This window comes from Triticum aestivum, chromosome 2D, assembly GCF_018294505.1.
Source record: "Triticum aestivum cultivar Chinese Spring chromosome 2D, IWGSC CS RefSeq v2.1, whole genome shotgun sequence".
Lineage (NCBI taxonomy): Eukaryota > Viridiplantae > Streptophyta > Magnoliopsida > Poales > Poaceae > Triticum > Triticum aestivum.
The window spans coordinates 586,189,497-586,261,585 of NC_057799.1; the positions used below are offsets into that span (position 1 = coordinate 586,189,497).

A 72,089-nucleotide genomic window follows, 5' to 3' on the forward strand; every position below is an offset into this window, starting at 1 on the left:
CGATCCGCCTATAAATAGAGGCCCCGAGCCTCAACTCGAACCCACACCATCCCCGAGGAGGTCTCCTTCCTCGACTCCGGCCGCCGCGGCCCGCCACGGGATCCAGCTTGATCCGCTCCCGTGCGTGCACCTCTGCCTCCCATCTCTTGCCAGTAGCTTCACTATGCATCCCTCCTTTTGACCCGCGCTTCAATTCGAAGTTTGCAGCCCTTCACCGGAGTTCTCCACCATCACCCGAGCCGCCGCCCGCCGGAGAAAGTGTCGCCGTCAACGTGGTGCTCTCCGACGGTCGAGTCCACCACCCACCGACGCGGAAGAACACGCTGAAGCTCTTGGTACCCTCCGATCTTCCTGACTCGCCGTGGTTCGACGCCGGCGTCCCCCGCAGTCTTCGGGCTCCGGCGAACTTTTTAAACCTGACATGTGGGACCCCCCTGTCAGCCTCTCTTCTGTTTCCCCACGCGAAATGTTTTCTGTTGGCGCCTTCGGGCAAATACGCTTTCCCTCTTGAGCTTGCGCATTTCCAATCGAACCATTTTCTGGTTTCTCAGTTTAAACCCTGGAACTTTTCTGTTTCATTACAGATGGGTCCCTGGACAGAAACCTTTATAACTTTTTAATAAAAAGGAATTTTTGAGTGATTCTTTTTCTGACAGTCTTAAATTTTGTCTAGTTTTTTATGGGATTTATTTGGAAATTTTTGGAGAAGTTTCTGTGCACGCGTTGGTTTTCACGTTAGTACCCGTTTTCGTATTGCCGTAGGTTCCGGAAGAGGTGACGGAGCCGCGAACTTCGCCGAGCTAGACTCCGACTTCTCCGAACCAGGCAAGCATGTTTGAACCTTTGATATGATAGGTGTTTTGCATGTTTGCGTGAAGGTTTGTGCGTGGCATATGAGTATCGGTGAGTTCCCCGTTGCTTGCGAGGCAACCACCCGTATGTTCCAAAGTTGCGATGATCTCTGGTGAGAGATGGCCTAATCATGTGGTGACATGAAGGGCAGCAAGGTGGTACTGTTGTAGCATACCAGCCTTGCGTCATCCGACTACTTCCGACGTTAACGTGGACGGAGTCACGTTATCGTTCTTTTCCCCTTCCGTGCTACCACGTGTTTCTTTGCCAAGATGCGGTTTAGTAAGTTGGTAACCTCTTTCCGTGTACACACCAAACAGAGGGGCCGGGATGATGGTACCTTGGCCCAGGATTAAAGCCAGTCATCCGGTCAGGGGGCATGGGTGTTTCCGGTTGGGACCGAGAGGGGGGGCACCCCCTTAGAGCGCGCGTATAGAAATTTGATCCCATGCTACGCGAGGTTGTAGCCTCCCCGTCTCAAGGTTTTTCTTGAACGTTGCCGAGGGTGATCCCTGGCTTCGGAATGTTGAATGGGTGTGTACTGGTTAGACGTGTTTCTTCCAAAACACCGTAAACGGAACTAGTCCCCGTGACTACTGAAATCCGTTGGCTGTGGTTAAGTACAAACTCTGCAGAGTCAAATTCTTCCAAGTCATTGTATCCATGATCAAGTAGTGAAATCAGTATATCCATATCTATCTGCGTGGAAAACTTGTCCCCGGTGAACAAACTCAAGTGGTAAACCCAGTTTAGATTATTATTACTGTGGATGGGCTAATCTTATATTTGTCTCGTACTTGTGTTAATTTATACTCTCGAGCTAATGAATTTTTGAGCTACAATATAAGCCCTTTATGTGATGTCGCTCAGACGTCCGACTGTGGCATGTTCGTCTTTTATTTTCTGTTATAAGCCCTTTATGTGATGTCGCTCAGACGTCCGACTGTGGCATGTTCGTCTTTTATTTTCTGTTATAAGCCCTTTATGTGACGTGGCTCAGACGTCCGACTGTGGCATTATTATTATTCTTGCAGTTTCCTCTCGAGGAGTCATTCAGACACTCGTTTGGCACCAGTATTATTATTCTGCAGTTTCCTCTCGAGGAGTCATTCAGACACTCGTTTGGCACCAGTATTATTATTCTGCAGTTTCCTCTCGAGGAGTCATTCAGACACTCGTTTGGCACCAGTATTATTATTCTGCAGTTTCCTCTCGAGGAGTCATTCAGACACTCGTTTGGCACCAGTATTATTATTCTGCAGTTTCCTCTCGAGGAGTCATTCAGACACTCGTTTGGCACCAGTATTACTATTCTTGCAGTTTCCTCTCGAGGAGTCTTTCAGACCCTCGTTTGGCACCCCGTATTTATTATCTCTAAGTCTGAACGCATTGGTTAACTTGTTTATATGCTTCATGTTTACATTTGTTATATCTTATGTCCGAACTGTCTTGCGAGTACTTTCATAGTACTCACCTGGCTTGTTGTTTTGGCCAGATGTTGACGAAGGCGATCTTTTGGATGAAGAGTTTGATAGCGCGTCCGACGCCTAGAGGAGTCCCAGTCAGTCCTGTGCGATCCCGGATATTGGTCACTTGTATTATATATGCTTCAGCCACCCGCAATAAGTCTCCTCGAGCCTCGCTTCGACGCTCGAAGAGCTGTAGTCTTCAGGAGTCATATCACTCGCTTCGCGGTGATATCTCCACCACCGTTATTATCGTGAGTTAGTAGTTATGCCACCCTATCCGCCGTCTTGTTTTATTGGCGTGCATGTAATAAATTGTTGGGCAGTCTCCGCTCAACCTTGTATTATATTCAGTACTCCTGGTATTTTTCTTCTGTGACCAAGATATTGTCTACCAGTGGGAAGGGATTCTTCCTTACTGGTCCGTAAAAGGGATTGGTCTCTCAATAATTATTTTATTGAAAAACCGGTCGTGACAAGCTTGGTACCAGAGCCAGGCTGACTGTAGGAAGCCACTAGGAGCGATCGCTAATCGGTTATTAGCGTCTTTTGTGCTTTTTCAGCTTTTTGCAAATTGTAGCTATTTTCTGTTGGTCATCATAAATTTATGACATGACTACTCAGAATTTTTGCCTACTTTTGTAGATGGCTGGCAGTAGCTGTGAGAATCGAGTGTTCACGAACGTGCCCGAGGGGTTTGTCAAGCTCCTCGTCTCCATCACCAAGCTCGCGATCGGGCCAGCAGCCCGCCCGGAGTTCACGCTCTATCAGCACAAGCTCAGTGACGTGTCTATGCACCAAGCTGTGGTGCAATTCAAGGGAGGACGTTCTGCAGCTCGCCACTTCCGTTTTGTGGGAAGGGTCATGCCTACGGAGAGGCATGCCATGCAGATGGCTGCCCGTGAGGCGATAGCCCGTCTTTGGGACATCCTTCCTACGATGAAGACTCGTCGCTACCGCTACCTCCCATGCCATGTGCCTTACACTAGTCACTATGCATTCGCCTGCCATCGGGGAGAGCGAGATGAAGCCATCGAGATGGTTGTGGAGTATCTCAAGGCTCTGGAGGAGTCTTTCGACAACCTCGTAGACGATCTCGTGGCTGCCCGCATGGACTTAGTCCGGGGCGGTCCTGCCAGCAGGAAGGAGCTTCTCCACACGGCACCGCCTCTGACTTTCGTCTCGTCTTCAGCCTCTTATGCACCGGCCGTTTTGGCCACCGCTCGCCGTCTGCCTACCACTGAGGAGTTCGACCGAGTCATCGCCCCTACTCCAGTCAGAGCTGCACCGCCTGCCGCACCCGCTCTACCACCCGTCGTTCCCGCACCATCACCGCAGCGCAGCGTTACGCGCCAGGAGCCAGCTAGAGAGGAGGTGGAGGTTGATTCTCCTGGACCGCTGAGTCTTGCCATCGGCAAAGGGAAGGAAATCTTCACCATCTCCGACTGAGAGCGCCGAGTAGCCGCGCGTTATGTCTGCTTGTATGGTGTGTTTCCTCTGTACGCTAGTTTGTATTGGTGTGTTTGCCGCTTTCCGGAGGAGTGCGCTAGTCTAAATAACATGTCAGGAATGTGTACGCGCATCCTGAGTGCTGTATCATGTGTTTGTAATTCGCGTGTAAGATTTGTGTTAAGCAGTCTTTTCTACATGCAAAACCGCTTATGTTTTCCTTGAAAACCTTGAGGTCTTTTAAGTTGTTGCCTTGCAAGTTTTTCCTGGTACTACACTGTTTTTCTCATGGGTTTTGCAAAATAATACCCCAGACTGGAAAAATGTCTCGTCCGTGGACTCGCTCCATGCCCAATCAACCAGAAGAGGTTTATGGGACACAGACTAGCAACAATTTCACTCAGGGTCAGTCCAGTCAACAAGACAGCGAAGCAGCCCTGTCTCAAGTATGCCGTCTCTTCGAGCAAAGCCAGCAACAGCACCAAGAGATGATGAATCATGTCATCAATATGGGAAACCACCGCGAACCCTATCAACCGCATTCCAAGTTATCTGAGTTACAGAAGACTCGCCCCTCAACTTTTGCTCACACTGATAGGCCGCTGGAAGCCGATGATTGGCTTCGTGACATTGAAAGGAAACTAATTATTGCTCAGTGTTCAGATCACGAGAAGGTACTTTATGCACCACACTACCTCACTGGAGCAGCTGCAGCATGGTGGGAAAACTTCCTACACATGCACCCCAGTGAACACAACATCACCTGGGAAGAGTTCAAGGAAGGCTTCCGTGGGGCACACATCCCCAGGAGCATCATAAAAATCAAGAAGAGAGAGTTTGATGACCTGAAGCAGAGAGGCATGTCAGTGACAGAATACAATGGTCAGTTTACTCAGCTATCTCGTTATGCCTACGACGAGCACATGACAGAAAACAAGAAGATGGAAAAATTCCTGGACGGCCTGGCACCAGCACTAAGATGCCAACTGATTGTACACACCTTTCCGGACTTTAAGACTCTGGTGGACAAGGCCATTACCTTGGAGAATGAGCGCCGTAGTCTGGAAGATATCCGTAAGCGAAAGAGGGACAAGACGACTCTTGCTCGCAACAACCGAAGCAAGACTGAGGTTCCAAGGACAGGAGCAAGGAAATCCACGACTACCGATCCAAGGCCCGTCGGACAGTTTCATGCCAGGGACAGAGAGTTCACGTACCGTCCAGGGGTCACATGCTATGCTTGTGGGCAAGAAGGGCACTATGCTAAACAATGCCCAAAGCCGAGGAACGCGGCCCCCAAACCAAACAATGGTGGAAACAATCCAGCCCCCAAGCGCAACAATTTCAATCCCAACAACAACCACAAGAAGGGTCACCTGAACCATGTGACCAGGGAAGAGGCGCAGAATGCCCCAGACATCGTGCTCGGTACGTTCCCTGTCAACACAGTACCTGCCACGGTTTTGTTTGATTCTGGAGCTTCCCATTCGTTCGTTTCGAAGAGTTTTGTTTTACAACATGGTTTTCCGATACTTCCCTTGGAAAAATCTATGATCATCAAGTCCCCCGGAAATAAGCAAATCGCTCAGGGTTACTGCCAAGGAGTGGTCATTGAGTTCGAAGGACTACAATTCCAAGCAAATCTCATCGTGTTGGAGAGTAAAGGACTGGATGTCATTTTAGGAATGGACTGGTTGACCACCAACAAAGGATTCATTGACTGTTTCAATCGGACCGTGATTCTCACCCACCATCATGGCAAGACCATTAAGGTCACAGCTCAAGAAAGGCCACGAACACAACAACCAAAACTGAACAAAGTGGGCATTTCTGAACTGAGAAAAGTTCCAGTGGTATGCGAGTTTCCTGATGTGTTCCCTGAAGAACTGCCAGGCATGCCACCAGACCGAGAGATAGAGTTCAGCATCGAACTAGCACCTGGCACCACTCCCATCTATAAGAAGCCTTATAGAATGGCACCCTCAGAATTAGTGGAGTTAAAGAAGCAGATAAAGGAATTGTTGGACAAAGGATTTATTCGAGCCAGCTCCTCACCTTGGGGTTCGCCAGTGTTGTTCGCCAAGAAAAAAGATGGGACACTGAGACTGTGTATAGACTATCGAGCCCTCAATATGGTCACCATCAAAAACAAATATCCGATGCCACGGATAAATGATTTGTTTGACCAGCTCGCACAAGCCAAGGTGTTCTCAAAGATTGATTTGAGATCGGGATATCACCAATTGAAAGTACGGACAGAAGATATCCCCAAGACAGCATTCACTTCCAGATATGGATTATATGAGTTCACAGTGATGCCTTTTGGTCTAACAAACGCCCCCGCATATTTCGTCCACCTCATGAACAAAGTGTTTATGAAATTCATGGACAAATTTGTCGTGGTATTCATTGACGATATTCTGGTTTACTCAAGGACACCCGAAGAGCATGCTGAGCACCTCAGAATTGTTTTGGGAGAATTAAGGAAACATCAGTTGTACGCCAAATTTAGCAAGTGCGAATTTTGGCTAAGACAAGTTGGTTTCTTAGGCCATATATTGAACCAAGAAGGCGTGGCCGTAGACCCAGAAAAAGTCAAAGCCATACTTGACTGGAAGCCACCCGCCAACGTTACAGATGTGCGGAGTTTCCTAGGAATGGCCGGATATTACAGAAGATTTATTGAAGGATTCTCCACTGTGGCAAAACCTATAACACAGTTGCTCAAGAAAGACAAGAAATTTGTATGGACGGAAGCATGCGAGAAAAGCTTCCAAGAACTCAAGAAGAAGCTGACAACCGCACCGGTCTTAACTGTGCCAGACATACACAAGAGTTTTGAAGTATATTGTGACGCGTCCCGAAAAGGTCTCGGATGTGTACTAATGCAGGATGGCAAAGTTGTCGCATATGCCTCCAGGCAGCTGCGAAAACATGAGGAAAATTACCCAACACATGACTTGGAGCTAGCAGCAGTTATTCATGCACTCAAGGAGTGGAGGCACTTTCTGTTGGGAAATCGCTGTGAAATATATACAGACCATAAGAGCCTCAAATATATTTTCACACAGCCGGAGCTAAATTTACGCCAACGACGCTGGTTAGAACTGGTCAAGGACTATGATGTCGGTATTCACTACCATCCAGGGAAAGCAAATGTAGTGGCCGATGCCCTTAGTCGAAACCCCAGCCCGGACAATGACGGTCCGCAAAACTTGAGGCCTGAGTTTCAGCAAGAGTTCGCTAGGCTCAATATGATGTTAGTCTCTGAGGGCACCGTATCAAATCTGGAGATACAACCCACCCTGGTGGAACAAATTAAGAAGGCTCAACAGGGACATCCCAGCATCGAAGGCATAAAGAAGAAAATGGACCTTGGTAAGGCTTCAGAGTTCATCACAGACAGTGAAGGAACATTATGGTACGGAGACAGACTTTGCGTACCTAACATTGAGGAACTCAAGCAACAAATCTTAACCGAAAGCCACACCGCTCCATACTCTATCCACCCTGGAGGAACCAAAATGTACAAGGACATTCAGGAAAGATTTTGGTGGCACGGTATGAAAAGAGATATAGCCACATTTATTGCTTGTTGCGATTCATGTCAGCGCATCAAGGCCGAGCATCAAAAGCCAGCAGGGCTACTCCAGCCAAACAGGATACCGGAGTGGAAATGGGATGAAATAGGAATGGACTTCATTGTCGGATTACCCCGATCACAACGCGGAAATGACGCCATATGGGTCATCACAGACCGACTAACCAAGGTTGCTCATTTCATTCCCGTGAAGACTACCTACTCCACACAAAGGCTGGCCAAACTTTATCTCTCCCGTATAGTTTGTTTGCATGGAGTCCCAAAGACTATAATATCCGACCGAGGCACACAATTTGTCTCCAAATTTTGGGATCACCTACAACAAGCTCTGGGCACGCAACTAGCTTTCAGTACAGCGTACCACCCTCAGACTGATGGACAAACGGAACGTGTAAACCAAATCCTAGAAGATATGCTAAGAGCCTGTGTGCTCACCTATGGATCCAGTTGGGAAGAGAGTCTACCGTATGCCGAATTTGCTTACAACAACAGTTACCAAGCCAGCTTGCAAATGGCACCCTTTGAAGCATTGTACGGACGGAGGTGTCGTACCCCACTGAATTGGTCAGAAACAGGTGACAGCCGTATCTTCGGCCCAGACATGCTTAAAGAGGCCGAGGAGAAAGTTAAGCAAATCAGGGACAGACTGAAGACAGCGCAGAGCCGACAAAAGAGCTACTATGATCAAAAGCATCGTGAGGTCAGCTTTGAACCCGGTGATTCCGTATACCTCCGAGTGTCTCCTATGAGGGGTCTACAACGGTTCAAAATTAAGGGGAAGCTAGCCCCAAGATTTATTGGACCATTTTGTGTAAAGGCACGAAGAGGCACGGTAGCCTACCAACTAGATCTACCCAAGGAGCTATCAGACGTCCATGACGTATTTCACGTCTCTCAACTAAGAAAATGTGTGAGTAACCCGGAGAAGCATGTACCCCATGAAAGCATTGATGTGCAACCAGACCTCACCTACAGAGAGAGGCCAGTAAAGATTTTAGAAGAGTCTGAACGGAGGACCCGTCAGAAAACAACAAAGTTTTTCAGAGTTCAGTGGAGCAACCACACTGAGGATGAAGCCACATGGGAAAGGGAAGATTTTCTTCAGGCAGAATATCCATATCTATTTGAGGATCAGCAGAAATCTCGAGGACGAGATTTTTCCTAAGGGGGTAGGTGTTGTGACACCCAAGTTTTATTTGGATTTTCAAAAGATTTTATTTGACTTGAGGGAGGTGAATTAAAAATTATTTTCTTCAAGGGACCCTCCCTTTCAAATATTTTTCTCATAACAAGAGTTTTATTTGGATTCACCCAAGACTTGCTTTTGGTCTTGGAGGTCCTTGCCTTTTTATTTGAACTCAAGACAAAATACTTTTCACTTGAGAAAAATACCTTTTGAAAATCTCTTTGAAAATGCACTATGGCTTTTGGAATAATCCTTTACCACTTTCAACTTTTCTCTCTTGCCATGGCCTTAGTGCAAATCCACTCTCCTAAACCTTCCCTCACCTTTGGATCATGATTTGCATCAAATCCAGCAAGTTGAACCTCCCCATATGATTATTTTTCCATTCAAATCATATTCAAACAAATTTCTGTCTTCTATTCTAGCCATTGGTGATTTACAAAGGAACTCCACTTTCTGTTTGGATTTTTGCCCCCAAACCTTTTTCCCTTCCTAGTCCTTTGAACCCTCAACCAAGATCCATGAAGATCCACTGGTCTTCAGTTCAAATTTTTCAAACTACACTTGCTGCAAGTTTGGACCAGATTTGTCAAATTTGGTGAAATTCATTCAAATCTTCCTCCAAAAATTCCAAGTAAAATCAGGCAGCCTCTGGGTGCATTGAGTGGTCACCTCACCAAGTACCAGCTCCAGAAAAAAATTCTCATTGCCAAATCATTCTGTCGAACACCTGCAGTGCATTGTCAATATCAAGTTCAGTTAAGTTCAGAGAACAGTTTCAGTGCACTGTCGTTTTCTTCAGAACCCGACGTCGATCTCGCCAGTGCCGCCGTGTCGCCGTGTGCCCTGTCCCCTCCCCCTTGTCCTCTGCACCGCACGAACGTCTGGCACCTTGCGGACGTCGGCGACGAGCAGCAGAAGGTGCGCCGCCCCGTGACCGACGCCAGCGGCGGCTTTGCGGCCGCCAGAGAGAGGCGCGGCGCCGACGGCGCCACCCAGCGCCGCCCAAGCCTCCGGAGCTCGCCGCGTGGCCTTCCACTCCCCCGAACGCGCTGCCACTCTCGTCGTGAACCGCAGGGCGCGGAGCGCGCTCTCTGCCGCCGTCGTGCCCGTGCGGCCACCCCACCGTGGACCGGCGCCATTACGCCAAGACCAACCGAGATTTGCGGGGGAACGGCACCAGTAACCTCCACTGATGCTGCCTGGCCACTCAAACCTCCTGCCAATCCACTGCATCGCCGTAATTGCTCGCCGGAGATTCTCCGTTCACGGCCACCCCGTCGATCCGCCTATAAATAGAGGCCCCGAGCCTCAACTCGAACCCACACCATCCCTGCACTCCACCTAGAGCACGCCTAGCCACTGGAAGAGCCCCGAGGAGGTCTCCTTCCTCGACTCCGGCCGCCGCGGCCCGCCACGGGATCCAGCTCGATTCGCTCCCGTGCGTGCGCCTCTGCCTCCCATCTCTTGCCAGTAGCTTCACTATGCATCCCTCCTTCTGACCCGCGCTTCAATTCGAAGTTTGCAGCCCTTCACCGGAGTTCTCCACCATCACCCGAGCCGCCGCCCGCCGGAGAAAGTGTCGCCGTCGACGTGGTGCTCTCCGACGGTCGAGTCCACCACCCACCGACGCGGAAGAACACGCTGAAGCTCTTGGTACCCTCCGATCTTCCTGACTCGCCGTGGTTCGACGCCGGCGTCCACCGCAGTCTTCGGGCGCCGGCGAGCTTTTTAAACCTGACATGTGGGACCCCCTGTCAGCCTCTCTTCTGTTTCCCCACGCAAAACGTTTTCTGTTGGCGCCTTCGGGCAAATACGCTTTCCCTCTTGAGCTTGCGCATTTCCAATCGAACCGTTTTCTGGTTTCTCAGTTTAAACCCTGGAACTTTTCTGTTTCATTACAGATGGGTCCCTGGACAGAAACCTTTATAACTTTTTAATAAAAAGGAATTTTTGAGTGATTCTTTTTCTGACAGTCTTAAAATTTTGTCTAGTTTTTTATGGGATTTATTTGGAATTTTTTTGGAGAAGTTTATGTGCACGCGTTGGTTTTCACGTTAGTACCCGTTTTCGTATTGCCGTAGGTTCCGGAAGAGGTGACGGAGCCGCGAACTTCGCCGAGCTAGACTCCGACTTCTCCGAACCAGGCAAGCATGTTTGAACCTTTGATATGATAGGTGTTTTGCATGTTTGCGTGAAGGTTTGTGCGTGGCATATGAGTATCGGTGAGTTCCCCGTTGCTTGCGAGGCAACCACCCGTATGTTCCAAAGTTGCGATGATCTCTGGTGAGAGATGGCCTAATCATGTGGTGACATGAAGGGCAGCAAGGTGGTACTGTTGTAGCATACCAGCCTTGCGTCGTCCGACTACTTCCGACGTTAACGTGGACGGAGTCACGTTATCGTTCTTTTCCCCTTCCGTGCTACCACGTGTTTCTTTGCCAAGATGCGGTTTAGTAAGTTGGTAACCTCTTTCCGTGTACACACCAAACAGAGGGGCCGGGATGATGGTACCTTGGCCCAGGATTAAAGCCAGTCATCCGGTCAGGGGGCATGGGTGTTTCCGGTTGGGACCGAGAGGGGGGCACCCCCTTAGAGCGCGCGTATAGAAATTTGATCCCATGCTACGCGAGGTTGTAGCCTCCCCGTCTCAAGGTTTTTCTTGAACGTTGCCGAGGGTGATCCCTGGCTTCGGAATGTTGAATGGGTGTGTACTGGTTAGACGTGTTTCTTCCAAAACACCGTAAACGGAACTAGTCCCCGTGACTACTGAAATCCGTTGGCTGTGGTTAAGTACAAACTCTGCAGAGTCAAATTCTTCCAAGTCATTGTATCCATGATCAAGTAGTGAAATCAGTATATCCATATCTATCTGCGTGGAAAACTTGTCCCCGGTGAACAAACTCAAGTGGTAAACCCAGTTTAATTATTATTTCTGTGGATGGACTAACCTTATATTTGTCTCGTACTTGTGATAATTTATACTCTCAAGCTAATGAATTTTTGAGCTATAATATAAGCCCTTTATGTGATGTCGCTCAGACGTCTGACTGTGGCATGTTCGTCTTTTATTTTCTGTTATAAGCCCTTTATGTGATGTCGCTCAGACGTCCGACTGTGGCATGTTCGTCTTTTATTTTCTGTTATAAGCCCTTTATGTGACGTGGCTCAGACGTCCGACTGTGGCATTATTATTATTCTTGCAGTTTCCTCTCGAGGAGTCATTCAGACACTTGTTTGGCACCAGTATTATTATTCTGCAGTTTCCTCTCGAGGAGTCATTCAGACACTCGTTTGGCACCAGTATTATTATTTTGCAGTTTCCTCTCGAGGAGTCATTCAGACACTCGTTTGGCACCAGTATTATTATTCTGCAGTTTCCTCTCGAGGAGTCATTCAGACACTCGTTTGGCACCAGTATTATTATTCTGCAGTTTCCTCTCGAGGAGTCATTCAGACACTCGTTTGGCACCAGTATTACTATTCTTGCAGTTTCCTCTCGAGGAGTCTTTCAGACCCTCGTTTGGCACCCCATATTTATTATCTCTATGTGTGAACGCATTGGTTAACTTGTTTATATGCTTCATGTTTACATTTGTTATATCTTATGTCCGAACTGTCTTGCGAGTACTTTCATAGTACTCACCTGGCTTGTTGTTTTGGCCAGATGTTGACGAAGGCGATCTTTTGGATGAAGAGTTTGATAGCGCGTCCGACGCCTAGAGGAGTCCCAGTCAGTCCTGTGCGATCCCGGATATTGGTCACTTGTATTATATACGCTTCCGCCACCCGCAATAAGTCTCCTCGAGCCTCGCTTCGACGCTCGAAGAGCTGTAGTCTTCAGGAGTCATATCACTCGCTTCGCGGTGATATCTCCCCCACCGTTATTATCGTGAGTTAGTAGTTAAGCCACCCTATCCGTCGTCTTGTTTTATTGGCGTGCATGTAATAAATTGTTGGGCAGTCTCCGCTCAACCTTGTATTATATTCAGTACTCCTGGTATTTTTCTTCTGTGACCAAGATATTGTCTACCAGTGGGAAGGGATTCTTCCTTACTGGTCCGTAAAAAGGATTGGTCTCTCAATAATTATTTTATTGAAAAACCGGTCGTGACACTAATGCCCAGATGAGAATAGTTGGCTATATCAAATTTGACCTTGCGCCTTTCAACCAATTCTTCCTTGGCAGAATGCTTGGCCAGAGCAACAGGATTCCCCGATTCTTGAAAATCAGAGCTTCTTCAGTATCTGGTCCTGAAGGCTTGGTTGGGATTGGCTGTTCAGTGCCCACGGGATCAACAACTATATTATCAGCAGAGGCATCACGATGTTCTGGTGGCGGATCATCAGCATTTTCCTCCGGCTGTTGCATGGAGGCCTCAGATATCGGTGCTTGCTTCGCCGGTTCTTGAATCTTGGGGTCTTCTGTTGGTTTTTTATCTTAGCCTTTTGCTAGGCTTTGCTTTCGCACTGTAAGGGGATGCTAAAAGTCAGTATGAAGTTAGAGAGTTGAAAAGTACAGATAAAGATGGTACCCAGGGGCGGTCTTGAAAGCCGGAAGCTGAGTCCGAGATGAACCGCCAGATGAAGAGTGAGAGGTACCCTGTTAATTTGAGTCAGAAGGGTTTAGTGCTTGATGAATAAAGCCTGCTGGGGAGGGAATACATTTGAATCTTTTACCTCCTTCCAGCGCTTCCGTGGGGCTGGTGTGTTCGGTAAGCCAGAGGATAAAATTTCACCTCCACTGTGCCGAGTTGTGCGGAGAGCCTCGTGTTGCTGCGTCTTCAAAAGAAAGTTGGGATCCAAGTAAGCTAAAGGGTGAGAAAATCTTACTTTTCGGCTTGCCTGTCGAGTTTTCTGTGTTGGCAGAGCTTCTGAGCCGGAGGAAAGGATCCTCGTCATCATCTGCACGGCTGGCTTCCGCATTATCCTGATAATGATCATTGTCAATAAGATGTATAAAAAATGAGCCAAGGGAATCAAGTTCTACCTCTGAATCATCATCATCATCATCATTCTCATCTAAGTTGAATAACTCGTTGGTATTGGTTTTCTTCTTAGCCTTGCTCTTTGCCCGAGGTTGGGCCCGTCCTTGAACTCATTTTGCTGGTTTAAGTAGTAGAACTCTCTAAATAGTTCTACGGTGGGCTCCTGTTGAAGGTACACCTCACAGAATACTTGGAAATTGCAGATGTTTGAAACAGAGTTGGGCCCGACATCTTGTGGGTGGAGCTTGAAAAAATGCAGCACATCGCGAAAGAACTTTGAGCCAGGAGGGTTGAAGCCCCGGGTTAGGTGATCAGAAAAAACAACTACTTCGCCGTCCTTGGGCTCGGGACGAATTTCGTTGCCTGGAACCTGCGAGTGGATGACGTCCTTTTTGGTTAAAACACCAGCCTGAACAAATTTGTTCAAATCTTCTTCGGTGACCCGGGAAACAACCTAGTTGCAGGCGGTGATAGTTTTGGCCATGCTTGAGAAAAAGAAAAATACCGGTTTAAGATTACGCTATTAAGCCGAACAATTGATGTAAAGGAAAAATGCTATAAGCCGAAGAATGAGCTTTGAAGTACATAGATATTCATATTGGTGGCTTAAAAGGGGACTAATGGTACCTACCGGGTTAAGGATTCTGCTAGAAAGCTGGGCAGAGTTTAAAGTCAAAGTATATTATGCAGAGCCAATTTATAGGGGTGAAAGCATGGTTAAACCGGAGAAGCATTAATGAATATTATAAAGTGTACAATGGCAATTTAAACGAGACCTAGTGCATGGTGGCGGGTCATGGTTTACAGTATAAGCCGCCATGGCAGTTATGGTACTTCAAATTTGGTTAAGTGTTGGATAAATAGATTTTGCAAAGTGGAGCAATATTTGTGGATCTACAGCAGTTTGGAAAATAAAATAAAATTCTAGACCTAAAATGAAGGCAGTGAAGGAACTCATGTGTTCAGATGGATCTTGTACAGGGAAAGTATCTACTGTATTAGGAAAAGGATGCTAAAACTATTATTGTGCGTTTTTCGGTGTGATGTTCAGAATCAACTACACGATCTAGAGAAGAACATAGAAGAACAAAGAGGAACTCCGACGAACAATGGAACCCTAATGCAGATCTGTAGCACGGGGTAAACAATACATGTTGGCGCTGATGGACAGCGGAGAAGTGTTGCAATCTCTGGATGCGTTCAGGTTGATGCAGCGGCCTGGCTTCGGGCCGTGGAAGAAGTTCGACGGCGGCGGCGGAGCTCTGGTTGCGCTAGCGTCGAGAGGAAGGAGAAGAAGAAGCAGCGGCGGGGGGAAAAGTGAAAACAAGGGCCCCCTGTCCCTATTTCAAGGCAATGGATACAAGGCATGCGCGGGAATCGAGGAGGCCAAAATCGCCATATGGCTATATGGACGCCTCGGTTTTTGGGATGCTCATTAAGATAAGGATCAATTAAGATGCTCTGGGCTACGAGCGATATTAATGCGAAATGATGTCATGGAGGTTTAAGAAAATTCTGTGAGCTGACGTCATGGCGGGTTATAGCAAGGTTTATCAGACAAGTGATATAAGATTGTGACGAGTCAGGTATTGAAGATTGATGTGAACAAGTTCAAATCAACCTGGGGCCTAATGTTTGGGATATAACTACTGGGTATGAACCGCCCAGGAAGGGCCGGGTCATACCACTGGCGTTTACCAATGAAGATGGCGGATCATGCAAGCCCGTTGACGGCCCAAGACCCAAAGGTGACTTAAGGCCCAGGAGGATGAACCGCCATGTATGTATGACTTGTATTGTAAGACAAGCGTAATTAGTCACCGAGCCGGACACGTTGTGTATGAGCCGGCCGGGACTCTATGAACCGACGGGCGTCAACCTGTGTATATAAGGGGACGACCCGGCAGCGGTTTAGGGCAAGAAAACAAGAGATCGAGAACTAGGTCAAGCATATTCGCTCCCTGGTGATCGAAACCCTAGCAATACCACCTCAAACTGGATTAGGCTTTTACCTTCACCGCAAGAGGCTGAACCAGTATAAAATCTCTCTGTCCTTTGTCCCGATTAACCCCTTTAAGCGAACCTAGTTGCGATGGCTCCATGACTAAGTCCTTCCGCTAGGACATCTGCCGTGACAATTCCACGACAGGTTATCCTCAGGTATAACAAGCAATTCATATCTAGGAGAGCTAGGTCTAATGGGCGTTTCAAAGTTTTCAGTTTCAATAATTTCACTAGTTTCAGAAATATCATCAGTTTCAGCATTCTTGATATCCTTAGCTCTAGCAAGTTGTTCATCAAGAAATTCACCCGGTGGCACAATATTATCAAGCAAAGTAGTAGTATCATCATAAGCATCATGCATAGCAGAAGTAGCATTATCAATTACTTGCGACATATCAGAATCAATAGAAGGTGTAGGTGTCACAAGCTTACTTAAAACAAAAGGTGAATCAAGTGCAGAGTTAGATGGCAGTTCCTTACCTCCCCTCATCCTAGAGGGAAAAATCTTGGTTTTGGTATCTTTCAGATTCTTCATAGTGATCAACAAATATAAATCCGAAGTAACTCGGCAAATAGAGCTATGCTCCCTGGCAACGGCGCTAGAAAAAGGTCTTGATAACCAACAAGTATAGGGGATCGCAACAGTTTTCAAGGGTAGAGTGTTCAACCCAAATTTATTGATTCGACACAAGGGGAGCCAAAGAATATTCACGAGTATTAGCAGTTGAGTTGTCAATTCAACCACACCTGAAAGACTTAATATCTGCAGCAAAGTATTTAGTAGCAAAGTAGTATGGAAGTAACAGTAACGGTGGCAAAAGTAACAGTGGCAGTTTTGTAGTGATTATAATAGCAGTTGCAGCGAAAGTAACTTAGCAAAGATCAATATGTGAAAAGCTCGTAGGCATTGGATCGGCAATGATAATTGTGTTGGATAATATTCATCATGTAGCAGTCATAACCTAGGGTGACACAAAACTAGCTCCAATTCATCAATCTAATGTAGGCATGTATTCTGTATATAGTCATACATGCTTATGGAAAGGAACTTGCATGACATCTTTTGTCCTACCCTCCCGTGGCAGCGGGGTCCTAATGGAAACTAAGGGATATTAAGGCCTCCTTTTAATAGAGAACCGGACCAAAGCATTAGCACTTAGTGAATACATGAACTCCTCAAACTACGAGAATCACCAGAAAGAATCCCAATTATTGTCACCTTTGGTATGCGGATCATAACTCGTAATAGGTGTCTACAACTTGCAAGATAGGATCAAGAACACACATATATTCATGAAAACATAATAGGTTCAGATCTGAAATCATGACACTCGGGCCCTAGTGACAAGCATTAAGCATAGCAAAGTCATAGCAACATCAATCCCAGAACATAGTGGATACGTGATAAATCTCATCCAACCCATCATCGTCCAGCAAGCCTACGATGGACTTACTCACGCACGGCGGTGAGCACCATGAAATTGGTGATGGAGGAAGGTTGGTGATGATGATGATGATGATGATGGAGACGAATCCCCTCTCCGGAGCCCCGAACGGACTCCAGATCAACCCTCCCGATGAAGAACAGGAGGCGGCGGCTCCGTATCATAGAACGCGATCAATCCTTCTCTCTGATTTTTTTTCTCCCTGAATAGGTACTTATAGAGTTGGAGTTAGGGTGGGAGGAGGTCCAGGGGGGCCACAAGCCTGCAGGTCGCGCCCCCAGGGCTTGTGGCCTCTGGGTGGCCCCCCTTTGGTTACTTCTTGCGCTAGTATTTTTATATATTCCACAAAAATTCTTTGTAATTTTTTAGGTCAATCTGAGAACTTTTGATTTCTGCACAAAAATAACACCATGGCAACTCTGCTGAAAACAGCGTCGGTCCGGGTTAGCTCCATTCAAATCATGCAAATTATAGTCCAAAACAAGGGCAAAAGAGTTTGGAAAAGTAGATACGATGGAGACGTATCACATGACTCCAGGGAGGTACTGGTGATGACCTTCTTGAAGAGCTCATGCTTGGAGGAGCTTGATGAAGACATACCGATCTAGATACAGAAATCCTGTAAGAAAATAGCTCGAAACAAAAACAAGAGAAAAACTTGCAATACGGCAGTGTCAAAACAACAAGGAGTATATAAAATGTACTTTTATCTTGCAGGACAAGTATTCGAGAAGAAAATGGAGTCGGGAAAGTGCACGTGGGCCCCACAAGCCAGGGTGGCGCGCCCCTAGGGCTTGTGGGCCCCATAGGCACTTCCTTCATTGATACTTGTTTTTCTAATTTTTAGAAACTCATGAAAAAAAATTATGGAACTTTTGGAGTCAGTTTTGCTTACCGTATCACGTACCTATTCCTTTTCGGGATTCTAGAGTATTCCGGAAGGTCTCATTTAGGTACTCCTCCGGTGTAATTACTCAAATAATGTCTGAATCAATGTTAATGGGGTTACCTACAATATAATGTTTAAGTCTTTGCCCATTAACCACCTTCGGATTATCTCCTTCGACATTATTGATCCTGCTGGCTCCGGAATGGTAGACTTCTTCAATGATATAAGGTCCTTCCTATTTGGAAAGAAGTTTGCCCGTAAAATATATGAAACATGACTTGTACAAAAGAACTTTGTCACCAATATTAAATTCTTTCAAATTCTTTTATCATGCCATCTTCTAATTTTTTTCTTTAAATAGTTTAGCATTATCATAAGCTTCGGTTCTCCACTCATCTAGAGAACTTATGTCAAATAACCTATTCTCACCAGCTAGTTTAAAACCATAATTAAGTTCTTTAACAACCCAATAAGCTTTATGTTCTAACTCAAGAGGTATCTGACAACCTTTCCATAAACCATTTTATAAGGGGACATACCGATACGATTTTAGCAAGTTCTATATGTCCAAAGTGCATCATCAAGTTTTTTAGACCAATTCTTCATAGATCTATTAATAGTCTTTTGTAGGATTAATTTTGTTTTCCTATTACTCAATTCCACTTGCCCACTAGACTAAGGATGACAAGGTGATGCCACTCAATGGTTTACATCATATTTAGCTAAAAAAATCCTGAAAACACCACGAATAAAATGTCGACCACCACCAGTCATTAAATAACTAGGGACTTCAAACCTCGAGAAGATAACCTCTTTACGTATTTTAATAGAAGTCTTATGATCGGCACTACTAGTTGTAGTAGCTTCTACCCACTTAGTAACATAATCAACAACAACTAGTATATGAGTGTACCGATGCGAGGAAGGAAAAGGTCCCGTGTAATAAAAAAACCAGACATCAAATGGTTTAGTAACAAGCAAATAATTCATAGGCATTTCCTGTCTCCTACTAATGTTTTGAACTCTTTGGCATTCATCACCAAAAAGGACAAACTCGCATGCATCTTTGAAAAGAGTAGGTCAAATAAAACCCAAATTGCAATATCTTATCCTTCGGATGCACCGGAGTGACACTTCCTCAAGATTTGTTCCTGCTCATGCTCAGGTATACAACGTCTAATATACCATCTACTCCTTTATAAAGTTATGGGTTATCTCAGAAGTAATGTTTCAAGTCAAAGAATAATTATTTTTGTTGGTATGTATAGTTAGGTGGTATATATTTAGCAACAATGTAGTTAACATAATCAGCATGCCAAGGTTACCACGAGAAGAAGCATTAATAACAGCTAATTGTTAATCAGAAAAAGTATCATTGATAGATAGTGGGTCATCAAGAATATTTTTCACCCTAAACAAATGATCTCCTCTAGGATTTTCAGCTCCCTTTCTATCAACAATTACCAAATCAAACACTTGTAATAAAAAAACCCGCCTAATTAACCTAGGGTTATCATCTTTATTAACTACTCCCTTCGTTCCTTTATGTAAGGTGTATTATTTTTGGCACGGTGACCAAGGCACATAATTATAGACATGGTAGGACAAAATTACCCTCGGCAAATTTGTTGATTAGTGGCAAGTAATTCAGTTAGTCTAGGAAAGTAAGAGATACATGCAATCGACAGAGATATACTTTCCTTCTTTTGCTACAATGAAAGATACAAACAATCAGGAGAGAGATACTTTCCTTTTCTCTAGAGGGCTAACAAGGGAATTATGAGGAATTAGAAGAAATACACCTTACATTCTGAAATTTTATCAAAAAACAAATACACCTTTATATGAGGGAGTATAAGAGTGTTTAGATCACTACTTTAGTGATCTAAACACTCTTATATTAGTTTACGGAGGGAGTACACGACAATAGGCATATGTGCTTCAAAGTGGCAGGCATCGCTGGCATGGAATGTTGAGATGGTGATACCCGAGAATTTGAGTGAATGTAGATTTTGCTTTTGTTTGCTGAAAGAGTTTGCAATCTGTAATGTGAGGATAGCACCTGAGAATGAATGCTTTTTCAGCACCTGCTGCACCACCCAGACTGAAGCCGTTGCAAGTTGTTTGATCTGCAGCTTAAGGTTGCAAGCGGCACGGGATATTCCACTCTGCCGCCACGCCGCCCCACAAAAAAAAGCCCGCAAATTGCCGTTGGGCTGACTGCTTCGTGTGTAACGGTGCTGCTGCTACTTGACAGTTAGCTGTCTACATATCAAATATGGGCAGTCCAGCAAGCAGATATGGGCAGTCCAGCAAGCAGAGACGCTTGCAGTTGCAGGCTCCCTACAATCCTATCCTGGTATATCAGCAGAACATTACAACTGTCTGGACTTTGATACTGACAAAGATTCGACAGGCAACCAACCATTTTTCATTTGGCAGCAATAAACAAGTTCATTAAAGATACTCCGTCCGTCCCACAATATGAGATGTTTTTGCAAGTTAAAACAGTTTGCAAAAACGTCTTACATTGTGGGACGGAGGACGGAGGGAGTACATGCTAATAGAAGATGCTCAGAGACACAGCCACAGTTACTCACAAGTAGCAGTGCCATTTCAGCATTTACTCACTTAATTTATCTTTTATGATTCAGTACCAGTCAAAAAATCATGGACATCACATGCAGTAAGATTTGACAGGAAACTAGCCATCTTTAGGCCACCACAATTAAGCTCACACATAGTCCAACATATTCGGTCATCTCAAATAACACAATGTTTACACAGGTTCTGGTTCAATAGATGATGATCACAGGACATAAAGGATGACATATAAACAGGTTTGGTTCAGAAAGGCAGAAAGTCATAATCCAAAACAAAAGTTTACATCTGGTAAAGGCAACAAGGATCTGATCCTCTGGTACATATCATCTTGACAGTTATTGCAGTCGCAGGTAGGCTCCCTGCAATCCTGGCATATCAACAAAACATTTGCTACTGTTTGGCCTTCAGTAACAAGCACAACCCATGCACAACATTCATATATATATGCTGAAAGTTTTGACAGACAACCAACCATTTTCAGTTTGGCAGCAATAAACAGGTTCATCATCACAAGTACCGCATGCTAACATTAGGAATCCATCCACAGTTACTCCCAAATAGCAGTGCCAGTTTAGCAGTCCTCACTTAATTAGCTTTTATGATTCAGTTGCACACAAAAAACCATGGGCATGCTGAAAGATTTGAAATGAAACCAGACATCTTTCATTTAGCAGGCCACCACAATCAAGCTCACACATGGTCCAACATATATTCATGCTAAATAACAAGATATAATAGATGATGGTCACAAGACATGAAAGGATAACGCACCAGTACGTACGTGCGTCATTTCACACTGAAAAACACAGACAGGTTCCGGTTCAGAAAGGGAGAAAGCCAAAACAAAAGTTCACAGCTATTAATCGCGACAAAACGTATGCACAGGATAATTGAGTAAGCGCATTGTTGGATCCTCCAGATTTAAGCACCAAGCTCCTGCTGACCTGACCATCAGTAAGTAACCTGTCAGGTGAGTTTACTACGTAAGCTTCTATCACAATTACAGAGGTGGTACAACTTTTATAGAAAAACAAACAACCAATGCACTCACCACCTCACTCCATGTGTCGGCATGTGCAAGAGCAACTCCAGAGAAGGTAACGGCCGGGTTCCTGCTACGACCTGCATACAAGCGTCCAAAGAGTTAGATTCAATAGCATAAGAAGGTAAACTCCCCTCTCGCCTCGCCCCCCTCGCGGGCGACACGGGGGGATCCAACCTCTGCCGCCAGAGAGTCATCCCGTGCCCGTCCTCCCCTCCGCTGCAGGTGGTCGGCGACGGGCTAAGCCCGTGCGTGCGACACGGTGGCGGAGGGCCTCTTCCCTCTCCCCCGGATCCATGGGTGGCGCGGGCGCCCAGATCCGCGGAGGTGCGGCCCCCACTTCGGTCCACGGCGACGCCTGTGGTGGTGCCGGTGGGAATCGGCCGGTTGCACAGGGGGCGCTGGTGGCCGGGGCGGCGACCCCATGGCTAGGTGGCGGCGTGCCTGTTGGTCCGACTGGTTCCGGCCCGTCCTGGATCTGGTGACTACCGGACGGCGCGGGGGGTGGCGGCGGCCCGGCGTGGCCGGCGATCTGGACGCGGTGGTGCCGGCGGCTCTTCGCTGGTTTGCCGGAGTTCCAGGGGTATCATCGTCTCTGACTCGTTCTGCTCCGGTTCGTGCTAGTTCCGGTCCAGGGAGACTGTCGTCATCTCCCGGTGCTAGCTGCATGGATCTGGCGGCGGCGACTGGATCCTTTTGATCTAGTCTCCGACAGAGAAGGCGGCGATCCGTGCACAAGAAGCTGGATGGAGTTCTTCGAACAGATCTGGGTGAAAACCTGCTCTTGGCTAGATGCCAAAGCCGGCGGTGGCGGCACTCTGCGGTGTAGTTCCCTTCATGAAGGCATCGCCGTGGAGAAGTTCTAGACCACTATCTGCTACCTCCGGGGGAAACCCTAGATCGATAGATCAGAAGACGGCGGCGCGCTTGTGTCGTTTCCCCCCTTGGGGGCGTCATTCTTGGAGGTGTACACGGACTCGAGGGACCAGTGGACGACGTCTTTGGTGGAGCGGTGCTTCATCATTCACATTCATGGTGACAGATCTCGATGGCATGGCACCCTGGAGATTAGGCGTCTGATGTGCGATGATGGACTCGCGCAGGAGGGTGACGCTGTCTGGCGTCAACGGCAGCTAGACCGGGCAAGGTAGATGCAGCAGTACAGCTCTGAAGATGGATTGGTGGCAGGTGGCGGCGGCGGCCTCTCAGTGTGCGCCGGACCGGTGGGTGTCCCATACCCGGCAGGCGTCCTGGTTGGGGCCTCAGGTCTTAGATGTTAGGTTTGGCTGCGAGGTCTGTTTGGTATTAGGCCCAGACTATCAGCGTCCCTTCATCAACTGGATAGGAGTAGCGACAGATGTTGCCTAGACGGTGGCTTCTGTTTTACTGTTGTACTATTACTTTGTAAGGTCGTTTGTGCATAATTAATAAAGTGGCTGCATGCATCGTCCAGATGCAGAGGGCGGGGGTCTTCCTCCTTTTCAAGCAAAGAAAAATACTTCAGACTCATAAGATGAGGAATTTTTTGTTTCTCGGTCACAGACCTAGCGATGCAGTGTTAAGGAATTCTTCGTCTTCAGGGAACAGCTGCAGATTTTTTGATTTCAGAATGTGCTCGACAGCGGTACCGTAGAAGTCCATAAAGCTACATATTTTAACGACCTCCGCAAGCAAAGGGATATGCTCTGCTTTCTCGAAGAGCAGCCCTTGGGATATCTCATCTGCAAACTTTGTCGCAAACTCCAACTTTTCCTTGTAGCCTGGTGCACGCTTGCTTTTCTGCATGTAGAGTTTCGAGCTCTCCCTCCCCCACCGGAGTTTCCGTGTGCCCTTCACATCAAGAACGTCCCCAGAGGATAGCTTCACGTTGTATCCCACCGTGATTGGCTCGCTGGTCTCTAGCACCATCACATCGAGCAGGCAGGAAACAATCTTGTGCCGCTCTTCAGCAGAAATGTCGAGAGCAGGATCGGCAAGAAAAGCAAGGACAAGTTTGATCATACCAACATTGATCACCTTACATCGAGCAGCTTTTGTTGGACTGACATTTTCCAATGTGAGTGAATCATTCTTCCCAACAGCTTTGGATATTGCCTGGACTCCAATGCTACCGTGGATGTTGTTCAGCTTTGCTCGAGACATGGAAGGCAGGCTTGAAGAAGGATACCAGATGAACAATGACCGGTTAGGAAGCTTGTCGAACAAATCCTTGAGAAGTAGATCATCGGGAATAAACACGTCCTCTTTCTTTGACATAAGGATAGTTCCGTCGGTGCAAACTGGAACCTTGACAAAAGCAGGAAGAAGCTTTTGTTGGAATTGATCTACGGCTGAAACAAAGCGTGAGAGAAAAGGGGGAGCCTTTTGACCCCAGACGTGTAATGATCGGAAGCACACCACACATCCACACGTTTGGTTTTGGTCCGATGTTCCCAGCACACATACATATAAGGAAAAGGGGGATTTTCATTATGGAAACGGAATCACGATCTAAACCCACCTAACTGCTGATCCTGAAGATGTGCTGAGGTACTTGAAGGCACCACTGGCCACCCTAAGGCTATGCCGGTGGCCCCCTGCACGTCCATCTCCCTGCTGCCCCTTCTTCCCCGGCCATCTCTTCACTGCCGGTGACCCCAAGGTGCAGCCATGGGCTACCTCCACGGTCTCAACCAAGTCTGGTCAGTATCTATTTTTCACATCATGCATTAGATCAGTGGCGGAGCTATGTTGGTTGCTGGGGGGCTGTGGCCCCCTCAACATTGAACCAACTTGTGAAGGAAAAAATATTATGATGGCTTAGATGAAAACTTTGTTAGCTTTTGTATTCCGCCCCCCCCCCCCTAAGCTGTCCTGTCACATTTCTCTACCTAATAATAAAGAGAATTGGGTTTCTGCCCGTACGTCATAAAAACTACCCTCGAAGTTGCCCTAAATTACCCACTATGCCATCTATAAGTGAAAAAACTGATTTAGTTTCTTTTTCTTGAAAGCCGCCGCGGGGTTTGATTATTACACAATGGTACCCTAATAAAACACAAGCAGAAGAGTGCGGCACTGGTCTGTGCTTCAACACATCATGTGGGAGTAGGGATGGCAATGGGTACCCATTATCCGCGTACCCTGTGGGTAAAAACCCTATTAGGGTAAGGGTATGGAAGAAAAAATTACCCATGGGTACTTAAATGGGAAAATATCATACCCATCGGGTAGAGAGGGTACGGGTATGGGATCGTATAACCCATGCCCACGTACCCATGTACCCATCGAAAATGTTGACAGGTGGGTTTCCGTTAATATTCCTATGTATTCATTTCCCCTCCTAATCACGCTAGGTAAACACTCTAATGTGTATTCAAATTATCTCTATAATTTATCATGATTTCGTGAACTAAAAGTGTATGCATATGTGTTGTTATTTATGATTATGTGTTGTTGTTTAATATTTTTATATGTCACTTTATAGGCAAGTATTTTTGTTTATGAGAATATGTTGTTGTCACAATATGTTGTTGTACATTGCTGTTTAAAATGTGTTGCTATTAATAATTTATGATTATATGTTGCTTTTTACAACTATTCTACTCAATTCATGTGTTGTAAACGCGGTTATTTGTACCCGCGGGTACCCATATACCCTGGCGGGTGACGGGTATGGGAAAAAATGTACCCTTAACGGGTATGGGCATGGGTGATGGGTAAACTCAGGGCGGACGGGTAAGGGTATGGGGTAGCTCCACCCGTACCCATACCCTGTGGGTGCCATCCCTATGTGGGAGACCCGGGTTCGATCCCTGGTTCACCCCTTTTCTCTTTTTTTTCTGCAAGGGGTCGTCCTTCTCCCGCACATGTTACAGGTGTGATGTCTCCATTCTGTTTTCTTTTCTTTTTTTTTTACTTTTTTTCTTCTTATTTATTTTTATGTTTTTCTCTTTTAAATTCAACGGAAAAATTCCAAATTTTAAAAGGTCGTGAGTTGAATTTTGTATAGAAATCGTAAAATGTTCACGAATTCAGAAAATGGTAGAGAAATCATAAAATAAATAAGATTAAGAAACTGTTTGCATAGTATAAAAACATTATTTCAAAGCAAATATTCATGATTTTTAAAAGGTGATCGTGAATTCAAAACATATTTAGCAATTTGAAAATTATGTCCATAAAATTTTAAAAAATGTTTGCAAAAATTCAAACAGATACGTAAATAACGAAAAGACGAACCATCACTTAAATATTTTTTAGGGGATACATAGAGGTTGTTTTATGATTTTATTTAGTCCATGACGCATCGGTTAAAAAAGGGTTTTTGTGTTCTATACAATGCTTGCTCCCAGAAAAATTGACACAACTTTCTATGGCGCAATGCTAGGTCAAGATGAGACGTAGTTTATGACATGACATTTTAGAAGTCCTTATCTCATCCTGACATAGTCTAATTGTTTTTCCCCATTGTAATGCACGGGCATATTTGCTATATCTCTACCTAATAGAGGATAAGCGGCAACACAAATATGATATCTCGCGAAAATAAAGGAGATGGACCTATTGTGATCTTGAGTGATGGTTGTTGGGTTAAGAGCGTGTGTTATGTTTTCTCTTCCGTTGCAACGCACGGGCTCTTTTGCTAGTATCCTTGAAGATTGTTTCTAACAATGGTATCATGAGCATGTTTATGCCTAGATTAGATCCCTACTGACCTTCTGTTTACGTTAATGGTAATGGTTAAGTCATAATGATTTCAGATTAAGATCGATGGTTAATGCCTATAGATTAATGCCCTCTGCTAAGTCAATGATATATGTTCAGGTTAATTGGTTTCGGTCAAGGCCAATTGCTATGGGTTAATGCTATTAGACAGAACGTCCAATATATTCTGTTAGATTAATTGAGCCAAGCTTCCGCATCGAGTTAATGATACAATTAGCACGTTACAATCCCCGGTTTAGCAATTAGGAGGTGATTTGACAAACTAATGAAAATCCCCAAAGTTCCAAATTCACCAAAACCCTACCCTAGAAAATTCCCCAATTTGCAAATCCAAAGCGCCAAATGTTGAAATTGAAGAAAAGAGGGACTGGTACTGTTGTTAATGGCGGCCGCAGTGCGTGCTCGTCATGGCCGGAACGACGCCGTCCTTCGGGACGACGACCAGTGTGAAGCGCGCCGCCGCTCGCCGCTCTAATGGACGCGCACGTCGGCAGGGTTCCGCGCCTTGCACGTCGCCGTCACATCCAAAAGATTGCGCCGGCAATTGCGCTCGTCTCCCCATCGTCGCTGTCTGGGCCATATTGCGTCCCGAGTGGCCACGCTCGGCAGAGGAGCGCGCGGCACTCCGTCCGCTGCGGACCCCTGTTTTGTTCCGCTGGGTCTCGATCTGGTCCGTCAATCCGATCGGACGGGTGACAGCGACAAGTTGCAAATAATGGGCCTCGGTTTGTTAAATGGGCCAAACCTGGCAGTGGGCAGGTTGGTACCTCCTATCTGCCACATTCTGCGGCAGACTTGCAGGCGAGAGCTCCTATGCGCCGAATTGTCGAGCGGACGCACAGGCGTGTCTCCAGCTGGGCCAGCCCATTAGCGCAAGGCGGTGAATAAATCCCAAAATACTACGCTCGAGCGAGGGATTGAACCAGGGACCTCCATCTTTGTACGCATGAGCCTAGCCAACGCGATAGACAAGCTTTCTTGGTTTGCCATGGCGCGCGAAGCTAACAGATAATGTAGATCGGAACATTTCTCAAATTCCTAACGCGGAAATTATTTTGAAAAAGTGTTTTTTAAAAAAAGTGAACACTTTCCAAATTTTAAAGAGAAAAACTAAAAATCTTGTACAAAGTTTTGATAAAATGAACACTTTTTAAAATCCCGAACATTTTTTGAATTTAGAGAACAAAATTTGAACATGAACATTTTTTAAAGCACAAACATTTTTTTAATCTTGAGAACAAATTTGGAAGCGCGGATTTTTTTAAAGCATCAACATGTTTTTTGAATCTTGAGAACAAATTTGGAAGCGCGAACAATTTCTTAAAGCACGAACATTTTTTTAATATTGAGAAAAAAATTTGAAACAGAGAACCAATTTGAAAAATCCCGAACAAATTTGGAAGGGTGAACATTTTTTGAAAATGGGAACAAAAAAATTAAAGTCTGGTACATTATATTAATTTCGAAAGTTTTAAACTTTTTTTGTAACGAGAACAATTTTTGAATTTTGAGAACATTTTTAGAAAAAACTGAACATTTTATGGAAAGGCAACCAAAATTTGAATATTTTGAAAAATAGAGAGAAAAGAAAAAGAAATAAGAGACCAAAGAAAGAAAACAAACAGAAAAAACGAAAAAAGAAGAAATGAAAAAAGAAACAGAAAGGAATTTGAAAATCTGAAGAACAAAAAGGAAATAGAAAGAGAAGAAAAAGGAATTGAAAATGAACTAAAGAAACAGAAAAACAAAGAAAGAAAAAAAAGAAACAGAAAAAGAAAAAGAAAAACTGTGAAAAACTGGTTCAAGAACCTTCTGGAAGGTTCTCAAAACCGGTCAGGAACCTTCCAGAAAGTACCCAAAACCAGATACTATAGCGCGTGTACTATCTCGTAGTTGGGCCGGGCCATCTTGATTGCTAGGTCGCTCGCCTCTGTGGGTTCGCTCGACTTTCTGCCGCAATGATCGTCCGTTAGGATATTCCCTTACGGGGAGTTCCTATGGATCGCATTCTGCGCTGCTTGAAAGCATATGACTCTAACCAGTTGACCTAGTGACATTTCTTCATTACAATACACCGATCCGTTAAAAAATTCAAACCCAAAACTTGTTTTTTCAAAAAAAAACATGAATGTTTTATCAAACGGGAACATTTTTTCAATTTTTTAAGAATTTTGAGAAAACTTAAACATTTTTCATCACGCAAAATAATTTTGGAGAAGCGAACATTTTCAAAATGGAACATGTTTTAAACTGCCAAAAAAACTGAACAGGAATTTTTTTTCAAAAATAGGAACATTTTTCAAATTCCAAAACAAAATTTGGAAACACGAATAAATTTTGAACGCGCACAAATTTTTAATTTCCCAAACATTTTTTTGAAAACATGAAGGTTTTGGAATAATTTTTTAAAGAACGAACTTTTTTGAATCTTGAGAACAAATTTTGAAACGGAGAACAAATTTTGAAGCGCGGACAAATTTTTAAAACACTAACATTTTTTGAATTTTAAGAACAAATTTTCAAATGGAGAACAATTTAAAAAATTCCTGAACAAATTTGGATGCGTGATGTTTTTTAATACGTGAACAAAAAATTGAAATCCGGTACATTTTCTGAATTTCGAAAGTTGTGAACTTTTTTGTGTAATGACAACAATTTTTTGAAAACTGAACATTTTTTTAAAACATGGACGTTTTGGGATTTGTGAACAATTTTTTAGAGCAGAAACATTTTTTGAATCTTGAGAACGAATTTCAAAAAGGAGAACAAAATTTTAATGCACGAACATTTTTTGAATCTTGAGAACAAATTTTGAAAAGGAGAACAATTTTGGAAAATCCCTAACAAATTTGGAAGCATGATTTTTTTTTGGAATAAATGAACAAAAAATTGAAATCCGGTACATTTTCTGAATTTCAAAAGTTGCTGAACTTTTTTGTGTAATGAGAACATTTTTTCAAAAACTGAACATTTTGTTGGAAACATGAATAAAACTTGAATATTTTGAAAAAAGTTTGAAAAAAAGAGAAGGGAAGCAAAAGAAACAAAAACCAAAGAAAAAATTGTTGAGAAGAGAAATTAACTTGAAAAGGAAAACTGGAAGAAAACAAAAGAAGTAACGAAAAGAAAAGAAAAAAGAACCAGAAAAAGGAAGAAGAAAAACAAATAGAAAGGCTAAAAAAGAAAAATAAAAGGAAAAATAAAAAACCGGTTCAGGAACCTTCTAGATAGTTCCCAAAACCAGTAAGAACCGGCTGGGAACGCTCTAGAAGGTTCCCGAAACCAGAACCTGTAAGTACGCTAAAGATGGGCCGGCCCAAATCGCTCGCTAGTGGGCATCCCTTGTGCGATTCGTCAACAGTTTGACGCAATATGCGTCAAATAGGATTTTCCCACTGGCGGCGCTTCGCACAAGGGTGCCAAACTAACGGCCCGCCTAGGCAATGAACCCCGTGATGCGAAAAAAAAGGAAGAACGACGCGCCCTAGGTTCGAAATCTTCGTGGCTAATAATTACCTGCCTCAACCAGTGGACCTGATGACCTTTCGTGAACGGTAAGCAGCGCCAACATTTAAGTAGTGACACTCGCGTATAAAAATTCCTAAAAGTGTTGGTCCAGCAGGGATTCGAACTCGGCCCCTCCTGGTAGTAAACAGTGGCACATAACCATTGAAACACGTATTTTCGGTCTCTAAAATTGCAGCATGGCTTATAAGAAATGCTAGGGCACACAACATTTAGAGTACTCTGAAAATTTTCCTTTGTTTTTAAGTTTCACTATTAGCCTTTGTTTTTAAGTTTCAGTAAGTCCAACAATGTTTCTGTTAATTTCTTTTTTGAATAAATGTATTACTGATCGAGTGTTTCAGAACTTTAGAACACTTGTTTGTCCTGTAATTTCAAACACAACAGATCATGTTTAATTAACCACCATATCAGCAAATTGTGCTTCATAGACAAACATTATAGACTATCAAGATGAATGTAGCATCACCATTACCTGTTCAGGCAGGCCATTTCAACCATGGATTGTGGTTGCAATTATTTGACAAGCTTCAGCGCTAGAATCTGCAACCACATCTGACTCATTGTACTGCAAATGAAGAATTGAGTCACTTTATTATCTGTGAAACAAGATACAGAATTGATCAACAATTATCCTTAGGCTTGCTGTGAACATGCATGAGCTATAACACAGCAGTCCCCCACTTAAGCAGCAAGGAGTAGAGCAAACAATCTTGAACATCATGTCAATAAACTGAAAATGTTCAAGGTACTGCAGTAAACTGAATCAATGTCGTTTTAACAATGTTGTTTCAAGCAGACAAAGGAGTTTCAAGTAAACTGAAAATGTTCAAGGTAATGCAGTAAACTGAATCAACAACAACTACTCCCAACTCTAAATTTTGACAGTAAGAATAAGAAAGAAAATTCAGTGAGTAAATAAGATTGCAGAATAAGAATAAGAACAGGGGCTTGAGGATGTTCCAATTATTTAAGTGAAGAACTGCGAATTTGTTATGGTAGATACTCCCAACTCTGAATTATGGGCAGAATCATGAGATGACGAGAAAGGTTATAGAGGGGCAGAATCATTGGCATCAGAAGAAAAATAAATCATGGACTATAGAGGGGCAGTTTTGTACAGGCTATAGAGGTTAATGATAGCTGTGGTGTTACCGACAAAATTACTGGAGTGTAACGAATCTTGCTAATAATCCTTAGCAAGACAATAATCTTTAGCACTTGAAAACTCTTTGCAGCAAACAAAAATTATCTTGGAAAGTGTCCACGGAATTTCAGTCGGAGCCATCTCCTTTTCAAAAACATCATGAATCCAAAATCTAGGAGACAGATTTTAGAGAATTGCTAATATTCCTGGGACAGTAGCAGCATGGGCTAATCTAAGCTTAACCTTATTTCACACTTAACTGCCTGATGTGACTGCACGAAGCACTGTTGTTGCATTTTATCACTAGGCAAATGTTCTCTGCAAACAGCATTCATTCTTCTGGTTTTTCTCTGCAGGAGCAACATAAAAGAGGCGAAGACGCCGAAGAACCAAAGATATCGGTAGCCAAAGCCTTCAAAGCGCAGGGAGAGGTAGCGTTAGAAGATCACTACTGCTTTCTTTCAGGAGAGATGGAAATGTTGCTGTCGCTGTACCAACCGTTAGCTTAGACAACAGTAAGGCGTAAGCAAGCCCTGCACTGGGATGATGATTTGCTTGGCCATCTCATGGGGAAAGTATATACAGGGAGAAGCTCTTAAACTTTGTTGCTTGTAAGTAAGCCACATTTCGATAGCAAATCATTGATCAGGAAATATCAACCTACTCCTAAAATTCTGAACTTTGGAGTAAAAAGTTACAGTAATGAACATGTTACAGTAATGGACTAAGACTGAACCTGCAATCCCAAAATTTTGTCCCTTTCATTGATTCTGGAGAAAAAAGGAAGAGATTGCAGCTTCACCTGGGCACGACTCGTGCACGGGCGGAAGCTCCGGCCGCCGGCAGCCGCGGGGAAGAACGAGGCGGTGGTTGTGCGTAGGCGCCGGCTTCGCTCTGCTCTGCCTGTCACGACCGCCGTGTCCGCTCCCGCGCTTGGAGAAGCCGACCTCCTCGTCGAGGCCCAGCTCCGGCTCGCCGGTGCTCCGGTACGCTCCCTCTGCTCCGGCACGCTCCCGCTGCCCCGGCTCGCCGCAGATCGACACCAAATCGGCACTTGACGGAGGGGAACGAGGCAGTAGCGCGGCGTGGGGGAAGCAAGGCGGCGGCAAGGGAGGGGGAGCGGGAAGCATGGGGCGTCGCCGGCGTGGGGGAGAGGAGAATGAGGAAAAAGAAGGGGGGACTGCGGGTATGTCGGGAAAACCCAAAAATGCCCTGTTGACGGACGGAGGGAGTAGATGATGTTGCTTTTGGCTTCTTTTAAATGTGGACTCAAGATCGATGTTTTCAAGCTACTACGAGTATTTGCTGCTTCCCACGCTGGAGTTAGATGGTAACAAAGGAAAGAGCTCAACTGCCAACGGCAACATGAAATGCAGCTACCGAAATACAAAGATGGCTACCACCCTATGTCAAACTTTGGTTGTAACAGAATATTGTGAGGACATGTTATTCTAAAAGAATAATCTGGGATCTGCTCAAAAAAAAAAGAATAATCTGGGAACAAGTTATAGTTTTGAAAACTTGGGGATGTGAGGGGAATTGAGGGGATTTGGTGGAAGGAAGGGATTCACCAAATCCTCCCGTATCCCTGCCTCCCAAAACCTCTCAAATCCCGGGAAACCAAAATTCTAAAGCAACAATTAATCATAATATAATCCCAATGTCCACCTACTTTAAATTCACAGTTCCAAGCAAGGTGCATACAAGTTCACAGAGTTCACAGAAAACCAAGAGGATCATAGAAGTTCACTTTCACTAGCTGGTGCAATGGGAGTCTACCAAAATAAAGTACAAGTTGACTTGTGAGAATTCACAGAACCAAGAGGATCATACAAGTTCACTTGTCACTAGCTGACCAGCTGGTGCAATGAGAGTCTACCACAATAAAGTACCAAGTTGACTTCATAGCAAAAAATAGTGGGGAGTCAGAAAGAGAGAGCACAGCATCTGGTACTGATTACTTCCTTTTGATCCATGGTTTCCTCTTGATCAATGAGACGTGTAGCAGAGACTACATGCCTAATTCCGACCGGTTTCATGCTCTTCCTGGGTGTTTTCTCAGTCTCAACCTCCACTGCTGTGATCCATAACGTATTATGGTGGTCACGGTGCTTGATATGCAAACCTATATATACAAAGAACATTAGAGGTGATGGCATCTTTCATGAAATGCATGAGAGAGAGAGAGAGAGAGAGAGAGAGAGAGAGAGAGAGATTCACCTTGCACCACCCAAAACAAGATGGCACCCGAGTTGACATCTTTGCCAGCATAATCCAAACACATCCTTTCAGTCTTCCAATTTTCATTCTCCCATGAGAGTGGCAAAAATATTGGGATGTCTAGGTACACACAATGATCTTCATCGACTAGTTCATAAGCAGCAAGCCCTTTTCCTGAGCATGTGTAGATAAAACCATCCACAAATACACATTTGCCATTTAGAAAGCGGTATCTAGACATATCCCTTGGCAGGTATTTTCCCCATGGAGCCCAAGGCATAACAAGATGCCACTTCTTGGAATCCAGGTCAAAGTGAAAACAAGAACATGTGAGAGTATCACAGACTACAAAGGAATTATCACTCACTACTACATATCCGGACAGCTCAACCTTCCTGTCAAGAATATTAGAGTGATCTGTCATGCAGCGCACCCATGAGATGGATCCAGGAGGACAAACAAGGAAGGCCTTACGGTAAACTTGGAGAGTTTCAGTAAGAGCAAGAGTTGTCCTACCAACTTGGATAACCATGACAAAAGGATCAATAGGAGAAACAGGCCGCCGTGCTTGCAAATCTAAATGCTCACATCTGGTGTCCAGGTTAAGCACATCCATGCCATCTTTTAGGAATGAGACAGCATGTAGTTTTGAGTCAAGGAGAAAAAAATGCCTCGGACCACGATCATCTCCATGTACAATGTAATGTGGCTTGAGAGGAGTCGCTATTCCTAACATTGAACTCAGATCTGGACTCAGATCCATGAGACTTGTTTTATAGATAAATGATTGTGAACCAGCTTGGCAGATGATAAATAAGAGCTCATTGTCCATATGTGGCTTCACATAGGGAGAAGGAGGACCTGGTGGTAGAAGATGCCTGCATGCAAGAAGCAAAATATGTGTGTCATGCACAAGAAACTTAATTGGAATGACATATCTAAGCCAAGCTCAAGCTTGTGGATCAATACCTGCAGCGAGCATGAAGCACTCCCTCTTGGCGGACTTGAGGCGGCAGCACCTTGTTATCCTTATACTCTCTAATATAATTAATAAGTGATTGATTATATTAGCGGCCGGACAGAAGAAGATTAATACTGCATTTGTAAGTAAGATGAGACGACCAAAATGAATGCATGGATCGGATTAATTAGTGGACAGAGAAACTTACTGGAGAAAGCATAATTCAAAATCTTGGATGTCTTCGATGGGCAACAACATGTCGAGCTGGCGGGAGGTGGAGTGCAGGAGCTTGACATGGGAGGGCTCAGGGCCAAGGCGGAAGGTGGAGATAACGGCGTGCAGGTGGTCGGTCCGGCATGGGAGCCCCACATCGATCAAGACGGAGCACATGACCCCGCAGCCGAGATGGGTGAGGAGGCCATGCGCTGTGCTTCTGTCAACATAAGGAAATATAATGTCCACAGGGGGATCCATCTTCAGACTTCCCTCTTCATATCCCAGCTTGTATGCATAGATGGCATCTTTGCGGAGCATGTAGATGGCATTGCTTTCTTGTGCATAGAGGCCACGGCCAAGGATAGGGACGTAGCGCTTGGCGTCTGAGGTTTGGGTTACCTTGGTCCAGCCCAAGTCAGTGGAGGAACAGTTGAAAGTGAAGAAAAGGCCGTTTTGGAGGGAGAGCAGGATGAGGGTGCCCCCCTCACGGCCATGGCCAGGGAGCACCGCGTAGCCCTGGAGGAAGTCAAGACCCCATATGCTGGGGCGGTAGGGCTCGAATTTGCAAAGTTGGACCAAGGGGATCCCGACCTGCTCCCAACGTTGTGCGGCTGCGCGCTCTTCCTCTTCAATGACCAGGCGTTGTACTCGGAGACTGAAACTCGTGGCAGAAGAGTAGGTAGCCGACACGGCCCATATGTGGCCGTCGGCGGAGATGGGCATGCACCAGCCACGCATGCTTGGATCCAGCGGGGGAAGCGGTACTTCGGCCGGCGGTTCCTCCTCGGCCGGCAGCAGCAGCTGCAGGCCGTCGGCTTGCGCATTCTCGACCAGCTGCAGGAGGCAGAGCGAGCGGCCGTCGGGAGCCAGGGTTGCGCTGGCGCTTGAGCTGCACCCCTGCCGCTTCTTGAGGTCGTGGAAGATCTCGAGCGTGTCGTCGCTCTGACCTGAAATCCGCCCGGACCTCGCCACGCGAAAACGGTGGACGCGTAGGGCGCCGCTCTTGACGCCGACGAGCAGCGACCAGGCGGGGCTCTCGTCGGCGTTGGAGGGAATGTCGACGAAATCATTGTCGAATTTGACCTCAATGAAGGGGTCGGAGGGGTCAGGATAGGAGCGCTTCCTCTCCCTCTCCCTCTCCCTCTCCTCCGCCGCCCCCATCTTCCCCTCCGCTTTCCCCTCCTCAGCCGCCGCCATCTTCGGGTTAGGGTTAGGGATTTGGGGACAAGTGGGGCGACTAAATCCAGGGTGCTCGAAACACGGGCGTTTGCTTCGTGCTGCAGTATGACCCGTGCCACCACCAGCCACACCAGTTGGGCCGGCCCAACTTTTGCTGCTGGATTTTAGGGCAACTGGGCTCCGGCCTCGTCTGTTTAGGGGTAAACGGACACAAAACGCGGCCCAATGCATGGGAACAAAAGGGGACAAATGTCGGTTTTCGGTCCACTTTTGACCTATTCCCCGCCTAACTTTGGCCCGTCTTTGCGTCCAAACGGACACGCGCGAACGGGTGCGGCGTGTGCCCTTGTCCTCCCCTGGCCCGCCCATCAGGGACACAACGCCCCTTTTTACTATCCTCCCATATGCCTCCCTCCCTGCCCCACTCCCCCCCAGGGCGCGGGGTCGGAACCAGTCGTCAAGCTTGGCTCGGTCTTTGCCGTTGGAACGGAACTTGCCCATTCTAAGGCATCTGGTTGGGCCAAGGTGACTGCCGAGGATCTTGGAGAACGCATCCAAGCTTTTGCGATAACCATGGCAGAGCTCGTGGGTGTCGATGAGGTCGAGAGGGGTGGAGTTCCATAGGGGGCACCACCGCCTGGAAAGGACAGTTGTTCGCGCCCCATATTTGGTTGGGCGGAGGGAGATGATGGCTGTCAACATATCATCGGGGAGGTTGTTGATGATGTCTAGGCCTGCTGGAGTCGCTTGCGGTTCTTGCTCGCCCCACCTCCGCTTGTTGGCAGCCCCGTTCTCCACCTCCGGAGTCTCCTTGTCAGCGGCGCTTTCTGATAGAAGTGGGAGTACAGGGAATATTTAGTTAAAACAGGCACTACAAAAAAAAGACACATCCGTGACATTTTGGGCCGAACGAAATTTTTTCCTGTCATACTTATGACACTTCTATGACGATAATTTTGACAAAACCCGATATCATCATAGATGTGGTGGGCTCCTACTTCTATGACAAAAAATCATGACAGAAAATGGGCTTTTCGTCCTGGGAGGGCCGGAGACGCAGCTGCATGACATTCTTTGGGTCGTCCATGACGGAAAAAATCATGGTAGAAGTGAGGGCGAGGAAAATATCAGGGTGTTCCCGGTTACGGTGGGTGGTCGGGGCCGAGCGATGCACGGAGGTTTGCACGTTTCTCTCGTACACGTACGTGCGTGGGTGCGAGGCGTTGGGCTCTAACTGAACCCGAGCGATTGCACTACAGGCTACGCGTTACTGAACCCGAGCGATCGATCGATGGCTGTTAACTGAACCCGATCGAGCGATTCCTTCGCTACTGCTGCTAACTGAAGCCGATCGATGCCGCCTCTGGATGAACAGTGAGCGTTGTTGGGGGGTGTGGATGAACAGTTCCCGGTGGAGGGTTGGATGAACAGGACCCCGTGGTGTTGCCGCTGGATGAACAGGACCCCGATCGATCGAGCCGGTTGGGCGTGGATGAACAGGACCCCGTGGAGGGCTGGATGAACAGGACCCCGTGGAGGGAAGGTTGAACAGTAGCCGGTGGAGGGTTGGTTGAACAGTAGCCGGTGAAGGGCTGGATGAACAGTAGCCCGTGGAGGGGTGGTTGAACAGTAGCCCGTGGAGGGGTTGATTGAACAGTAGCCCGTGGAGGGGCTGGTTGAACAGTAGCTGGTGGAGGAGCGGTGGAGGCTGGATGAACAGGAGCCCGTGGATGAATAGTCGCATGTGGTGGCTGGAAGAGGTCGATGGTGGATGAACAGTAGCCCGTGGAGGCAGTCGACGGTGGAGATGAACAGTATCCCGTGGAGTCCCGTTTTGCGGTACGCCACACCCCTCCCGATGAACATGACCCCGCTTCGACCGTAGCGCTCCAACACAAGTCTGTTTCCTCCGTTTTGCGGTACGCCACACCCCTCCCGGTCAACAGGACCCCGTTTCGACCGTAGGAGGTCCAACAGAAGTCCGTTTCCTCCGTTTTGCGGTACGCCAGACCCCTCCCGTGAACAGGATCCAGTTTCGACCGTGGCCGGTCGAACACAAGGCTGTTTTCTCCGTTCTGCGTTACGCCAGGCCTTGTTTCCATCGGCTGTTCCATCCAAGCCGGTTGGCTCCCGATGAACAGCACGCGTTTCGTTGCCTCCCGATGAACACGACGCATTCCGTTGCCTCCCCATGAACACGACGACGCAGTTTCTCCGTTCCGACCCAGCCATGTACACGAGCCCTGGCCGTATGTATGCGCGAGTAGGCGTTCGAGACCCGCCCGTATGTACGTACGTGGCCGTATTTACTTTCTTGCACCCTGGCCGCTGTACGTACGTGTACATTCTACGTGTGCGCCTCTACTACGACACGTGCGCGCCTCTACATCGACCAGTATGTACGTACACGTTCGTGACCAGAATGAAAACGTTACGTACGCTTCGACCAGGTGGTTCCCGACTGTCAGGCACTTCCTTGCATGCGGAGATGTAGCTGGTGGGTCCCAGCAGTCAGGGGCGAATCATTTTTATTTTTGCCCGTAATATGAACGCACTTCCTTGCATGCGAAGATGTAGCTGGTGGGTCCCAGCAGTCAGGGGGAAACGTTTTTTTCACGAAATACGGTGGCCCGTCCAGTGGGTCCCTGCTGTCAGGTGGAAGAATCATTATTTTGCGCATAATAAGGAGGCACTTCCTTGCTACGGCCATGGACCCAGCTGTCAGCCTCTCCACGTACAGTCCACTTCCGATGGATGTCGTTCGTTGACCACGTTGACCACGCCGCGCCGAGAGCACCAGGGCGGTGGACGATGGCGAGGCCTAGGAAGGGAACGACACGGAGCCAGGGAAGACTCGGAAGTTGTTTCCCACGCGGAGGGGAGTACGAGGGTTTACTGGTTCGTCTGCCGTCGCCGGAGAATAATAGCAGGTGTGGGTGAGTAGAGATGAGCTGCTCCTGCTGCTGCTATATGATGAATTGCTATGAGCTGCTGCTGGTATATGATGAATTGCACACTGCTGCTGCTGCTGTATGATGAGTTTCTATGAGCTACTGCTGCTATATGATGCTTTCAGGTGGTGCTGCTATATGATAATAACCAGCCACTTGGACCATCGAGTTTCAATAAATAAATGTTCTTCATTTAAATGTGGGTCATGCGTTCTTCGTTTAAATTAGGCAATGAGATCTCTATGGAAGACATTGACCAAAGTAGATTGTGCCAAGTAGATGGTATCTTTGTATTTGCATTTTGAACAAGTAGTGATGGTCTATTTTCCTATCATATTAATTACTGCACTAGGTTCAATTTGTGATGTTTGCAAGTGAAATTATTGTTCATATGGGCAGCAAAATGAAAAAATATAGTGCAATCTAGACTTTTCACTTATCATACCAAAGATAAGCTGAAAAGAACTGGTTGGCTTATTACCTGGAGCTTATATTCACAGGTGCTTATTTTCTAGGATAACTCGTAATAACTGTCCCTAAGAAACTTGGCCAATAGAACTGACATACAAATAACATGTCACGATGATTGCAATGGAGGAGTGACCTACCATATCAAAATGTATAGGCTCACCGTTGCCTCTCCTTTTTTTGCGATGTTCCATGAAATTGCCACATACATCTTGTACTTTTTCATTGTGTAACCCTATCTGCAAGTTGACACGGCTAATTTCAGACATCTCTACATGATAATACATTGCATATCCCTTACGCATATTTAAACCACCTATTAATGATTGTGTGTGTAGCATAAACTAGCCATGACTCTGTGTGCTAGACTAGCAGGCACTCTAAGGGAGCCTAATGTAATGCACTGGAATTCCTATGCCACCTATGATTTTGTGTAATGTACTGCCTCTATTCCTAAATATATGTCTTTGTAGAGATTCCAGTATGGACCACATATAGATGTATATAGATGCACTTTCGAGTGTAGATTCACTCATTTTGCTCTGTATGTAGCCTATAGTGGAATCTCTAGAAAGACTTATATTTAGGAACGGATGTATGAGGTAGTATCATGTATGACATCTACATATCTAATTTAGCAGCCAATAGTAGAAATCATTGTCTGCACAAAGGGATTACTGGTCGAAAATCCTAGCAAAGCAAGCTGGCAGGCACACAACAATACAAGAGAGAGAGACGCACTTACAAGATCATAGCAATGCCTCAGTCTAGGATCTTGGTTGGCCAAGCTGTTAGATCGAGAAGAAACATCGTCCTTGTAGTTTTTGCCAGCTGCATAAAGGTAACGGTGACCTGTTAGTATATTTGAAGTACATCAGGCAGGTGATGTTGGACGGGTTTAAAGGTGACAAGTACCTAGGCCATGGCGCATGGTTGGCATCTTGCCAGACGGTGGGAATCAAGTTAGAAACGTCAAGGGAGATGACGCTGCGCTGGTTGTCAGGGTCCGGTAAGGAGATCTAGAACCGTCGAGTAGGTGTTTGTGGAGCGGCTCCGGTAGGGTGGACTACGGTGTGGGTGAAGTGGATCTGTGGCCGTGGACGAGGGCATCGGTGAAGCTACTCCAGTGGTTGGGTTAAGGATGGTGTCGACGATGCGGATCTGCGGCCATGGACGGGGCGTCAGAAGCTGCTCCGGTAGGTTGGATGAGGGTGCAACGAAGCAGATCTGCGGCCGTGGACTTGTGAGTTGGCAAAGCGGCCCCGGTAGGGTTGAGAATGGTATAGGCGAAGCTACTCCAGTAGGGTTGACGATGGTGTCGGCGAAGCGGCTCCGGTAGGGTTGAGGAAGGTGTCGGCAAAGAGGATCAGAGGCCCTCGGTGGGGCAGCTCCGGGAGGGGGGTGGACGAAGCGTCTCCAGTGGGGAGTACGAATCAGCCGCTGCAGATGCGCTGCGGTTGACGAGAGTACCGGCGAAGCAGATCCGGTGTCGTGGACAAGGTCGGCACTGAATGGGATGTGGTACAGTGGTGGATGAGTAGCCTACTTGTTTCTAGTGGAGGTGGGAGGGGTAGATGCGGCCGCAGAAGCAGATCCGGCGAGGTGGACGCCGCTGGCAGTGAATGGGCTCTGGTACGCCGGTGGATGAGCATTCTAGGGTTTCGAGAGGGGAGGGGTAGAAAGGCCGATGAAGTACGGACGGCGTGATGTAAGATGCTCTGGTGCTGTGGAGTTAGTCATTTTTGCGCGAGGGGGAGAGGAAATGGGGGTGCCGTGTGGTAGGGGGAATCGGAAGTTACCAAAGCAGCCCCGACCTATTATGTAGATGAGGGCGGTATTGTTACTGTTGTTCTCCGTGCACCAAGGACAAAAGGGGAATTTCGCGTGCTAAAGACTAGGTGGCGGAAATTTTAGAAGGAGGCGGGAGATTTTGCCGCCAGCGGGATCGTTCGTATCCAGTTTTAACTAATTTTGGACCGTGCTAGTGGGAAGGTCACGCGAGACTATGTACATGGGGCACGCGTCAGCAGTTAATAACTGGTGTGAAGTCCACCCCAGAAAAAAAGACAATAACTCGGGATGATGCGCCGATAACTTGGACGTTCACACGGGCGCGACCAATCGTACGGGTGTAGAGGCGCGTTCACAAAAAAAGGGATCAAACGCTCAGCCTATGTATTTCTCGTGTAAATAGATAATTTAGTGCCATTGGTTATTTACTTTAAACATAATGCATTGACGTGTTAGTGTAGAGGCGCACAAAAAGAAATGGATATTGTAGTCCCACAAAAGAAATGGATATTGTAGTCCGCTACTTAAAAGTGTTACCTCATATGATTACATAGCCTCCATTTCATAAATTGCGTACCCGTTGAATTCATATATGAATATTACATATATTACTTCATAATAGAACCTTAAATCATCCAAGACTAATGAATTTGAATGCAAGAGTAACAATGGTGCATGTACATGATAGCTACATTGGTTGTTTGAAGAAACATCACTGTAACTTTGGCATGCACAATTGAAAAGGTTTATTTAGATAGAAAAAATGTGATATGTGAGTGTCCAATCTTTATAGCGTTGAATCGATATTGTACCTTTGGCCACGATACGAAGTAGATATTGATTTATGTTCAAGCGATGCACGTCCACGATCGCTAGATAGTGATACATGAATGAATTGTGTAATCTCTCTCACACGCATACATATCTCATTTCTCCGTGGGCATCGGAATCACACACGCGCACTTCGTGTATTTCTCTCCCTCCGTCAAGGTTAGAATTCGTCTTTCTACCCCGTCCTACAAGTCTCTCACACAGAAACACACACGCTCTCTTTGTCGAACATGCCCACCCCTTTAATTCCGCCCACCCACATCCACTAATGTCTCAAAGGATAATTATGTCTCTCACACATATGCCTAAGGTTAACTCGAGTTCCGGAACGATATGAATACATACAATGGGATTCCAGCAGAGCACCTTTTGTTTTGAGATTTCTCTCTCTCTCTCTCGATCTCTCTCTCTCTCTCACACACACACACGCGTAGACGTTGTTTATCGCTTCATTTTTTCTGGCACTTGCATATACACCGTTTGTTTATCTCCGTGATGCTTTAAGTATGCCTCGCACACATCCTATCTACCTATCCCTTAATATAGATATGGGTCACACAAACTCCTTCTCCCTACTAGCAAGATGCCCATGCGTTGCACGGAACATCAACATGCATTTGTATGATTAGTTTATCTTGTGGGAGAAAAATATGAACGAGGGAATGCCTTATTTGCAAATGTGGAGAGGGGTGTGGGTATCTTTTTGCAAAATTGCGATAGTTTCCTTCCTATCCGTCAGATATAAATCAGATGGCCTATATTGCAGGATGGCAGGAACACCATCATCGCCAACTCTGTTTTTTATATATAAGAGTAGAGATATGTAAGTGTCACTGCCCCCCACCCACCCACGCACACGCACACACACACACACACACACACTTCCCGACATCGAAGGAGTAGGGTGACACCTCAATCTTGATACTAATCTATCGACTGGCTTCTCTCTCAAACACACACACACACACTACCCGACACCGAAGGAGTAGGGTGGCACCTCAATCTTGATAGTAATCTATCTACTCCTCTTTTAAACACACACAGATACACACACACTCGTTCGCTAGTTGTGCCTCTGTGCCTACCGCGCACACTCTCGATACGTCTTTCTCCCCTCCCCTTCCCCACCCCCAACCCTAACAATGACAGCACAACGGTGACAACTCGATCTGATCTTAATCTGTCAATCGGTTTCTCTCTCAAACATTGTGTCTCTGTGCCTCGCTCAAAAACACGAGATACGTCTTTTTCCCCGTAGCCCCCTCGATATGTAGACTTCTCACGCGCGCACAACTGTAGTGACGATGACGCTGAACCCAATGTGCCTTGTTTTCACCGGCCTCATGTGATAGTTTTCACCCTGTTTTCTGTTAATTTACAAGATAACCTTTTCTTTGTTACTACTAGTGAATCTAAAATCATTCGGGGCAGACATATAATATATCACTTCAACCCAATTACCGCAGTAACTATTTTAAAAGAAACTAGCTAGATGCCCGTGCGTTGCACGGAACATCAAGATGCATTTGTATGAGTAGTTTATCTTGTGAGAGACTAGCAAGATGCCCATGCGTTGCACGGAACATCAAGATGCATTTATATGAGTAGTTTATCTTGTGAGAGAAAATGATGAATGAGGGAAGGCCTTATTTGCAAATGTGGAGAGGGGTGTGGGTATCCTTTTGCAAAATTGCCATAGTTTCCTTCCTATCCGTCAGATATAAAACGGACGGCCTATATTGTAGGATGGCAGGCACACCATCATCACCAACTCTGTTTTTATCTCTAACTCATATAAAAGACTCAGTTGGTGATGATGGTGTGTCTGCCATCCGTCATTTCTGACCATCATATCTGCATCTAACGACTATGCTGTAAGTCATGGCATTTCTGCAACAAGACCCCACTTCTCTGCTCCAATTTGCAGAAACCCCTTAGTATCTTGAAACCAACCACATCCCTCCCCCACCTCATCAAAACAGCCACAAGGAATATATTTTGAGTGAAACCTAATACGAGTATATTTTTAGTGATATATACACCAAACTAGAGTGTTTTTCTTTCAAGTTTGTGAACATGTATTATTCTATTTTGGATCCGTTGCAACGCACGGGCACATTGCTAGTAAGAGTAGAGAAAAGGATGAACGAGGGAAGGCCTTATTTGCAAACGTGGAGAGGGGTGTGGGTATCTTTTTGCAAAATTGCGATAGTTTCCTTCCTATCCGTTAGATATAAATCCGACGGCCTATATTGCAGGATGGCACGCACACCATCATCACCAACTCTGTTTTCTACTCCCTCCGTTCCTAAATATTTGTCTTTTTAGAGATTTCAACAAGTGACTACATACGGTGCAAAATGAGTGAATCTACACTCTAAAATATGTCTACATACACATCCGTATGTGGTACTCCATTTGAAATCTGAAAAAGACAAATATTTAGGAACGGATGGAGTATAAGAGTAGACATGGAGATATATCTCCAGCATGGTCTACAACAAAAATGTGCTGGACTGGTTAGCGCCGGATGCTCGCAACGCGATGACCTGAGTTCGAATTCTGTCTTTAACTTTAGATTTTTATATTATATATTACTTATTTAATATATACTTCTTTCGCTACTGTACTGACAGTGGAACCCACAGAGTACTTAGAATACAAGATTAAGGATGGACTTGTTTCTTTTTAACTTTCTGTACGAAGCTGTAGCCATCCTACAAGTCACGTGTACACTGTACATGCAATTAACTTTTTATAGAGGGAGAATCATACACGCAATTAACTCAAATGGATTGGATGTGACTCTATTATTTCGAGCATAAGAGCATCTCCAACGGCAGCCAGCAAATTTCCTCCTGCTCCCTTCCGCGGAGGACGACATCAAACGCCAGCGGCATACATTTTCACAACTCTAACTAACCAGATGAAATTCGTGCAAACACGGACTGTTTTCATATAAGCATGCAGGATTTCGTATAAAAAAGCTGGATCTTCATATAAACATGATGGATTTCATTACATTTACACGAACTAAGCGGTGCTAATCCGGCTCTCTTGGTATAATTAATACTCCCTCCGTCCGGAAATACTTGTCCTAGAAATGGATGTATTAGACTTATTTTAGTTATAGACACATCCAATTTATCCATTCTTAGAACAAATATTTCCCGCCAGCAGGAGAGGGAGTACTTAATCTAAATGGCCGCCCGCGGATCCCATTGTCTTCCTCATGTTCGGCAGACACTTGCGGGGTCGACGAAGGTCCTCGGAAGAGACGAAGTAGCAAAGAAACCACCTGAATGCGCAGTTGTCGCCTCAGCGGTGGCCTTCATGGGACCCAAGTGGCGGCGGCCTCTCGTGTTCTACTTCTCCTAGATGATGGCGGCGGACACGAAGAAGCTGGCCACCGACTCGTCGCTCTCCACAGACCCGGTTTCTGTCTGTGCCTGCATGGCGTTGCCGCAGGCACGGGAGGCACGGCCGCAGGCACGGGAGGCGCGGCCATCGCAGACACTGGTGGCAAGGTACGATGCGGCAGCGACGACGCTCGTACCGGCGTGCTCGCCGCCGTGTTGGCGTGGAGCAACTCGCCACTCCTCATCAAGCTGAACTGGAGCGGCGAGTTGCTGAACCACGCGCCGGATTGGGGCGGCAACTGGCTCCGTCAGGCTAAGCGAGGTTGATGAAGCACCGAGCGGCCTCGCCCGTATCCGGAGGGCTCGGCGGGCCACCTAGCCGGGTAGTATGCCAGAGAACGGCTCTAGGGAAGCCATCAGAAGAGTGGAGAAAATGGTGAGGGAGGAGATGGGGGAGCGGCGGAGGGGTGCGATTCTTGCCCGCTGTCTGTATGGCCTCGTTTAAATAGAGGGCGGACGGTAGGAGCTTGGCCGGCGTCTGGCCTAGTTTAAACTGAGGGCGGACGGGAGGAGCTCGGCCGGTGTTGCGTTTAATCCCGGCCCGCTCATGAAAGGACGTGTGGCCGGAGTAGGTTTCTTGGTTTGCATGCGGGTTTAACAGAAGGGTTTGATGGAGGCGGGGAGGCGTGTTCAGCCGGGCGTGCAGCAAGCGGCGCAGTACTATTCGATTTGACAGCGGCTGGCGCAGTTCCCGATACGGCTTTAATGCAGACAAGGGAGGGGTAGCGGTTCCCGAAATGTTGAACGGCCAATGATGCATCCTCCTTCAATTATTAGCATCGTGCATGCATGAGGGAAGTAATGGGAGGAGGACCGGGAAAAGAGGCTGCACGATGTGAATGGAACGCAGTTTGCACTCATATAAATGCGCCCCTCCATTCCAATGCTTCTACCACATTGTACGCACCTAAGCATTTGCCTAAGCACCTACACTAAGCGCAAAATTGCTCACTCCAGATCCATGGCGGCGATGCGCGCGAGCGGCAAGCGGCTGTGCCAGATGGTCCACGACGCCGGCCTGTGGCATGGCTCCGAGGATCGTCTCCAGACGGTGTTCGCGACCGGCTGGTGGATGGCCGCCGTCGACACCAACTACGACTCTCAGTTAGACCAGATGATCGTTGCCACCACCAACAAGTTCACCATCCTCAAGAAGCTCGGGGACGACATCGCCGTACTCCTCCAACCCGCGCGCCCGGGCTCCTCATTGCCTGCCACCCTAATCGGCCTCCATGGCCGGAACCTCTTTCAAGCACTGGTGGCCATGCGACTGCGCACCGACGCCACGAAGAATGTCCACCTGGAGGTCGCGCTCGCCGCGAGGCGCCTCACCCTGCAAGAATTCATCGACCTACACATCGACATCTACGAGCAAATCGTGTACATAGGTATCTACAAGGCCATTGAGGACGCTACGACGTTGGCCTTCCTCAACCGGCTGGAAGCCTTGGATGCCTTTGCTGAGAAGCACCTTGACCTCGCCACAAAAGCCGCCGCTCCTTAGCCGCCGGTCGGTGGCCCGGCATACTAAGTTGAGGAGGAGGAGGTCATACGTTGATGGATGCATCTTTCTTCTTGCCTCGTGTAACCACCACTGCGATCGCATCATCGTGGCCTTAATTCTTATTGTGCTATTGCATTCTCGTTCCAGTCAATACCGACATGTGCGATCCCTTTGCTTAATTATATGCATCACTGTAACTAGTACTCCATCCGTCAATTTATAAGTTGTGCTTACCTTTTCCATCAACTTCGTGCAACGCACGGCATCTTGCTAGAAACACTAGAACATGTCGGACCGCATGTGACCAAACCGACGATGCGCCAACCTAGCTACTACTTACCCTGCTTATCTGGCGGAAATAGCCCCGCCCTAGAGTTTCCAATCGTTATTTCTATCTATCGATCGTGCCAAGGAGCAGAACCAAATGTTACAATTTATACATTTTTATCTACTCCTACTAGTCCTATAAAAGACTCAGTTGGTGATGGTGGTGTGTCTGCCATCCGTCGTTTCTGACCATTAGATCTGCATCTAACGACTGTGAGGTAAGTTGTGGCATTTTTGCAACAATAGCCCACTTCTCTGCTCCAATTTGCAGAAAACCCCTTATTATCTTGAAAGCAACCACATCCCTCCCTCACCTCATCGAAACAGCCTAAGAAATATATTTTGAGTGAAAAGTAATATATTAGGAGTATATCAAAACAAGAGTGATTTCTTTCAAGTTTGTGAACAAGTACTACTATTCTACTACTTTGGATCCGTCGCAACGCACGGGCACATTGCCAGTAAAAGGAAAAGGCCTGCCGCGTTCGCATCGCACCCCCACACGCCCGGGAATCGGGAGTACTCCATGGCCCGTCCGGCACGCCACATAGCTAGGGAAGGCGTGTTGCCTAGCATTTTCACTTTCATGTGGGACCGCCGTTGAGCAAACCGACTATTGGCAAACCGCACCCCGCCCACCGCCGGGTTGGAAAACAGAAACGAGGGGAAGATCTAGCTGTAGCACGGAAGCCAAGAAATTTGGTGTCTGATGGGGCTCGTTGATAGAGTGTTATTTATTCATAACTAGGAAGATGCCCATGCGTTGCATGGAAAATCAAGATGCATTTGTATGAGTAGTTTATGTTGTGGGAGAAAAAGATGAAAAAGAGAAGGCCTTATTTGCAAATGTGGAGAGGGGTGTGGGCATATCTTTGCAAAATTGCCATAGTTTCCTTCCTATCCGTCAGATATAAACCGGACGGCCTATATTGCAGGATGGCAGGCACACCATCATCACCAACTCTGTTTTTATAAGAGTACTAGCAAGATGCCCGTGCGTTGCACGTAACATCAAGATGCATTTGTATGACTAGTTTATCTTGTGAGAGAAAAGGATGAACGAGGGAAGGCCTTATTTGCAAATGTGGAGAGGTGTGTGGGTATCTTTTTGCAAAATTCCATAGTATCCTTCCTATCTGTCAGATATAAATCGGATGGCCTATATTGCAGGATGGGAGGCACACCATCATCACCAACTCTATTTTTTAAAAGAGTATAGAGAGATAGAGATAGATATAGATAGATATAGAGAGAGTAGAGATTTGGTTACCAAATCTCATGCATGCAATGCACGTGTACCTTACTAGTTGGTTACCAAATCTCATCCGGGTTTGGCACGAGCTCGTACTGCGGGAGCACCACAAGGCCTGCCGCAGGAGTAACATTTCCCTCTCGAGGCCCACGAGACCGAGCTTCAGTGGCTCAGTGCATCGGCCTATGAGTCAATGACATGCGGAGCTTAAATGCGACTGGCCCACATGTCATTCTCATGGTGGTGGCGTGGTTCGCGACTCACTCGTTCGAGATGAACCGGCCGGTGGTGGCATGGTCGTGGCGAGGGTGCCACAGCTGGGCGTCGAGGCGTTACAAGGCGTAGATGGCCACACCGGCGGGTACTACTTGTAGTATAGAAGTACTCCAGCTGAGGATTGATGCCCGGGACGAAATGTGTCACAACCGATGGATGAAAATTCGATGGTGCGGGAGTACGGATCGGAGCAGGCAAACCGCGTCCAATCGGGTGTGGCTGTGGTAGAAAGTTGATGGTCGCCGCAGTTCAGCTGGCCCGCATGTCATGCACACAAAGGCAGAGGAGCGGTGGGGCCAAGAGGGATGAGGCGCACGTCGGGGGACGTCGTGCAGTGGGTTGGAGCGGCGTCGTGGGAATCGCGTGTGGGTGTGGCAGTGGTAGAAACAAGAAACGTGATGGTCGCCGTGGTTCAACTTCCATGGACAAGCTGTCATGTCTGCTGACACATGCATTGCATACCGCTCACTGCAAGGAATAGTAGTAGAGAAAACTTGTTCCAAAGATACCATTTTTCTGATAAAATTCTCGAGATACCATTAGTTTTTACACATGGGATTACTCCTGCAAGGGTCAATCACAACAGGTGTTTTGTAAAAAAATGCATCTTGATGTTCCCTGCAATGCACGGGCATCTTGCTAGTTATAGAAGAAGGCCACACAGGCATCTTGCCGCAGTGTGTGCCACCGACCCAAACTCAATTTTTTTTCAGACGATTAGGTGCACCGGATGCCGTGCCACGCTACAAAATGTAAAAAAAAACAGCTCCAATTTTTTTTAAAACATGTTATCTTCAAACCATCAAAACAGCCCGAGGAATATATTTTGAGTGAAGCATGATTTACTTTTACTGATATATGTATATCAAAACTAGAGTGTTTATATTTCAAGCCCGTGAACAAGTATTATTCTACTACTTTGGATCCATTGCAATGCACAGGCCAGCACATTGGTAGTAGTAGTCTCTATCTCTATCTCTACTCTACTCTTATAAAAAACAGAGTTGTTGATGATGGTGTGCCTGCCATCCTGCAGTATAGGTCGTCCGATTTATATCTGACGGATAGGAAGGAAACTATGGCAATTTTGCAAAAAAAAAAACCCACACCCCTCTTATACTAGCAAGATGCCTGTGCATTGCACGGAACATCAAGATCTTGTGGGAGAAAAGGATGAACGAAGGAAGGCCTTATCTGCAAATGTGGAGAGGAGTGCGGGTAAATTGTCATAGTTTCCTTCCTATCCGTTAGATATAGATCGGACGACCCATATTGCAGGAAGGCAGTCACACCATCATCACCAACTCTGCTTTGTTATAGGCCGTCCGATTTATATCTGATGGATAGGAAGAAAACTGTGGCAATTTTGAAAAAGAAACCTACACCCCTCTCCACATTTGCAAATAAGGCCTTCCTTTGTTCATCCTTTTCTCTCACAAGATAAACTACTCATACAAATGCATCTTGATGTTCTGTGCAACGCACGACGATGTTTCCTTGGGGGTCTCTCCAGCGCGGCGTGGCCATAGTTGCAAGTTGACGCCCCTTGAGTGCCGACGTTGAGGGGCACTCGGATTTTGTTCGATGAGCAGGTAAGATGAGTTTGATCATGTAGTAAATGCATTCTAAAGACTACTTCCGTGTCCATTTCCTAATTCTCCCCCTGCCCACTGTTTCACAGGTTAGGCTCGGTGCGAGTGGAGATTGGCTTGCATATGTACGGGAGGGTACCAACATCAATTTGCACAACATTTACAATGGTGACACCGTTCCTGTAGAACCTTTGTCCAACATTGGGATCAGCCATGCAACGGGCCACCGCCTGAATTGGTACGATGGAACCACGGTGAGATTGAAGAGGATAGCACGAACCTTGCACATGGTGGTCAAAGGTGGACGATGCTGTCTGCGGCCAATTTGTTGCCGTACGAGTATGAAGACGCTGTGCTCCTTTCTAACCGCATCTTCGCGGTGACAAACCAGGGGACTTGTTTTGTATGGGACACATCCAACGGTATACTCCCTCTCTCCCAGTTTATTTGTTTTGAATTTTTTTGTTTTATAAGTTTCAAATTCAAATTTAGAGCTCCCCATCACATGTTGAGATTACAATGTCCATTAAATCATTGCGTGCATGTATAGTAAAGAAACAAATCTCGAGTTTGCCACGAGTTCGTGTAGCGGTAGCACCACAAGGCCTGACGCAGGAGTTACATTTACCTCTCGAGGCCCTCGGGTCTGAGCTTCAGCGCCTTACGACACCTGCCTTTGAGTCAATATCATGTGGACCCGATAGGTGGCTGGTCCACATGTAATGCTCCCGAAGGCAGAGGGGTAGTGGGGCCGAGAGGGGTGAGCCGCAGGTCTGGGGACGTTTGGTGTCATGGGTTCGAGCGGTGTCGTGGGAATCGCGTGTGGCTGTGGTAGAAACTTGATGCTCGCCACATTTCAGTTGGCCCACATGTCATGCACACAAAGGCAGAGGGGTGGTGCGGCCGCGAGGGGTGAGGTGCACGTCGGGGGACGTGGTGCCGTGGGTTGGAACGACGTCGTGGGAATCGCGAGTGGCAGTGGATGAAATGTGATGGTCGCCATAGTTGAACTTCCATGGACAAGCTGTCATGTCTACAGACACATGCATTGCATACCGATCACTGGAAGGAGTAGTAGAGAAAGCTAGGCGGATAAATAGTTCCTTATAGTCAAGCGGACCCACGCTACTACTTGTTCCAAAGACATGCACACCATCGAAATAGTCCATCTATATCAATATACACAGAGAGGGAATATTGTTTTTACAAGAGAGGAAATAGTTCATCCATCCATAATGCCCTGCTGCTGGTGCAACATTGTTCTCATTTTCTGTGGGAGACGACTTTGCAACAAGCTCTCTGGACCTTGCAGCTACCTCGAAACTCACACATGCATCGAGGGCAGCATATTTTATCCGCTCATACGTCAAGGGATAATTCTCCCATCCAGATGACCTTAATGCCAGCGTCTCGTCACCCTTCTGAAGATTTGTTCAGAGCACAAAATTTGCTACGTCGAATAGGGTGTAACGCCCCGAGACCGACGCTTCAGAAGACTTCCATATTTTTGTGATCTCCGCGTGTTTCTTTTGTGCTTGCTCTTTATTTTTCATTGCATCATGTCATCATGCCACCATGTCATTAATTTTTTAAAACTCAACTAAATAAATTGCATGGATCTTCGATCTATTTAAATCGAGGGAATTCACATGGTGATTTCTCTTTATAACACATCCTCCTAATATTAGGGAGCTATATTAAAAATATTCCATTAACTTCGGAATCACCATAACACACTTGCAATTTAATTCTCATGCCTTTTGCTTCATGTTTGTTCTCCAAACTTTCTCCATATTTCTTTCTCCATTTTTCGAGGCTCCTCCTAAAGTCTCAACATTTCTGGACACTCCTAAATCCTAGACTCCGTTCAAACTCCTTTCGCGCAAGTTAAATAATTTTGGGTTTAACTTCGCCTATTTTGCTGGAACCACTTTTGTTGGGTTGGAAACATTCCATAAAGCCTTACAAAAATATCCCACCATTGTATTCTTCTCCATGGCCTCTTCTCTTGATTCTTTTGGTCTCTCTCTATTTTTCTGTTAGGAGAATATCAAGAGAGAGGGGAGCAGTGCATAGCCGAAGCCCGCTTAAGGCCACCTGCGGCCTGACCTAGCCAGCCCAAGAGGCCTGCCCGGTCTCCTCTTATCCACCCTCTCACTCGACCCCCCTCTCCCTCGTTCCCCTGCTAGCGCCGCCACTCACACGCTCGCATCGAGCCAGGGAGAGGAGCTCCCTGCGCCCGATCCCCTCGCCGCCTCCACCGTGAGACCCCCACACCCGACCACCTCCTCGCCGCCGCTTGCTCCGGCGACCAGCACCAACGAGCACCGCCGCCTTGCGCCACCCCTCTCCCTCGCATCCTCGCCGTGGTCCTGCACGCTGCCCGGTGCCCCACCGCCGAAAATCGCGAGGCCGCAGCCTCCTCCTCGTCCAGTGACGCCGCCCGATGCGCGAGCTCCGCCGCCCCTGCTTCCGTCGAGCCGTGTGACTCCACCACCTTCTCCAGCCGCTCCCGCCTGCAGCACCCTCAACCCGCGACCGTCCTCGACCTCGCCTCGTGCACGACATCGACCACCAGACCTCTGCTCAAGGCCTCCAACGCCGGGAACGGGTTCCCCTCGCCCGGACCCGCTGCCTCCCGGCCTCCTTCCTCTCCTCTGGACGCGACCCCTTCCTTGCTTGACTCCATCATCGGCGGCCGCCAAGGGCGCCATTGCTGCTACCCGATGCCTTGTCCAACGAGTTGTCGCGTCCCTGGTCCTCTTCTTGCCTCTGTTTGCTTGGGGACCCGCTTGCATAGCTGTCGCTGCTCATCCTGTTGCCCCGAGCTGTCCACTTCAAACACACCAAGCCGGCTATGCCACCATTGTCTCCTGCCATGGCCATGACCGAGACCCCAGCGTTGTTGTTGTTGTTGCCTGTGTGTACCTCCGCTCCTAAAGTTTTGGGACGCCAAGACTTGTTGCTGAGCCCGTGACCGCCTCGAATTGCTTCCGCTTGCTGGACCGACAAGTACACTAGAGGCCGTGTTGACCACAAGTACCCCTTCGGATATGCTGAGGTCGACTACGCTCGGCGATGCGACAAGTACCTCTACCCACGACCCCGGACATCTACGAAAACGTGTACCACTACCGTCGCCGTGTACCACTACGTCCAAGTTCCACTACAAGATGTACCACTACCGTCGTCGAAGACCGTCAAGTGTACAACTTCCGTCGCCGTGGATCCGACAAGATCCGTGTACTACTACTACCCCTACGACACGTGAACAACTACTTCCACTTCTAACGCGTTCCGCCCTGAATGCACGCTTCGAAGGTATAACCGCCGAGAACGATGTCCGTGGAACGAAAGCATGTGTTGTTTGAGTTGCTTGCGTTTGCACCGTGCCCGACTTGTTCGTCGCACGCTGTCACTCGTTTCCTTGCCATGCCGCCGTACCGTGGGAACCCGGTAACCGGGAGCACCCCACCATTCTCTTGCGTGTTTCACACATCCGCACAATTCTCCTTGCGCCGGTATCTCCATGAGCTACCGGAACCGATATGTTGCCGTGGCACCATTTTCGGATACGTTGCCGTGGCACCCCTTTCTTCCACCACGGTGATAAATGCTTCATAACATGCTCATGTCAACATTTTTCATAAGATTGCTTAAAACTTGCATTGTCATCCGCATCATGATAACAACATTCAAATGTTTAAAATTGTGTTTGTTTTAAATTGCTAAATGACATGAGGATTTTCCGGTATTGTCGTTTGTTATTTCCGGCCTCATTTAAACGTGCCTAGATAGGTTGTTTAATTATGCTTCACCCCTTTGCCATGGTTAACAACATTTAATATTGTTGGTTACTTAATCAAGAGCGAACTAAATAATTAAATGTGGTGTTTCGTCAATATGCAAATCGTTGCATATTGAGCTCCACTTAATTTGTAGTGTTGTTTGTTGCACTTTGCCATGCCATGCATATTTAAACCGGGCATGCATCATATTTGGTTGTGCATCATGCCATGTGTATGTGGTGGTTGTTTACTATGTTGTTTGTTTCTTTCTGGTTTGCTTCTCCCGTTAGCTTCGGTTTCTTTCCGGAGTTGTGAGGATTCGTTCGACTCCGTCTGTTTGTCTTCTTCATGGACTCGTTCTTCTTCCTAGCGGGATCTCAGGCAAGATGACCATACCCTCGAAATCACTTCTATCTTTGCTTGCTAGTTGTTCGCTCTATTGCTATGCAGCGCTACCTACCACTTGCTATTTCATGCCTCCCATATTGCCATGAACCTCTAACCTTTGTCACCCTTCCTAGCAAACCGTTGTTTGGCTATGTTACCGCTTTTGCTCAGCCCCTCTTATAGCGTTGCTAGTTGCAGGTGAAGATGAAGATTGCTCCATGTTGGATTATGTTTATGTTGGGATATCACAATATCTCTTATATTATTAATGCATCTATATACTTGGTAAAGGGTGGAAGGCTTGGCCTTATGCCTGGTGTTTTGTTCCACTCTTGCCGCCCCTAGTTTCCGTCATACCGGTGTTATGTTCCTTGATTTTGCGTTCCTTACGCGGTTGGGTGATTTATGGGACCCCCCTTGACAGTTCGCTTTGAATAAAACTCCTCCAGCAAGGCCCAACCTTGGTTTTACCATTTGCCTACCTAAGCCTTTTTCCCTTGGGTTCTGCAGACTCAAGGGTCATCTTTATTTTAAACCCCCGGGCCAGTGCTCCTCTGAGTGCTGGTCCAAACTAGAGCCACTTGCAGCGCCACCTCGGGGAAACTCGAGGTCTGGTTTTAGTTGTACGTAGTGTTCATCCGGTGTGCCCTGAGAACGAGATATGTGCAGCTCCTATCGGGATTTGTCGGCACATACGGGCGGCTTTGCTGGTCTTGTTTTACCATCGTCGAAATGTCTTGTAAACCGGGATTCCGAGACTGATCGGGTCTTCCTGGGAGAAGGAATATCCTTCGTTGACCGTGAGAGCTTATAATGGGCTAAGTTGGGACACCCCTGCAGGGTATTATCTTTCGAAAGCCGTGCCCGCGGTTATGTGGCAGATGGGAATTTGTTAACGTCCGGTTGTAGAGAACTTGACACTTGACCTTAATTAAAATACATCAACCGCGTGTGTAGCCGTGATGGTCTCTTCTCGGCGGAGTCCGGGAAGTGAACACGGTTTCCGGGTTAAGTTTGACGTAAGTAGGTGTTCAGGATCACTTCTTGATCATTGCTAGTTCACGATCGTTCCGTTGCTTCTCTTCTCGCTCTCATTTGCTTATGTTAGCCACCATATATGCTAGTGCTTGCTGCAGCTCCACCTCACCACCTTCTCCTTTCCTATAAGCTTAAATAGTCTTGATCTCGCGGGTGTGAGATTGCTGAGTCCTCGTGACTCACAGATACTTCCAAACAGTTGCAGGTGCCGATGAGACCAGTGCAGATGACGCAACTGAGCTCAAGTGGGAGCTTGATGAAGATCTTGTTCATTGTGTTGTTTCTTTTCATTTGATCAGTAGTGGTGCCCAGTTGGGACGATCAGGGATCTAGCAGTTGGGTTGTCTTCTTTTCTTTTGGTTCCGTAGTCGGACCTATGTGTGTACCCTGATTTATGTATGATTTATTTATGTATTGTGTGAAGTGGCGATTGTAAGCCAACTCTTTATCCCATTCTTGTTCATTACATGGGATTGTGTGAAGATGACCCTTCTTGCGACAAAACCACAATGCGGTTATGCCTCTAAGTCGTGCCTCGAGACGTGGCAGATATAGCCGCATCGTGGGTGTTACATAGGGATGGTGTCGGTTTATCATAATCTTCTACAGGAATTTTTATTTTGGTTTGTACGTCAGCGATGCTTTTCAAATCAAGGTTGTATGGCTCCAACTTCTGTTTGTCCCCTGCGATGGCTGCCCCACAGAACTATATGTCCTCCCGAGACAAGAAATCATGAAGCTCACCTGGTATGGAGGGCGCGTGTATGATGTGGTACACCAAAACATCATCTTCGAGGCACAACTGAAGGACGGCGTCGCGTTGGATCTTCCCAGTGGCACGCTCCGCGTACTCTGCATCGAGACCGATGACATTCATCTCCACCTTTTGGAGGGAGTTGGATACATTGTTGATCCACTTCCGAACAACCCTTGGGAGTCAAAACCGGCGGATCTCGGGTAGCGGGTCCCGAACTGTGCCTCTAGGATCGATGGTAACAGGAGACGGGGGACACAATGTTTACCCAGGTTCGGGCCCTCTCTATGGAGGTAATACCCTACTTCCTGCTTGATTGATCTTGATGAATATGAGTGTTACAAGAGTTGATCTACCACGAGATCGTAATGGCTAAAACCCTAGAAGTATAGCCTATATGATTACGATTATGAGTATATCCCGATCCAGACTAAGCCCTCCGGTTTATATAGACACCAGAGGGATCTAGGGTTACATCAGGTCGGTTACAGAGAAAGGAATCTTCATATTTGGTCGCCAAGCTTGCCTTCTACGCCAAGGAGAGTCCCATCCGGACACAGGAGAGAGTCTTCGGCCTTCGTTTATTCGCGGCCCATCAGTCCGGCCCATGTATAACAGGTCGGACGCCCGAGGACCCCTTAGTCCAGAACTCCCTCAGTAGCCCCTGAACTAGGCTTCAATGACGAGATGTCCAGTGCGCAGATTGTCTTCGGCATTGCAAGGCGGGTTCCCCTTTCGGAAAACTCCAGGATAGTCTTTGGACGAACGTGTCCGGATCTGCAACACAAGTACCATACACAACTGTAGAGAGTATAATATTTTACGAGTCCAATCTGCTGACAATTTTTCGTAGCGTGACATCACTCGTCCGGTCATTATTTCGAACCGTTTCTTGCCCTGCCGTTCCACGTCTCGAGGCACGGTTTTTATTGGCACGTCCTGTCGAAGCAGAGATCGTGTTCCCCTTATCGCGGGATTCTCATCAATGCATGCGTGGGTAACCCAACCGTTCCGCTGGAAAGATTCCTTAGGAATAGGCAGGTTTTCAGGCTTAGGTGGAAGCGTTCGATACCCATTGCCTTTATAAAGGAGCGAAGGGCCATCTCTTTTTACGCCAAACCTCTACCCAGCCTTTCCAACCTCGAGTTCTAGCATCCCAGGTTCGACTTCATTGTTTCAAGTTCCCCAATCATGTCCGGACCCAGCCCACAGGGCCGATGGGTGGCTTCCTCCGTTACAGAGGAGGACATTGTGAAGCTTCGGGCGGCCAGATATCTGACCGCAGAGATCCCCCACAGGCTTCCTGCTCGAGGACAGGTTATTCCGACTCCCAGATCTGGCGAGAGGGTAGTTTTCATCTCTCACCTCCTCCGAGGGCTAGGATTCGCTCTTCACCCGTTCGTCCGGGGACTCATGTTTTATTACAGACTAGATTTTTAGGATCTAGCCCCAGATTCTCTCCTCCATATCTCGGCGTTTATCGTCACATGTGAGGCCTTCCTTCGAATTCCCCCACACTTCGGCTTATGGCTCAAGACCTTTAGTGTGAAGCCGAAGGTGATCGAAGGGGAACATGCAGAGTGCGGCGGTGCTATAGTGAGCAAGCTTACCAATACTCTCTGGCCAAAAGGCTCTTTCACCAAAACCTCCAACCAATGGCAGCGGGAGTGGTTTTACATCACAGAACCCCGTGGTACCAAGTGGGCAGCTACACCCGCGTTCCGTTCCGGCCCTCCGCTACAGCTTGCATCATGGATTCGTAAGGGGCTGGACTGGGGATCCATTGACGAAGTGCAGACTCTACAGAGCCGCATCCAAAGCCTCCTTGAGAAGGACATCGATCTCTTCAACGTGATTCAAGTAATGCTAGTCCACCGAGCCCTGCCATGCCAGCGTTGGCCTCTCCGTATGTGGGAGTTTAATCCGGAAGGACCACGGACTCTCCAACACTTCTTTGGCACTACGCACAAAGGCCCAACCTTGGTTTTACCATTTGCCTACCTAAGCCTTTTTCCCTTGGGTTTTGCAGACTCAAGGGTCATCTTTATTTTAAACCCCCGGGCCAATGCTCCTCTGAGTGCTGGTCCAAACTAGAGCCACTTGCAGCGCCACCTCGGGGAAACTCGAGGTCTGGTTTTAGTTGTACGTAGTGTTCATCCGGTGTGCCCTGAGAACGAGATATGTGCAGCTCCTATCGGGATTTGTCGGCACATTCGGGCGGCTTTGCTGGTCTTGTTTTACCATCGTCGAAATGTCTTGTAAACCGGGATTCCGAGACTGATCGGGTCTTCCTGGGAGAAGGAATATCCTTCGTTGATCGTGAGAGCTTATAATGGGCTAAGTTGGGACACCCCTGCAGGGTATTATCTTTCGAAAGCCGTGCCCGCGGTTATGTGGCAGATGGGAATTTGTTAACGTCCGGTTGTAGAGAACTTGACACTTGACCTTAATTAAAATACATCAACCGCGTGTGTAGCCGTGATGGTCTCTTCTCGGCGGAGTCCGGGAAGTGAACACGGTTTCCGGGTTAAGTTTGACGTAAGTAGGTGTTCAGGATCACTTCTTGATCATTGCTAGTTCACGATCATTCTGATGCTTTTCAAATCAAGGTTGTATGGCTCCAACTTCTGTTTGTCCCCTGCGATGGCTGCCCCACAGAAGTATATGTCCTCCCAAGACAAGAAATCGTGAAGCTCACCTGGTATGGAGGGCGCGTGTATGATGTGGTACACCAAAACATCATCTTCGAGGCACAACTGAAGGACGGCGTCGCGTTGGATCTTCCCAGTGGCACGCTCCGCGTACTCTGCATCGAGACCGATGACATTCATCTCCACCTTTTGGAGGGAGTTGGATACATTGTTGATCCACTTCCGAACAACCCTTGGGAGTCAAAACCGGCGGATCTCGGGTAGCGGGTCCCGAACTGTGCCTCTAGGATCGATGGTAACAGGAGACGGGGGACACAATGTTTACCCAGGTTCGGGCCCTCTCTATGGAGGTAATACCCTACTTCCTGCTTGATTGATCTTGATGAATATGAGTGTTACAAGAGTTGATCTACCACGAGATCGTAATGGCTAAAACCCTAGAAGTATAGCCTGTATGATTACAATTATGAGTATATCCCGATCCAGACTAAGCCCTCCTGTTTATATAGACACCAGAGGGATCTAGGGTTACATCAGGTCGGTTACAGAGAAAGGAATCTTCATATTTGGTTGCCAAGCTTGCCTTCTACGCCAAGGAGAGTCCCATCCGGACACAGGAGAGAGTCTTCGGCCTTCGTTTATTCGTGGCCCATCAGTCCGGCCCATGTATAACAGGTCGGACGCCCGAGGACCCCTTAGTCCAGAACTCCCTCAGTAGCCCCTGAACTAGGCTTCAATGACGAGATGTCCAGTGCGCAGATTGTCTTCGGCATTGCAAGGCGGGTTCCCCTTTCGGAAAACTCCAGGATAGTCTTTGGATGAACGTGTCCGGATCTGCAACACAAGTACCATACACAACTGTAGAGAGTATAATATTTTACGAGTCCAATCTGCTGATAATTTTTCGTAGCGTGACATCACTCGTCCGGTCATTATTTCGAACCGTTTCTTGCCCTGCCGTTCCACGTCTCGAGGCACGGTTTTTATTGGCATGTCCTGTCAAAGCAGAGATCGTGTTCCCCTTATCGCGGGATTCTCATCAATGCATGCGTGGGTAATCCAACCGTTCCGCTGGAAAGATTCCTTAGGAATAGGCAAGTTTTCAGGCTTAGGAGGAAGCGTTCGATACCCATTGCCTTTATAAAGGAGCCAAGGGCCATCTCTTTTTACGCCAAACCTCTACCCAGCCTTTCCAACCTCGAGTTCTAGGATCCCAGGTTCGACTTCATTGCTTCAAGTTCCCCAATCATGTCCGGACCCAGCCCACAGGGCCGATGGGTGGCTTCCTCCGTTACAGAGGAGGACATTGTGAAGCTTCGGGCGGCCAGATATCTGACCGCAGAGATCCCCCACAGGCTTCCTGCTCGAGGACAGGTTATTCCGACTCCCAGATCTGGCGAGAGGGTAGTTTTCATCTCTCACCTCCTCCGAGGGCTAGGATTCGCTCTTCACCCGTTCGTCCGGGGACTCATGTTTTATTACAGACTAGATTTTTAGGATCTAGCCCCAGATTCTCTCCTCCATATCTCGGCGTTTATCGTCACGTGTGAGGCCTTCCTCCGAATTCCCCCACACTTCGGCTTATGGCTCAAGACCTTTAGTGTGAAGCCGAAGGTGATCGAAGGGGAACATGCAGAGTGCGGCGGTGCTATAGTGAGCAAGCTTACCAATACTCTCTGGCCAAAAGGCTCTTTCACCAAAACCTCCAACCAATGGCAGCGGGAGTGGTTTTACATCACAGAACCCCGTGGTACCAAGTGGGCAGCTACACCTGCGTTCCGTTCCGGCCCTCCGCTACAGCTTGCATCATGGATTCATAAGGGGCTGGACTGGGGATCCGTTGACGAAGTGCAGACTCTATAGAGCCGCATCCAAAGCCTCCTTGAGAAGGACATCGATCTCTTCAACGTGATTCAAGTAATGCTAGTCCACCAAGCCCTGCCATGCCAGCGTTGGCCTCTCCGTATGTGGGAGTTTAATCCGGAAGGACCACGGACTCTCCAACACTTCTTTGGCACTACGCACAAAGGAATGTGGAAGTTGTTTTTCGGGAAATGAAAACAGTGGCCGGACATCACCAAGGACATCGACCTCGACTGCAATCATCCGGATACCTCGGTAAGCGCTTCGACTCCCGAACTCTTTTTAGTTAAGTATGCCGTAATATGCTGTTGAGCGAACTATCTTCTTCCAGGGATGGATAAAGAAAACGGAGCGAATCAGGTGTTCGCCCCCCTTCCCGAAGACTCAGCGGATCCCTTACTAACAAGGATGCTGGCCCCGACACCGTACCAGGTGCCTGCAAAGGGAGACAATGTTGAGAGTGGGAAGGCAAAGGTAGGCTCCCTTCCGAGGGTATATCAGACACCGTGTCCGGGGAGATCAAGATTCCCCCGCCCGAAGACAAAAGTGAAGGAGAAGCCCACATCCCTTTTCCCCATGGTAAGAAGAGGGTGGCCTCCGAAGGATGGGAGGTGAGGGCTCCTAAGCGGGGCAGGATGCCCCTGTCGGATTGCTCGGGCCTAGAGGACGACATCGATGCATAGTCCCATAATGAGGACGAACCTCTAGCCAAATCGTAAGTGAACAAGGGTGTTTTAAACATGTCCCTTTCCTTTCCTGTTACCAAGGTAACATCTAGAATATATGTTGTTGCAGCTCGGTGCACAACCTCCTTCACCAATCCTCTTCCTCGGGGGATCTTCTCCCGGAGATGATGGAAAGTGAGACACCCCCACTGGCATCCTCGCCCAATAGGGCGGACGACCTCGAGGTGTCGTCCCAGAGGGTCTGTCCCGATCAACAAGTGGTGCGAGGGGTGACGAAGACACTACCCGAAGGTGATACTTCGGTAGCCCAGGGTCCGGGGGCCAACAACGAAGGCCCCGAACTGTCTGGCCTACGGCCGGAGACAACTCCAGGGACGAATAAACGGATCCCCTCAAAGGAAGGCCATACTCCTACAGCAGCTTCCGGAGGTCCTGAAGCGCCGGATATGTTGATGAACATGCTGCGACAAGCGTCCGTCTCGGAGGAACATCGTACCTTGATGGGTACGGTGGTTGAAAAGGTTCTGTCCGCGAAAAGCGGATTGACTGAACCCTGCACGAGCCTGCTAAGAGGCTGCGAGGTTTGCACTATAAATTTTTTGATTGTGTTTTATTCACAAACTGCACCCGTGTATAGGTAGTAGCCCCTGAGACTCTGATTGGCTTCCCAAGAGAGGCGATCAGAGGATCAAAAGATGTGCCCAGGGAATGATCTAATTAATTGAAATGCAGGCTGTTACCTCCTTGGCGACTGCCTGAACTACAGAGGTTGCCGATGTGCAGCGGAAGCTCGATGTAGCAGATGATGACATCACGCTTATCAACAGGCGGCTTGACGAGGCGCAAGGTATGTCTCGGGGGTAGTCATTATATGCATGTGCTTATAATATAAGCATGACTCTGAAGACTGTATACTGAGATGTGCATGACTACAGATGGTGCCACCGCAGTTGAGATTCTTCGGGCGGAGCTAGTCCGGGCCAAGGAGCAGGCCCGGTTTAGTAATGCGGCTGCCGAAAAGGCGTCTGCCAAGTTAAAGGCCGAACAGGCTGCTCGGCGCCAAAACAAGGAGAAAATATCCACGATGGCCCGTGAACTAAAGGATGCCGCTGGCCGCTGTGAAATCCTCGAGAAGGATAATAAAGCCAAAACAACTGATCTTGACAAGGCCTTATGAGAGGCAAAAGAAGCGCGGTCCAAATCTAGATCGGCCCGGGAGGAGATCCGACAAGCTGGGGAGATCGTGGCTGGTAAGCCCTTTTTATTACAAACTAAGTCCGGCGATCTGAATTATGCCCCGCTTAACCAAGTGTGGAGTTCTCCAGACGCCTTATTGGATTTGCCGAAGAGTGCTTCCGATGCAGCGCAGTTTTACCAAGCGCAAGAAGGTTATGCAACGGAGAAGCTTTTCTGGTCACAATTCGATGCGTCAAAGCGCCCACTGTTGCTGAACGAACAGATGACCCAACGGGCCGAGCTTCACCGGATATCCGGCGCTGCCATGAAGGACGTCGTGGTCCGACTATGGCCGACCGAGCCGATTCCGGATAGTTATTTTGGTTTGGTGCGGCGACTTGCTGACGCGGTGCCACGTATCGACGCTGTTAAGCGATCAACATGCATTGAAGGTGCACGGATGGCCTTTGCCCGTGTGAAGACATACTGGACGAAGATGAAGGCCATCGATGTTGCAGCGAAGAGTCCACCCAAGGGCAAGGACCACCCCACGTCAGAGCATTATTTCAAGGATGTCTTAGAGGCTGCCCGCTTGATCGAGGGCCAATGCTCAAAAGACATAATATTCGAGTGAAGTGTATGGAAATTGTAAAAGACAATATTATATAATAAAGCTATTTTCATTTTAGTGTTGCCTGAAAGCTTTGGTTCCTCCTGTGCGGCAGTTTTTGTATAATCTGAAAGTTTTCCAGTCGTCGGCTTCAGCCCCCTCGTAGGAAGTACGGGGGTGTTCGGAAAAGCAATTGATCACTCTTAATCCAACGTCTTGGTCCATGAAGGAGGTGTCAATGCGGCGAACGAGGCAGTCAGACTATAGGGTGTTAACACTTTCACTTAGCCATAGGAGTTTTACGGTGGGTCTATGATATAGCGCCTGGTATGTACACGGTTATCCCAATACAATGCGTTACATGTATGACCTATAGAAAGGTCCTTCGTGTAATACAGAGGGAATCGCGAAAGATTCCAATAAGTCGTCGAGTGGTTGACCAGCTCTCGCCGCATCATGACAATCAGTTTTCGGCTTTCTCTACTGAGGTGCTTGACCAGATGAACCGGAAGCACAATCGCAGTAGTTCTCCCTTTACTACCTTAGCCGATAGAGCGGAACGTAAGGTAGCAAGCAGGAGCTGGGCAACCCAACTATTGACCCAAGACATGATTCGGAGCTGATGAATATCAGGCCAAACTCGCGACGCCGAAGTATGCCATGAAGCTGTTCGGACTTGTCGGCAACTCATGTGTTCCCATACCGAGCCCCTGGCACGTTATGCCGAGGTGTGTGCGAAACAACCAAAGGAGCAAAATGCAGTTCTTTAGAAAAAATGAATACCGAATACGGATTATGTTCACTGGGACCTGAGTGATATGCCAATCGTTATCTTATAGATGACAAAGCCGCAACCCCGGCTATTTGACATGCCGGGGGTTGAAGGCTGAGGAAAAAGGCACCTTACAGGCTCAAGATAGAGAGTGCGGTCTACAAAAAGTTATTTTGGACCTCCTGTCGCACGTCTGCACCGCCTGTCCTCGGTGAAGGGGCTCCTTGACGGGAATAGCCTTTGGGTGAGTATATGAAACCGAACTTCGATAGAGTCCGTGGGATGACCCGCCTTTGAGCCACCTATGATAGAGGATATTGAAAAAGGAAAGAGTATTTAGAAAAGAAAAAAGGTTTATGAGAGTACTTGCATGCTCGTCCGTATATTGCTTCTGCCGATGCCCAGGGTATCGTAAGTGCATAGTTATGTATGCGCGGTACCGATTTCTCAGGTATATGAGGAGGATGGCGGAAGCCGAACTACTAGTCCAGCTCCAAAATTGGTCGATCCTGTTGAATGGAGACCGGTGGCTTAATGGCCGACAAGGTATGCGGTTTAATAAGGCCGCTTTGTACTTCGACTGAGGTTGCCATAGTATGATCCTCAGTCCGGAGGGAGTGCTTCTCCTGCTCCTCTTTAGAGTTGTGTGTCACATATACCACGTTCACTATTTTTACTTCGGGGGGAAATTGCTTCTGACCCCCGGTGCTTGGTTGGCGAGTCTCTTCGTCGTTGCTGTCGCCGGGCGGCCTCTTCCCCTTGTGTTCGGCATTTAACTTGCCAGCCTGTTTGAAGACCCAACAGCTTCTGTTGGTGTGATTGGCTGGTTTATTGGGGTGGCCGTGAATTTGGCATGGCCTATCCAATATCTTGTCTAAATTGGATGGTCCATCTCTATTTGCCGTAAATGGCTTTTTCCGTTGACCCGGTTTGGGGCCGCTGAATCGGGCATTGACCGCTGTGTTGTGCGTTCCCTCATTAGTATTACCATGTTTGTGTTTATTGCGTCGTGGTTTCCCATTGTCGTCTCGAACTGCGGAAGTGCCCGGATCACTGTCGGTGTTGCTTCTACGAGCGAGCCAGCTGTCTTCTCCCGCGCAAAAGCGGGTCATTAGAGCGGTAAGGGCTGACATGGATTTTGGTTTTTTCTGACCGAGGTGGCGGGCAAGCCACTCGTCCCGGACACTGTGTTTGAAGGCCGCTAGGGCTTCCACGTCCGGACAGTCTATGATTTAGTTCTTTTTAACTAAGAACCTGGTCCAGAGCGTCCTGGCTGACTCTCCGGGCTGCTGGACGATGTGACTTTAGTCATCGGCATCTGGTGGCCGGACATATGTACCTTGGAAGTTGTCGCGGAAGGCGTCCTCCAGATCCTCCCAGCTGCCGATAGAGTTTTCAGGCAGACTGTTTAACCAGTACCTTGCTGGTCCTTTAAGTTTTAATGGGAGATATTTGATGGCGCGGAGATCGTCACCACGGGCCATATGAATATGGAGGAGAAAATCCTCGATCCATACCGCAGGGTCTGTTGTCCCATCATATGATTCGATGTTTACGGGTTTGAACCCTTCCGGGAATTCATGATCCATTACTTCGTCAGTGAAGCAAAGAGGGTGTGTGGCGCCTCTATATCGGGCCACATCGTGACGTAGCTCTGACGGAGTCCGTCTGCGGAGTTTGGCCCGGGCGTGACTAGGCTTGTTACGTCCGAATAGGTAGCCGTCGTCACGTGCCGGGGCACGTCCTCGCGATCCGTAGATCGATCTTGCATGTCCTACGTTATTGTCCAGTTTTTCCGCAGGTCGTAGGTATGTCCCCGCGCTGTTTTATCTCTGCCTTTTCGGTGAGGTGGAGCAGGCTGGTGTTCGGTTTGAGTTGCCGCCTTGTCCCGAACACGTGGTGGTCGGTCAGCCGCATTGCGCGATGATGGTATGGGCTCCAACGCCTCATCATCGAATTGGGGTAGCAATTTACGCTGCGGGTAACTTTTGCCTGGGCGCTTGAGGCCGTATTCCTTGGCTGCCAGGACATCAGTCCATCTATCTTTTAATAGATCTTGATCAGCTTGAAGCTGCTGCTGCTTCTTTTTCAGGCTTCTTGCAGTGGCTATTAGCTGGCACTTAAAGCGCTCCTGTTCGAGGGGTTCCTCAGGCACGATAAAATCCTCGTTGCTGAGGCTCACCTCCTCCTCGAAGAGTGGAAAATAATTACTGTCCTCCTAGTCTTTGTTTATGGCCTGTTCGTCGGGGCTAATTTGCCCGTCCTCCCGTTCGTCCTATTCGGAGGTTGCCGCAACGGGGTCTTCATTATCTTCGGGACCGTCCGAAGTGTTATCTTCTCCTGTGGCGGTGTTGCTGTCTTTGCTGCGGTATGGTTTAGAGTGGCGCCGCTGACGCCGGTGCTTTGGTTGTGTCCCAGGAGGTTTATCCTCAACTGGGTCTTCCTTGTCATCGCCACTAGTCTCTTTTGGTGTATCCACCATGTATACGTCGTACGAGGAAGTGGCCGTCCAATGTCCAGTAAATGACGGATTTTGGGCCTCTTCTTCTCCTGCATCGTCATCCATGTCGTTGATGTCTTCGGAGCCGTAATCGAGCGTGTCGGTTAAGTCCTCGACAGTGGCTATGAAGTGAGCGGTGGGTGAGAAACGAAACTCTCTGTCATCAGCCTCCAGTTCGAACCGGATATAATTCGGCTGTGGGTCCCCTGCTAAGGATAGATTTTTTAATGAATTTAGCACATCGCCCAAGGGCGAGTGCCGGAAGATGTCCGCGGAGCTGAATTCGACGATCGATGACTGATCGAGCTCGACGCATGTGGACGCGCATAATTTGGAATCTGCAGCCGGACATGAGTCCGGGGCTCCGATGACACAACCTCCACTCGAGGTTGGGTCCGTGTGCGGCTCCAACGCCGCTGGGACTGTGACATCCGCGTCGGGGTTGAGCTTCCTGTCGTCAGACGGCACGAACTGTTCCGGATCTAAGGCCAGAGAAGTTACAGGTGCTATCTCCTGGGTGTGGTCCGATGACAGCTTTATGTCATGTTCATCATGGTGGCAGGGAGCGGCCGCGGCGGTCTCGAATCCGTCGAAGATCAAGTCTACGCGGATGTCCGCGACGTAGTTCAAGCTTCCAAATCTGACCTGACGGCTAGGGGCGTAGCTTTCGATCTGCTCCAGATGGCCAAGCGAGTTGGCCCGCAGTGCGAAGCCGCCGAATATGAAGATCTGTCCTGGGAGGAAGACTTCCCCTTGGAAAGCATCATTGTAGATGATCGAAGGAGCCATCAAAACTCTTGATGACGGCACAGTGGAACTCTCAATGAAAGCACCAATGTCGGTGTCAAAACTGGCGGATCTCAGGTAGGGGGTCCCGAACTGTGCGTTTAGGATCGATGGTAACAGGAGACGGGGGACACAATGTTTACCCAGGTTCGGGCCCTCTCTATGGAGGTAATACCCTACTTCCTGCTTGATTGATCTTGATGAATATGAGTGTTACAAGAGTTGATCTACCACGAGATCGTAATGGCTAAAACCCTAGAAGTCTAGCCTGTATGACTACGATTATGAGTATATCCCGATCCGGACTAAGCCCTCCGGTTTATATAGACACTGGAGGGATCTAGGGTTACATCAGGTCGGTTACAGAGAAAGGAATCTTCATATTTGGTCGCCAAGCTTGCCTTCTACGCCAAGGAGAGTCCCATCCGGACACGGGAGAGAGACTTCGGCCTTCGTATATTCGCGACCCATCAGTCCGGCCCATGTATAACAGGTCGGACGCCCGAGGACCCCTTAGTCTAGGGCGAGTGGGGAGGTTACACAACCCTTATTGTGGGATCCTAGACGCCCTAGATCCCTCCGGTGTCTATATAAACCGGAGGGCTTAGTCCGGATCGAGGGAGATACAATCATAGTCATACAAGCTAGACTTGTAGGGTTTTAGCCATTACGATCCCGTGGTAGATCAAGTCTTGTAACACTCATATTCATCAAGATCAATCAAGCAGGAAGTAGGGTATTACCTCCATAGAGAGGGCCCGAACCTGGGTAAACATTGTGTCCCCTGTCTCCTGTTACCTCAATAGGGAGTCCTGGACTAAGGGGTCCTCGGGCGTCCGACCTGTTATACATGGGCCAGACTGATGGGTCGCGAATATACGAAGGCCGAAGACTCTCTCCCGTGTCCAGATGGGACTCTCCTTGGCGTAGAAGGCAAGCTTGGCGATCGAATATGAAGATTCCTTTCTCTGTAACCGACTTGATGTAACCCTAGATCCCTCCGGTGTCTATATAAACCGGAGGGCTTAGTCCGGATCGGGATATACTCATAGTCATATTGGCTAGACTTCTTGGGTTTTAGCCATTACTATCTCGTGGTAGATCAACTCTTGTAACACTCATATTCATGAAGATCAATCAAGGAGGAAGTAGGGTATTACCTCCATAGAGAGGGCCCGAACCTGGGTAAACATTGTGTCCCCCGTCTCCTGTTACCATCGATCCTAGACACACAGTTCGGGACCCCCTACCCGAGATCCGCCGGTTTTGACTCCGACATTGGTGCTTTCATTGAGAGTTCCACTGTGCCGTCATCAAGAGGTTTGATGGCTCCTTCGATCATCTACAACGATGCTGTCCAAGGGGAAGTCTTCCTCCCCGGACAGATCTTCGTATTCGGCGGCTTCGCACTGCGGGCCAACTCGCTTGGCCATCTGGAGCGGATCGAAAGCTACGCCCCTGGCCATCATGTCAGATTTGGAAGCTTGAACTACGTCACGGACATCCACGGAGACTTGATCTTCGACGATTTCGAGACCACGGCGGCCGCTCCCTGCCACCACGATGAACATGACATAAATCTGTCATCGAACCACACCTAGGAGATAGCACCTGTAGCTGCTCTGGCCTTAGATCCGGGACAGATCGTGCCGTCTGACGACGGGAAGCTCAACCCCGCCACGGATGTGACATCCCCAGCGGCGTTAGAGCCGCACGCAGACCCAACCTCGAGTGGAGGCTGTGTCATCGGAGCCCCGGACTCATGTCCGGCTGCAGATTCCGAATTATGCGCGTCCACATGCGTCGAGCTTGATCGGTCATCAATCGTCGAATTCAGCTCCGCGGACATCTTCCGGCACTCGCCCTTGGGCGATGTGCTAAATTCATTAAAAAATCTATCCTTAGCAGGGGACTCACAGCCGAATTATATCCGGTTCGAACTGGAGGCTGATGATGGAGAGTTTCGTTTCCCACCCACCGCCCACTTCATAGCCACTGTCGAGGACTTAACCGACATGCTCGATTACGGCTTCGAAGACATCGACGACATGGATGACGATGCAGGAGAAGAAGAGGCCCAAATCCGTCTTTTACCGGACATTGGACGGCCACTTCCTCGTACGACGTATACATGGTGGATTCATCAAAACAGAATAGTGGCGATGACAAGGAAGACCCAGTTGAGGATAAACCTCCTGGGACACAACCAAAGCGCCGGCATCAGTGGCGCCGCTCTAAACCACGCCGCAGCAAAGACATCAACACCACCACAGGAGAAGATAACACTCCGGACGGTCCCGAAGATAATGAAGACCCCATTGCGGCAACCTCCGAACAGGACAATCGGGAAGATGGGCAAGTCACCCCCGATGAACAGGCCGTAAACGAAGACTCGGAGGACGGGAGTTATCATCTGCTCTCCGAGGAGGAGGTGAGCCTCGGCAACGAGGACTTTATTGTGCCTGAGGAACCCCTCGAGCAGGAGAGCTTTAAGCGCCAGCTAATAGCCACCGCAAGGAGCCTGAAAAAGAAGCAGCAACAGCTTCAAGCTGATCAAGATCTGCTAAATGATAGATGGACTGACGTCCTGGCAGCCGAAGAATACGGCCTCAAGCGCCCAGACAAAAGTTACCCAAAGTGTAAATTGCTACCTCAGTTCGATGATGAGGCGTTGGAGCCCATACCATCATCGCGCAATGCGGCTGACCGACCACCACGTGGTCGGGACAAGGCGGCAACTCAAGCCGAACACCAGCCCGCTCCACCTCACCATAAAGGCAAAGATAAAATAGCTCAGGGACATACCTACGACCTGCGGCAAAAACTGGACAATAATGCAGGACATACTAGATCGATCTACGGATCGCGAGGACGTGCCCCGACATGTGACGACGGCTACCTATTCGGACGTAACAAGCCTAGTCACGCCCGGGTCGAACTCCGCAGACGGACTCCATCAGAGCCACGTCGCGATGTGGCCCGGTATAGGGGTTCCGCACACCCTCTTTGCTTCACTAACGAAGTAATGGACCATGAATTCCCGGTAGGGTTTAAACCCCTAAACATCGAATAATATGACAGGACAACAGACCCTGCGGTTTGGATCGAGGACTTTCTCCTCCATATTCATATGGCCCGTGGTGATGATCTCAACACCATCAAATATCTCCCACTAAAACTCAAAGGACCAGCTCGGTACTGGTTGAACAGTCTGCCCGAAAACTCCACTGGCAGCTGGAAAACTTGGAAGAAGCCTTCCTTGACAACTTCCAAGGAACATACGTCCGGCCTCCGGATGCAGATGACTTAAGTCATATAGTCCAACAGCCCGAAGAGTCAGCCAGGAAATTCTGGACTAGGTTCTTAACTAAAAAGAACCAGATCATCAACTGTCCGGATGCCGAAGCCCTAGCGGCCTTTAAGCACATCATCCACGACGAATGGCTCGCCCGACATCTCGGTTAGGAAAAGCCGAAGTCCATGGGGGCACTTACGGCACTTATGACCCGCTTTTGCGCGGGCGAAGATAGTTGGCTAGCCCACTGCAACAATAATGCAAGTGAACCTGGCACCTCTGAAGCCAAGGACAGCAGCGGCAAGCTCCGACGCAATAGACACAAGCGTCGAAACAATGGCAACCATACCGATGACACGGCGGTTAACGCCGGATTCAGTGGTTCCAAGTCCGGTCAGCGGAAGAAACCGTACAATAAGAACAATTCAGGCTCATCCAGCCTAGACCGCATACTCGATCGTCCGTGCCAGATACATGGCACCCCTGAAAAACCAGCCAACCACACCAACAGAGATTGTTGGGTTTTCAAATAGGCCGGCAAGTTAAATGCCAAGAACAAGGAGAAGGGGTCACAAAGCAAGGACAATGACGAGGATACTCGGCCACCGATCACAGGGGGACAAAAGAAGTTTCCCCTTCAGGTCAAAACGGTGAACATGATATACGCTACCCACATCCCCAAGAGGGAACGCAAGCGCGCACTCAGGGACGTCTACGCGATGGAGCCGGTCGCCCCAAAATTCAATCCATGGTCTTCCTTCCCGATCACCTTTGATCATAGAGACCATTCGACCAGTATCCGTCATGGTGGTTCAGCCGCACTGGTCCTCGATCCAATCATCAATGGATTCCACCTCACACGGGTCCTGATGGATGGTGGCAGCAGCCTCAACCTGCTATATCAGGATACAGTGCACAAAATGGGCATTAATCCATCATGAATCAAGCCCACGAAGACTACCTTTAAAGGAGTCATACCAGGTGTAGAGGCCCGCTGCAGGGGCTCTATCACACTAGAGGTTGTCTTCGGATCTCCGGACAACTTCCAAAACAAAGAGCTAATCTTCGATATCGTCCCCTTTCGCAGCGGCTATCACGCACTGCTTGGACAAACCGCATTTGCTTGATTCAACGCGGTGCCACACTATGCTTATCTCAAGCTCAAGATGCCCGGACCACGCGGCATCATAACAGTCAATGGAAACACAGAACGCTCCCTCCGTACCAAGGAGCACACCGCTGCCCTAGTAGCAGAAGTACAGAGCGGCCTTTTTAAGCAGAACCTTAATTCGGTGACCGAGCTCCCGGACACTACTAAGAGGGTCTGGACTATTCTGCAGCAGGACAGCTCGGCTCGTCAAGAGCTCAACTAGCAATTTGGCCTTCGTCCCAGTCCCGATCAAGTGGCGGCATTCGCACCGCGCGTACATAACTACGCACTCAAAATACCATGGGCATAGACGGAGGCATACCTACCTTGTGATCCACAGTACGGCTTGACCATTCCCAGACACATATACTTTCACTATCTCCTTTTTCTCCTTTTCTGGTTTCTTTCCACAGGCCCTCCCCGATGGCCTGATCACTGGTCCTGTTAAAGGATAAATACACCAAGATGGTAAGAAGCACAGACGCACGGGGGAATTTCTAGGTGGTTCCTTTCACGATCACTCTACCTGTTTTTCAGGACCCACCCGCTGCTCTCCCTTGGTTTTGACATGTTAACTAGCCTGTTGCTTATCGCACTATTTGTATCAATGCGCCTTGACGTATTAATCAAATTATAATGGAAACAGTTTGCGGCCCAAATTTTAGGGCCCCAGCTAATTACCTTTGCTCCCTTTCTGTTTTCCTTTTTCTGTTGATAACCTTATTAGATAGCACCCGTACA

The 72,089-nt window shown here is 47.7% G+C and overlaps 1 long non-coding RNA gene and 1 pseudogene across 2 annotated transcripts; both read right to left on the reverse strand.

The window, feature by feature from the left end:
- Positions 1 to 21,168: 21,168 nt before the first annotated feature.
- On the reverse strand, positions 21,169 to 32,329 carry LOC123054714 (uncharacterized). 2 transcript variants are annotated; one of them, XR_006426308.1, is made up of 4 exons: positions 31,708 to 32,329; positions 30,234 to 30,326; positions 21,536 to 21,606; positions 21,169 to 21,447 (listed from the first exon to the last, which is right to left on the reverse strand). It is a non-coding gene; the product is annotated as an uncharacterized lncRNA (long non-coding RNA). The 2 variants fall into 2 exon arrangements; XR_006426307.1 differs by having other exon boundaries at positions 21,169 to 21,428; positions 31,708 to 32,328.
- Positions 32,330 to 32,552: 223 nt separating this feature from the next.
- On the reverse strand, positions 32,553 to 35,514 carry LOC123054715 (uncharacterized; annotated as a pseudogene).
- Between the last annotated feature and the right edge of the window lie 36,575 nt (positions 35,515 to 72,089).